At 34.2% G+C, this 72,089-nt stretch overlaps 1 protein-coding gene across 1 annotated transcript; it reads right to left on the bottom strand.

Moving 5' to 3' along the window:
• Positions 1-14,431: 14,431 nt before the first annotated feature.
• Positions 14,432-17,928, bottom strand: LOC135847771 (uncharacterized). Its single transcript, XM_065367474.1, has 6 exons — positions 17,437-17,928; positions 17,171-17,359; positions 16,950-17,093; positions 16,556-16,869; positions 16,219-16,476; positions 14,432-16,132 (listed from the first exon to the last, which is right to left on the bottom strand). Exons 1-6 carry the CDS (start codon positions 17,744-17,746, stop codon positions 14,918-14,920), a joined length of 2,430 nt encoding a protein of 809 aa, XP_065223546.1. The 5' UTR covers positions 17,747-17,928; the 3' UTR covers positions 14,432-14,917.
• Positions 17,929-72,089: the final 54,161 nt, after the last annotated feature.

The raw sequence follows: 72,089 nt of genomic DNA on the forward strand, positions 1-72,089 counted from the left end.
CAAAATTTTTAACTGCAGTCTTTCGAAGTCCCGCTCCCAATTTTTTTTATCGAATTCCTCTCAGATTTTCGAAAAAATTTCAAAGACTGTCCATCCCAATGCCCACCCTAAAATACCTCAATACATTTCTCACAATCCGGCCATTCCACGTCAATTCAACCTCGAAGTGGTAAGGGAGGTCGGCGATCTTTTTGAAATTTTTCCTGTGTAAAGACCGCAAATGCTTCCTTATTGGAGAAGAAGGGGACAGAGGACCAGGAATTCCCAACTGGCAGCTCCCGTTGACTAGAAAGTTCTTCAGTTGAGTGGAATAAAACGGTGAAATAAGTGATAAAAATTCAATCTAGGTTGAAAAATTCTAACTTTTTCCACTTTTAAAAATTCTCACTTTTTCTTTTTCGAATTCTCCCAAGCTTTTAATGATATGTATTTTTTTTCGAAATTTCAATTTTCAAAAAGAAAGAATTATCGGGCTTGGTCGATGCGAGAGCTAAAACTTTCGAAAATTTGTACATATTTTGAAGAGTGAAAAAACAATGTTTTTTAAGCAGGAAGTTTTTTTGAGAGAGTTTTGAGATTTCTCGTCTGAATAACTTTTTTTCAACAATTTCTGGGGCAAAAGCTTCCAAAAATTTGTGTTTCGAGAAAAAAATGTTTTTTTTTTTTACAAGAGAAGTTTATTGGTTTATATACCTACTTTTTATGGATATTCAGAAAGTTCAATTTTGAAAAAAAAAACCATAAAGACCCAAACAAAGCGAGAGCTGAAGTTTTCGAAAATTTTATTTATCGAGAAACGAATTACCTTTTACTTTTTGTTTTACAAGGTACTTCTTCTTTTGACATTTTCAAGTAAAACAGCTGATATAAGTATTCTTAATCATCAATTCAATCACGTTCATAATTGAAGCCAAAGTTTAAACAGACTCACATGAATCGACATTTTTTTTATTTTCTGTGTTTTTTTCTAATGACTTTTTTTTCCTCAGCGTGTTTTTTTTTCAAGAGTCTTATTTTTCTCAACTGCTTTATAGGAACTTTTCTGAACAGTCTTCTTTTTTTGTCACAGTCTTATTTTTCTCGACAGCCTTCTCTTCTTCTGAACAGTGATTATTTTTTTCAATAATTGTCTGTTCAGTATAGCTCGTTTTTTTTATCATTTTTTTCTGGTTTTTCTTCCACATTGTTATCTTTGGTTGAGCTCGAATTTTCTTCTTCATCAGGTTCATTCAATGAGTCTCTAAAAGTGACTCTGAAAAAAAATCTGCCAAGAGGTTTATTCAACGAGAGAGTACAAAACTGAGAGGATAATGAGTATCACCAGATAAGAAAAGGAAAAACGCAACTCACTATACAGACGTGTCCTTCCTTTGGTCTTCATCTGGGTTTTCATGCTGTGTGCGGTGGTTATCAGGATCCCCTTCCTTGAAAAAAATCAGTCCATCTAACAATTTTCCATTTCTGGTTGAAACTCTTCCGACTAACTCTTTTATTCTCAGGAACTTCCTTCTTTTTGTTGCTCCTTAGGGTGGGTTTACTTCGACTTTTCCCCCCAAAACATTAGAAGAAATATTCGATAAAAAGTTGTGGTTGGGCCTCAAAAGAGTACAGAAAAAATTTGCATCATCATCACTTTTCTGCCAAGGTTTCAAATTTTAAAATTTATACTCAAGCATTAAAAATCAAACTAAAGTTTGTTCGAAAAATTTTTTTTGTGATATTCACTGAAGAGATACCTATGAATAATTACTATTTTTGAATTTTTTTTCACTTTTATAGCCTACTTTGTTGTACGCAGCTTTTGCATGAATACGTCCGAAATTGTAGATATAAATTTTATACGTCTGCTAAACTCCTGAAAAGTTGAAAACGGGTTTTCTTATTTCCAAGTGGATACCTTTGTGATCATTGATCAATTATCATGAACATTTGATTTTTCCTAAAAAGTTTTTTTTTCGACTTGGATAATATGCTCGTAAATTATGAAATTTGAAACTCCAATAGAAAAGTGATGTTCAAATCAGGGATCCAAAATTTTCTCAACTTGCGAAAGGGTTGATGAACTTGATATAGTTAAGAGTGGGAATTACCTAGATGGTGGGAATAGTGTTATTTTATTCCTACTGGATCGGGACAATAATTATTCCCTAAGTGGGGAATAATTACCACTTACCTGGATAGCTATGGAGATGATATTGGTAGATAATTCATCCTAACTAATCACGTATGTACCTATACTCTAATAATAATAAAACACATTTGTGGTGACTACTAAAATGTTTTTATTAAATATTAGTTACATTTGAGAAGGTACGTAGAGGGCAATTACAAAACTACACAGTTGAACATAATGAAATGGTCAGGCGCGTTACCTGGCACTTACGACCTGGATAAATATAATAATTCCAACATTTACGTATTAAGTGAGTACCTAATACGTAACTGATCAGAATGTCACAAATAATTGAGATGTAGTTACAATTATTACGAGTTAATTTGGGTAGGTCTCATAAATATAATATTCCTACTTCGACTAACTCAATTAATTAATACCTACTAAACTATAATTAATTGAGGGAACCATCAGGCCCAAATAAGTATTTCTCAATACTTACCAAAGACACTGTACACATTACCTATCCAATCGATGTACTTACTCACTAAATCCTGGTACTTAATAGGTACGTACTACACGAGGTTTGATATATTGCGAGAAATGCCTTTGATGCCCGGGTTGATCAAACATGCATCCAAAAGAACCATATTGATTAAGTACAATTAATCAATATGTTCAAGGAAACACTAATTACCATGTTAGGAGTGGGTTAAACACGATAAATGGTACATTGTCATAAGGACAATGCACTGTCACATTTTCTGGTGCCGAAGCGAGAATACATATTTGGGTAATTCTCAAAAAAAGTTTAAAAATCATGTAACCGGTGGTTAACTTGAATACTATTGACAATTGAAATTTTTTTTCGGTGGTATTGTGTAGATACCAACTCGGGCATCACGTGCATGTAGTTTAACAGCCCCCAACCCCCCCTCCACTATGGGTCAAGTCCCCCCAAACCCTGAAAATTCCAACGTCGTGGCCTGTAACCACTTAAATTTTTCAACTTCATCTTCAAAAATGAAGTATACCATCTTTTTTCTGAAAAAAAAAAATGGTACATATTATTATATGATATGAGAGTAAATGACAGAACTGATATAAATTTTTGGAATGATACTTTATACCCTGAAACCGAGGTCATAAAGTGATGTAACCAGTTTTGTGTCCAGCGCCGTGGCCATTTTTTGTTAATTTTTTTCTGGCACTCCTATTCGATTTTTTTTGCGGTGAAATAGCTACACTGTATCGTTTTAGTGATAGTAGTGCTGCGCCCATTTCAAATCCATCAAGCAAATGCAGTGAACCAGTCTGCAAATTATAATCTGTGAAAATTGTACTGATTTCCTTTTTTCGGATCCAACGCCGTGGCTTATCATTCTCACGTTTAAAAGAGACATTTTTTTAAAAAAAAAATAAGAAAATATTCAAATAGTAAGTACTTGATGACCACAACTTTGAAAATTGAAAAATTATTGATTCTATTACCTGTAAAAAAAATTTTAGTTATTTTTTTCTTACGTCGTGGATAGTACAGTTTGGTATTACGTCGTGGCTATCATGATTTTTTTGTCCACGGCGAAGGAAAGTACCTACCTTATCATGCTTGAATACTCCCATTAAAATGTACCTGGTACCTACTTGATGAACTTTTTGTGAGCTAAAGCTACTAATAACTGCTCCAGTTATACCTATACCTACCCAAAAGTAGTTAACAGCCTTTTTTTTCAACATGTGACACCAATTTTTTTAAAGCCCCTCCCCCCGCCCCTACTGAAGATGACTTGGGCCTGAAGTCATTTTTGGGGTCCTGGGTATGCCTAGAATCAAGTCCCTTTTGAAAAAAATTCAAAAAAAGGTTTTCATTTTCGAAAAATTTTAGTACTGAAATTTAAACTTTTTTTGAGAATTACCCATTTACAACATTGACTTAGCTCCAGAGAGCTCGAGATTCCGGTGCTAAGTGAAGAGCCTTGCTCGTGATCTTGCAACAGTTGCCGGATCCACGAGCAGAGAATTCCCCACGTTCCCCATACTTCCAGTATAGATATAATTTTAGAGAGAGCAAGTAATGAAGTCTCTCTCTATAAATAGATCGAGTAATATTGTGCAAAAAGGGAGTTATACTAATAATTGCTAAGGTGGTTACGGTCATCCTGCTACTCACAAACTGTCACCAAAAAGACTTGAAAAATTATTCGAGTTCTGCCATTTTATCGTATTAAAAAAAAATTACTTACTTGTATTTTGAAACCTGCAATTAAACAAAATTGCAGATGGGTGATCATACTTATTACATCTACGAGAACCTACCGAGAAGTAAAAACACGTTTTGGACATAAATTGTATAAATTTTGTATGTCGTACAAAACTCATCCTGAAAAGTCAAAAAAAAAAAAAACTTAAAACGGTTTTTGTACTTCTGAGCTGATTTATAATGTGATCCTTAATCAATTATCACAATCATTTTTTTTTTTTTTTTTTTTTTACTTTTAATGTAGGTGTACTTAGTTGAATTATAAAATAGAAATTTGAAAGCCCAATAGAAAAGTGATGTTCAAACCAGGGATCCAAAATTTTTACTGCAGTCTTTCGAAGTCCCCCTCCCAATTTCTTATCAAAGTCTCCTGAGATTTTCGAAAAATAGCTTAAAGACAGTCCATTCCAACGTCCACCCTCAAAGATTATGATCCCATATACCCCAAAAAATTGGAATAATACACTGCTTACAATCAGCAATATCCAATCACCCTTAATCTACCCATCTTCACGTCTTATAATAATTGAAGCCAAGCTTCAATAAACTCACATAGGCATACTCATCCGTAAAAAAAAAAAAAAAAAAAAAAACGAACGAACGAACGAACGAGTAAAGGCGAAAAACACACTTATATCGCCGACAAAAGCTATACACATCGTACTATACATACAGGGTGTCCAGAAATATCGAGCACCCCTAAAAAAATTTTCTACTAAAATACTATGGTTGGTCACAGTGAATGATAATTATGATAGCACATGATTGGTTGTTGGACTGGAGAGATAACATTCCACCAATCATATGCTTCTATTTCACGTTGCCAACCTATATTTTTAATGAAAAACTTTCTTTGGGGTGCTCGATATTTCTGGGCACCCTGTACAAGTAAGGTAGGTAAAATGCGAAACTCGATATCCGTTCGACACAATGATGAACGGCAGTAAATCAATGCCCTATTGCCGTTTTAGCTCTACGTAGACTTAAACAATAAGACGAAAATTTTCACCACTTTGCAACATTGTGTGTGCTTTCGTTTCATACATACGCGAACGTTCGTTTCGGGTCGGACACTGGTGAAAAAAAAAATATACGATAAAGGGATTGTGCACGCGAACTCGCAATAAAATTACAATGTAGGGCAATTGTGGTTCAATGTACATATCTTTCTTCAGTTTCTACTTAACTCTCTGTTTTAGACATTTTGACCATTATTCTTCGCTACGCGCCTTATTGTTTCGAAGGTTTCGAATTTCGATTTTTTTTTTTTTTTTTCATCATTCTTTCTCATCTCCTCTTCATTTAGTCGTCCATTGTTATTTTTTTTTGCTCGAGGAAAGAAAAAAAAAAGAAAGGAAAAGGGGTTTTAGGTGCTTTGAGAATCGTCCAACTTCAAACGTAGATAGGTTTTTATTTTATTTTACTTTTTTTTTGTTGCGTACAATCGTCAAAATTAAGACCGAAACTGTCGATGAAAGGGATCTTTATAGTCTTCAATGACCCTTTGTGTGGTGTGAGATTTTCGCGTCGTTGTGTAGCGTGTTCGAGTAAGAGTTTTGCTTCAGTTTATAACCTCGTTTCGTCATCGTCGTCTCGTGGCTGGATTATACGTTAGAAGATATACGATATAGGCAATATTTTAGCCATTAATTTGACATATTTTCGGTATACAATGTTACGGTAAACTAGCTCTATACAGTTTACTATAAGCGACGCTAATACGCTTACACAGCACGTAGCTGAAGCTCTATTTCGTTATTAAGATTAATCAACTGCTGACAAAGTAATTAGCTCGGTCATATAGGTCTTCTGTACCTATTTTGCAAACAAAGTAGGTTTGATGCATTTTGGAAAAATGTCTTTTGAAAGCCTGCCTATGTGTACTCGTATGTAGGTTAGGTACATATAGGTAGAGTAAGCATTGCAATGAGATTAAGTATGCACTCAGGTAAACGTGTGAAGGTGATTGAAACTTGAGAAATGCATTCTTTTTAACTTACTCTTGATTAATTTTCGGGAGGTTGTTAGTTTTAGACGTCATGATGAATTATTTGAGTTTTATGTATATTTCAAAAATTCACCGTTGATTTAGAGATCAAATCGTAAACGTGATTTTTCTTCTCAGAGATCAACTTTAGAGCTTGAAATTTTGATTAAGTAAGTACCTATAGCTAAGGTTTTTGTGTAATTCTCTTTTGATCTAGCAAATATCTGATAACTTTAGAAGCTCCTTTGGAATAAGAAAGGAAATTACATAGATTATACTTTCAATATTTTGTCTGTTGGTCAAATATTTTGCAACATCTACTCTGGGTATCAAAAATTATATTTCAGTAATGAAACCAAATTTTGACGTCGACAGGGGTATTTTGAGACACTGAATTCATTTTTGACGTTATTTTGGTTCGAACCCGAAATGAGGCCCCAGGAGGGGGGAGGTTCAAAGAGGTAAATTTTTGAAAAAGTCGACTGGGGTATCGATTTGTATGTTTTTTGGGTTCCAGAGTTCATTTTTGACGTAATTTTGGTTCGAAAACCGAGTGGGGTCTCAAGAGGGGGTGCAAAGGGGCAAATTTTTGAAAAAGTCGAGTAACGGGTATCGATATGTGCGTTTTTTGGGCTTCAGAATTCATTTCTGATTTTCATTTAATACATGACGACTTCATTTTTTCGATTTTTGATAGGTACCCTAAAAAATGAATCTGCCCACTGTGTGGTCGAAAATGTATGTTGAATACCTACTGCCAAATAACAAGTAAGTGCTCTGACACTTTGACATTCCATCTCAACATGTAGATGTAAATTTTGATGCTCAAAATTTACATCTACAACTATGTCGACCAATTTTTCAGAATTAAAATTTCTGTTTTAGTGTTCAAAAGTTCAGTATACATTTAAAAATATGATCTTATTTAAAGAGAGAAACAAATTTTTAATAACATTGATAAAATTATTCACGTTTCCATAATTTGGAGTAGTTGATGTTATGTCGATGTGAAAGTCGATCATCCACAAATACATCAACACCAACATCGACCAAATTTTCAAAGATTTCTCAAATTTGAAAAATTACGTTGATATTGTGGATGTACTTATTTGTTGATGTCGAATTTCACATCAACATTAACATTGACATGTAGTACTCTTAGATAAGATATTGCACCTTTCAATATAAATGGTTTAATGTTCAACTGCTGAATTGTATGGACTTTCTGTCTGTACTTCTCGGAGATGGCCTCCGCATCAATGCTGCTTTATCCAGCACAAGCAATGGCCACTTAAGAGTGTAAGAGAAAGAAAAAATCATTTTAGGGAAAAAAATTTCAATTTTGAAACTAAAATTTTTCATGTTGGGTAGCTGGAGGTTGATTGATGTACATTTTGACCCTGTGTCAAGCCAATATTGTATACATAAATGCCGATCAACATTGGTCGACAATTACATCAACAATTGGCTCGACACAGAGTCGAAATTCACATCGACATGTGGCATTCAAAAGTGACGGTTGTGGATGGGAAGACATTCACATCAAAATTAGCGTGGTCATTGTTGTACTGGTAGTTTTTAGTAGGTTGGATTTCTTTCATTTTTCATGAAAAAATAGGAAATTCTCCATTATGATGTATTATTCAAGTTTTATGTATATTTCAAAAATTCATCCTTGATTCAGAAATCAAATTTAGAGCTTGAAATTTTTATTAAGTAGGTACCTATCTATACTTTAAGGTTTTTGTGTAATGCTCTTTTGATGTAGCAAATGCCTGGTACCTTTAGTAGCTCCCTTGCGGAAGAAAGGAAATTACATACTTGGATTATTTTCAATATCTTTTCTGTTGGTCAAAAATTTTGCGACATCTGCTCTGATTTCTGTGTGCGAGGGAACAACAATTGTATCTTGTAAAGTGAATGTAATTGGTTTCTGCATTCAAGAAAGTGAGCTGGCTACTCTCCGTATACTGTAATTGTCTTCGAGAAAAAAATCCATAAAAAAAATCAGAGTAGTCCAAAAACATTTGCCACTTTTTGAAGTGTTTAAATCGTATTTTTTATGGCCCAGAGTGGGACAGATTCATTTCTTAGGGTACCTATCAAAAATTATATTTCCAGTGATGAAAGCAAATTTTGACGTCAACTTTTGGCCACAGAAATATTTTGAAGCACTGAATTCATTCTTGACGTTATTTTGGTTCGAACCTCAAATGGGGCCCCAGGAGGGAGTGCAAAGGGGCAAATTTTTGAAAAAGTCGTGTAGGGTATCGATATGTGCGTTTTTTGGGCTCCATGAATTCATTTCTGATTTTCATTTAATTTTGACGACTTCATTTTTTCGATTTTTTGATACCCTAATAAAAAATTAATCTGCCCACTGCATGGTCGAAAATTGTATGATGAATAAGGTACACTGCTAAATAACACGTAAGTGCTCTAGTTTCACCTAAGCTTATCAGTTTCTCGAAATATTTTGCTGTTTTTCAGTAATGAAATTTTTTTCCAAAAAAAATGTGTTTTGGAATCAAACCTCGAATTCAAATTCGATCAACAGATCGTGAAAAACACAGCGAAGCTGTTGTTAAAGAAGCAATTCATCGAGTTCTCAAAGTTGAAACAGGCAGTCTCAATCTTCGGTCAAGTAAATTTCGTTCCACTTTTGGCCCTACTAAAAAAATTATGGAAATTGAGTTTTTGGACCAAATTTGAAAAATGAGGAGGCATTTTGTAGACAAAAGATAGAGCTATACAACAAATGTAGGTATTTTGATCGTGATGATTAGAAATTTAATTTTTGTATCAGAAATGAACTAAATAAAAGTAGGCATTTACAGACTTCGAGGATAAATCTCTTGGATAAATGCACGTTCGTCACAATGGTGTTCCTGATGTAGACAAGATCTGCCTAAAAAGCCATCGCAATTTACTCGTACATACTCGTATATCCGAAGTTTACAAAGTGCTGTCTAAATATTTGAGAATAGGATGAAATTTTTCTGTTTGAAGTTGGAATTAAAAAGATGATATAGGTACATACTCATATTATATACAGATTATAAGCGAGAGATTCTGCAGGTATCAACTATTGCAGGAAAATTTTCTTCCATTGGGATCATAAAATTAAGGAAGCCACCACGTTCATTTATAAATTTGAAGAAAAAAAACAAAGTGAGTTTTTTTTAGAGAAACTTGAAAACACTGCTGGTGCATTAATTTTTGATTTGCCTTCTTATAGGGGGTTGAAAAATCTACCTACCTACGTGAAAGGTCGTGTTAAATTTTTTCTGAAGTGGAAAATTAAAGAAGCTATGTTGGTCTTGGAATTTGAGAATAAATGGCCAAAATCTCTTACATACCTTATGAGAGAAAATTTTAAATTCTGTAGGTACCTTGACTCCTTCAATTTCCAATTGAGGGGTGATATTTATCTGAGAACCTTTCTTGTTGTAGGTAAATAAGAAATCTACTCGAAAGGTTATTACACATGTTTAGTTATGAGGAAAGTGATAATGATTAAAACTAGAGAACTACCCAATTTGTAACTTACTCGGAATTTTTCGTCTCTGCAAGTATTTAAATTGCTCTTTTATCACGTTATAAAACAGGACTGTTGAATTAGGTACCGTACTTTATTCGCTGGTTAAATACACTAAAATACCTACTTTTTTACCGTATTTTTTCAATTTTGATTTGAAGAATTATTTACAGTTTAACTTCGAAGTTCTTAACTTCTGACATGCCTCTGAAATAAAATTTTATCTGTTAGCTGTAATTAGAGATGAAGGGGAATTTTCCCTGGAAAGTGTCTGGATAGGTACCTAAGTACCTACCTACATCAATTTCTATGAAAATTTATGAAAGAAAGTTGTTGTAAATGGCGAGAAAATTATAAAGAAAAAAGCGTTCAATTTTTGCAAAATATTAATAAAATTGTTTGAAATGAAGGAAATTTTCAAAAGTTTGCAAATAATTAGAAATGTATTACATAGTTGTACCGAAAATTATGCGATATGAATTACCTAGCTTCACAGCCCTGCTGGGGACTCGACACTCTCAAGTGATCCTGTGTCGAAAATTTGAGCTTACATTTTCAGAAATAAAACAAGTTCAATATATTCTAGGATATCATGAGAACTGTATTTTCATATTACCTACTGATGACAAAACGTCACAAACCAAATCTAAAACCCCCATACTGTACGCATGTAATAATCTTGTGTAATAATAAACAACATCAGAAAAAAAAAGATTACCTTACCGAAGCAGTTTCAGCTTTAATGATTTGTTACAGGATACCTGTCTTTATTTAATTGCGGTTGCTGAGCAAATCTATTTTTACATCTTTTTAACGAAGATCGTGCATCAAAACTTCAAATTTTCCATAAAAATCGCTGCACAAGTTTGATTTTCTCCATCGCGATTATCTTCTTTTACAATTTCCTCGAATTTTGTACAAAGTTTCAGAGTTTTCGTTACAATTTCAATAGAATTTAATTGGAACTAAGCGGAGAGATTAAATTGTTGGTTAAAGAAGCATATTTGTTGTCATACGAAAAATGGAAAAGATGAGTTCAAAATTTTTTACCGAATATTCCAGTAACTTCTTATACCTTTGGTATACCTACCTGCTCAACAGTAAATCATTGGAAACATCCAACTACTTACACATGCAACGCTCGATTTAAAATTATAAATTTCAGAATTTCATACTAGTGAACAAAACATAGAAGAGAAAAAATAGCTGGCCAGAACCCCACAAAAAACATTTATTACAGGTTAAATAATACTAACTTACATTCAAAGTAAGTAGATGAAATTTTCTTCGGAGTCTGATCTTCATCTAGTTTTAGATTCTCATACTTGTTGGTACTTAATGTTTTAAAATTGAAGTTAATAGACCAGAATATTGTGAATTCCACTGAATGATTTCTCGTGAAATATACCTACTTATAACTCTTTGGAGGTTCTTTAAGTTCCCATGTTGAGGAATAAAATTACTTTGAAAATTGACCGATCACAAAAAAGTTGAACTTTTGAAGAAAAACCAATGTAACCATAATAATATGGCGAGAGCGAATGCAAAAACTATCTTGCAATCAGCGAATTGCTGATGGCTTGTTGATGGCCTAACTACTGGTTATCATTCGTCTACTTTATTAAACTAATTCTTAATTTATAGATTTTCACAGGAATTTCATTTGTATGTACCTATGTACTTATCTGTGAAGGATTCTTTGTTCACTTTTGTTTTTCTTGACGACAATTGGTCTTCACCAGACTGGTGCCTACATTCAGGATGTAAATGGAAAAGTAGAGTAGGTATTAATTTTATACCCTATCCTGAAAAAAGACTAGGTACTTACTTATTTATAGGTAATTCTAAACATAGACAAAATGAATTATTTGGTTTTGATTTACCCATTGTTCATTTCTTTGCTATCTGTAAGAAATACTTGAGAAGAAAAAATGTTCAATTGCTCAGTAAAACCCTAAAAGGGATCTTGTCCTGGGTTGTCTTAGAATTTCAAATACCATCTCTCGATACTGAAGCATTTTTCCAAAACAGATTAAAAAGACGCTGGAGTGAAAAAAACACAGCCTGGATCCAAAATTTTGCAGAATGTTATCCAATTTGCCGAATGAAAATTTGGCTTGGGAAGTTTTTTATACCGCTCCTGCCCTCTCCCCTAATCATGTCCCTGGGTACGACAGTGCTTGGGTCATCCTGTATCAATTCAGTTTTGCCCAAAATCGACTCACACATGTTTCGATAGAATCATTCACTTGCCTTAACTTCGTCTTTGGTTCCGAAGCTTGTTCGGGCTTCTGTTTCTCACTTTGGATTTCGTGTCTGGAGTTAGGTCACTGATATAAATCAGAGTGCGTAACAATCGACAACATAATTGGGCAAATTGGCGAGAATTTTCGCTTATTTCCAATTTTGTAAGTATTAAAGTGATTGAATGCCTCGGACTGCGCTACAGTGGTTGAAAGTTCGCAAATCCTTCATTTGTGGATAAATTCGTGTTTTGAAAATATTTTCTTCGCATATATTTCAAAACATCGAGAAAAACATAATTTTCGAAACTCTAGAAATATTTTGAAATACACATTGTTTCCAATTTTTTAATCATGTTTGCCAATATTAAGAAATCGAGAAAAAAGTCAACATGAACATCAATTTTTTGAAATTACTTACGTCAGAAAAATTGGAAACACTGTATTCCAAAATATTACCCTATTTTTCAGAAATGATCAGCTGCTTTCGATAATTTTAGACATGATGAATGCGAATTACGAAATCCCTATTAATCATGTACCACCACCAAACCTAATATAGGTAGGTGAGATTCTGCAAAAATTATAAGCACATATTTCCTTCCCGAAGCCATAAAATTAAAATGGCCACGTTGATTCATAATTTTGAACTAAAAGATGCATTTTTTTTCAGTGGAATTTGAAAACACCATACTTAATATTACTTTAGTTTTAAATTCAGAGAAATTATGTAGGTACCGAACCTTTATTGTAAGGGTTTATAAAGACTTACTTGAAAAGTGGTGTCCAATTTTCGCCTGAACCATAAATTGAATGAAACTATGTCGATTGTTGATCTGAAAATTTGAAGAAATAATAATTAATTACTTACTATCCTAAATACTTACTTCAGTTTTGGTAAACAAATGCTATAATCGAGAATACGCCATTTTTCCACATGTTTTTGCAGGTTGTATATCTGAATAAGCAAACCACTAATCTGAAATACATAACAGTGGCTATTTTCGGGTAGATTTGTTGGGATTCGATGAGCACCTTTGAGTGACAAACTGTCTGTTTCACTTCACGAATTCTTGTCGCCGGGAATCAAGTCTTTTTGCCATAGTCTTATCAGTGGCAATTAAATGAGGATTTTTCGTGTTCCTATGAAAATGACTCCATCTCAGTGTCTATGATTCCGATTCCAAAAGGAACAAATCTCTGTTGACGTTGACCAATTATTCTTAAAGGAGGTTTGTAAATTCTTCAATAAATTCGTGAATACGACTAGATAAAGGTAGGAAGGGAAAAAATTATATGTTGAAATAAGTACATCGAAGACAAGTGAAAATCGTCAGAATTTCACAAAAACTGTTCACATTCATAATGAACGTCATAAAATTAAATAATAAATTGAAAAGTAAATAGGATAAGTTATATGGTAACTTTTTACACCAGATTCAAAAATTCTTACCTTTGTAATCCATTTTTGAATCGTAAAACATACTTAATTTACAAATAAGAACAATAAAATATTCGCAAGAATAAAAATTGCTTACTTGACGTATTTATACCTCTGGATCCGAAAAATTACTAACCAAAACTGTCGTGAATTTTGTCTAATTCTCATCAAATTCACGCGAAAAATGGAAATTTACTATGTTCGGTTGAAAACGCCACAACTGCTTCAGTTTTCAATTCAGAGAAATTATTTTGTTATATCCTCATATGCCTAACCTGCCTGTGTGTACTATTATGTATTACTCCCTATGGTAACACTGCATTGTCCTACTCGGAGCTGCACCCTAGACGCAGCTACGAGCGTGTGGAACAGCGTAGTTCTGTTTCTTTCGGCCGGAGAGATGGACTTCCGTGTTAAAGAAGTGCTCGGATGCACTGATATATTAATTCTCAGACCAACATGTGTTGTAATCTGTGAATCTTGGTTAATTTCGGATAATCTTGGTTAATTTGGTGTTAATTTCGGTTTAATCGTCCATCGGGACACACTTCGTGATAAAATATACCATTTGTGTAACATGTGTGTGTATTTTATCCACATTCTGTGGTTTATTCTTATAACGCCATCCTGCTGAGCTAGCCAGGTAAGTTATTCTCCTCGGAGTATTTCTTAGTTCTCCCCTTTGAAGTAGTGATTCATTATATTACGGTAACAGGCATAAAGTAAGAATATTCTCACATTGGCGCCCAATAATCTTCGAAAAAGACAGATTGGTGACTTACACTCGTCATCTGCCTTTAAATTTCCATTCCCAGTTGAAATTTCACACCATTGTGTGTGAAATTGCACTGGCGTATGTGTGCAGTCTAATTTTTTGACTCCCGGGTCCCATTGACGCGCATGCGTGAGAACTTGTGTTTTTTCACCTGTGAGTGTTCCATGTGTGTCTGCCACTCGTTCAACACTTGTTATTTCCGGTTTCCTCAAAAATTGAAAAATATAAATAAATTTTCGAATTGATGTATTTTCATTTATTTTGTTTTAAACAAAGGAGTCCAAACAAAGTAAAAAATGACTAAATTAATTAAACATCACAAATCAGCAAGTTTTTCTACATAGATTCTCAAAAAAAAAAAACACATACTTATATTAATACTACGTAAACGAGTCGAAACAAAGTAAAAAATGACTAAATGAGTTGAACATCACAAATCAGCACGTTAGTGTAGTTACACAGATTTTCAAAAAAAAACATTCTTATACTAGCAAACAAATGAATAAATGTATATTAGTACTACGTAGGTATAAAAATAAACAATAAGTAACAAGAGTAGATCAAGTAGAAGGAATGTAAGTATGATCGCTAGAATTAAAATTTATGAGGTCACACTTCGATTCCAGCACTAACTTTTTCAATTCAGCTTTCTCCGTAGTGCTTGGTTTACTGGGATGGTGCCCGGATGCACGTTTTTTTTTTGTGGAGTAAAACCGCTTTTGATGATCAATTTTTTTGTTCATAGGGGATTTGGTCATTTTCTTTTTCTGTAGACCTTTCACTTTCAACTGAAGCATTTTGTTGATCTGCTTTAAAGACGAAATTGCTTTGTTATCATCTTCATCAAAAGGAATCTCACTGCAACGCTGCACATTTTGAATTATTTCTCTCGCAAGATCTTGGATGGTATCCCTTTTCTTGAGAGAATCATTCTTGATTTCAGTTGGAGATTGTGACTGGAGAATTTCGAGAATATTGTGCACTTCTGCAGCTTCATAAACTGGTGCTAACGGACCACATTCATCTAAAAATTGAACCTTAAGAGCATATGCATGCAGATGTTTACAAATATTGTACCCGAACACATAATCATCACATGTACATTCGAATAAATGGACACAAATATTATTACAATCCTCGCAGCGCAGTCTGCAGCTGCATTCGTCGGAAATTTTTGTAATTTCATAAATCGATGACTGGTTACTCTTACTCTGCGACTTAACTTGTCCTACACCACTTACACCAAAGCTGATAATTGAAACATCTTCAGCAGGGATTGTCTTGCCAGTTACATGCCGATCGCGCACTTTTTTGTGGGTATGCGAGTCAGTCTCCATAACTAAGTGACTCAATCGTTCAAAAGCTTTGTTACGGTTCATTTTTAGGAGCGTGTTGATAAGTTTATCGACCCTTTTGTTTTTCAAACCATTGAGATACACATTCTTCAGCAAATTGTGCATGGCTTCGATCTTCATATTCGTATTCATGCCAATGTATTTGCGGAATGCAAACGCCCATGTTTCATATCGTTCGCTGTACTCACGCTCAAAATATTTTCCAAACGCCGCAGTATTCGGATCATTTTTCAACTTCTCTACTGCGGATATAACAATATTTGGAAAAGATGCTGCGTCTTTTTCATCCATCAACGTCCGAACTACTTTATAAATCTCGTCTTTGAGTTCTTTTGATCCGTTCACAAGCTTCAAATTTTTACGCCAGTTCTTATCTACGTGCCAATGGCATAATAGAGTATGTGTCGGTTTTCCCATCACCTGTTGATAATAAACATACGTGTATGTTGAATAAAGCCATATAATTATGAAAAAAAATGCTAGAAGTGTGCCATTATTGCCGTTACCTGTGTCCATGCATTTATGTAAGCTGGGAAGTCGTCTGACATGAACGTATTTGTTTGAATTACACCACATTCTTCCTTGATTACTTCGAAAAATTTTTTTATAAATACTGTATTTTCTTTATTTGAGATCGCGTGTGCCACTGGTACACCCATATCGACATCGTTGACTACCAGAACTGTATTCAAATAATATTCGTAGTTGTTTGTAGCATGAGTACTGTCTACGCATATCTTATTACAGCCGAATTGCTTCATAAGCTAAAACAAATATAATATAATTTAATTTCTGTAATTAGCGTTGTTTTACAAAAATTACTCATACCATCCATGTACTCACAGCAATTTGCATTTTATCCATCATTACTAAAAGCACGTCATCTTTCTCAAAGGGCTCTTGCTGCACACCTTGTTCTTTATAAAACTTGAAAGGAGTATCTTTTCCTAAATTCGTACGGTACTCTTCAATTATCAACTCAACGCTCACCGGATCATAGTATGATTTCCGTTCTTGGTAAGAAATTTTTTTTTCCTGCATAATATTGTGCAGTTCATGCTTTGTTATTAGCTGGGTCCTTGTAACCTGATTATCTTCTAATGTGTCACGAATATCATCCAACACACGATCCAACGGTACGCCAACTTTGAGTTTTTCTGAATTGAATAACAGAAAAATGAATTACGTAGTACTTAAGATTACGTACTATTTGGCGATTTTTAATGCAAATACATACCAGCAATATTCTCTTTATCTGTAGAAGATAGAGGGAGATGCTTCATTTCCACAGAGTGGTTACAGTGAATTGGGTTGTACTGTACAGTAATTTTCCCATCATCCAGGTTTTCTTCGTACAATATATGTGCTGAGCAATAGTTATCTGGTAATAATAACAATACAATGAGAATGTTGATTGTTGTGCTGTAATACAAACATGAAAAAAAAATTCAAACTCACTTATTTTACAGGATCCTTTCCGTTTCACATGTCTTTTCCGCAAGGACTCATCTTTGAGTCGTATGTATCCGCCTCTGTGGCATCTGTATCGGATTTTTTTACTGCGTTGTTTAGTTGTCCAAGCACTCGTATCTTGTGAATATTTTGACAACGTTCTTTGTTCTTCGTCGTCCTTCCATAAAAAAAATTCTGCACATAAGTAAAAGATTTAAAAATACGTATGGAAAAGCAATACCTTGACAGATGAGAAATACTGAATTACTCACCGGCAATATTTTCGAATCTCAGGATTCTATAATTATTAGAATTGCTATTCTTCTTGGGGTTAGGCTTATTCTTTGAAATTTTTTTTTTGCTCTTTGAAACAGAGCATACCCCATTGGCAACATGCCGAGCTACATGTTTTTTAGTGGTAAAGTTAACACCACATTTATCACATATAAATTCACCTTCGATTTTATTTTTTTTAATTGGTGATGATATAAAAACACAACTACTGTTACGTTTAATATGCCGCACAAGGTTATTTTTTCTTGTAAAACTTGTTTTGCACTTGGAACAAATAAAGCCACCCATAATGGCATAAATTAAACATATTTCACTTTCCTAAATTGAAATAAATGAAACTCATACAGATTTCAAATATTATTAATTATGAAAAAGGCGCACTGATAATACTGATAATATAATACGCTCGAAAAAAAAACACAAGTTCTCACGCATGCGCGTCAATGGGACCCGGGAGTCAAAAAATTAGACTGCACACATACGCCAGTGAAATTGCAACAAAGAGCGGAAATTTCCCACTGAAAAAACCATTTGTGTTTGTCCCCTCGTAAGGACAATAAAATTAGGTATAATTTATTTTTAATCAGTGTGAGAGTTGATATTATTATATATTAACCTTACTCAGATATTCACATCATCATATGTAATATCATAATAGATATTTTATACCATCGTGTGTAAATATTTCAAACTCAAATAAAGTTGATTCTAACTGAAAAATGAGTATCTTTTTCTTTTCATCTTCGATCTATTTTAGGTAGGTTTGCATAGTCAAAACCTACTTAAAAACGTGAAAACGTGGTCCCTCTATACCTCTGCTACCCCTGCCACCACCCAACGCAGGATAGCGCCAATTTTGGTTGCAAAAACAGCGTGAAGGTCATAGAGAATGTGAAAACGTGCTCGTCAGTTTAAGTAGGTTTGCATAGTCAAAACCTACTTAAAGCCGCAAAAACGTGGTGCAATCTATACCTCCGCTACCCCTGCCACCTCCCAGCATAGGATCGCGCCAATTTTGGTACCAAAAACAGCGTGAAGGTTATAGAAAGAGCGCGAAGTCGCGAGCCAATCACGTTGCAGTAGCTACTTTACACCATATTGTGCTGTTGTATCTGCCGCACCCCACCCTAACAACAACGGACGTTTCGTAGCTAGCTAACCACGTTGCAAGCCGCTGTATCACACCACAACGGCCTGTTAGAGCTACCTCACCCTCCCTACACCAACGGACGCGACCGCATCAAGCCAGTTGTGCTGTTGATGCAGCCGCGCCCTTTTTATTTCATCACTTTGCGCCTTAACTCAGTAGTTGTTTTTTGCCGTGTATCTCGTGTGCCCCGTGTGCTGAATTTATTCCAGGTAATCACTACGTGTGTTTTCGCTATTAGTGCTTTTCAATTTATTTCAAATTGTGCATATTTATTTTTTGCTTAGCTCATTTTTGCTTTTAAATACTGTGCATATTTCCGCATTTTATTTTTTGTGTCTTTTTGTGAATTTTGCCTCGTGTCAATTTTTCCCAAAATGCCTATTCAGACCCAAAGTAGTACTGGTTCAAAAACCAGATTCTACCACTGTCTCTGTGTATTAGGTAGACACAAAAAGTCTTGCCCAAACTATGTAAATAATTCGCAGGATCGTGATTCTAATTCCATTTGTGAACAGAATACTAGTGATCCTGTCACCCAACAGGCTGAGATTGCTAATAATTTAAGCCCATTTTCTTACATCTCATTTTTCAAAAGTAGGGATAATTCTCCAGTTACTCCACTCGATTCTGAGGTGGATGGAGAGGATTCAGAGGAGGTCGATTCTGACGACTCTGAATCCACTAATTTAGCTAAAACCACCCTCCCTCCCCCTATTAAGCCCATTAAAGACCCAACTTCCGAATCAAATGCACAACCAGACCAACAACTGCAACAGAAGAATTCTGTCATCGTCGGTACTGACGATTCAGAATTCCCAGAATTGCCAGAAGACGTTGATACTAACGATCCACTTCTGGGATTATTCAAGGACACGTGGTCATCGCAGGTGCAGATGATTAAGAAAGTTAGGGCAGGCCAGGCTGTACATGATAAGTACATTCACGAATTAGAGAAGGATAAGGAGGTGGTTGCTAAGGTATTGACTGCTAATACCAAAGCAATTAAAAAAACCCACGACCAGTTCAAGAAATTTGAACAAAAATGCAGTTCCTGGGCTGACAATCTTGTCAAAACAGCCGAGGAACATGCCACCCTAGCCACTAATACAGCCTCAAAAGCCCGCGAACTTGCTGCGAATACTGCACGCAAATTTCGCAAAGATAGGGAAGATAGGGATACCAGAATGGATCAACAAGTGGCAGACTGCCAGGTGATGGCTTCGGAGCTTGCAAAAGTGAAAAAAGCCCAATTTGGTGGCTCTCACAATTGCAGCAACGCTATTAATGCGCCGAAGTCCAAAACCATGCCATTTGATTCAGCCTCCCTGAAAAGTGCAGGTATTTTTTATGATGAGTCTAGGAAATTTTTCCCCCACGAATTCGTTTCGCAATTTGAAAAATACTTCGAGAACTTGAATGTTGTGGAAGCTCACAAAATATTCTTGTTCATCGGGGCAGTGAAAGCGAAAAATGCCGACACCTGGAGAAGCAAAGTAGAGAATGTGATTTCTTACAATATGCTTATCCAGAAATTTTTTGATTTTTATTGGGACAAAGCCCATCAGAATGCTGCACTTAGGGAATGCGAATTAAGATTCCGATCCCCCTCAGGTCCTAAAGAAATGGCTGACCAAATGATTCGTTGGGCTAAAACCCTCATGAAACAAAAATATGCCATTGAAGAATGCATAGTCGATCTTCTGGTGAGCAAAGCCCCTTTAGAGTATAGAATTTACCTTAAGGAAGATGGCCAATCTGTGGAAAAACTCATCAGTAAATTGGAATTTTTTTCCAACGATGATGTTGACCCAGAAAACGAGGTACCTATTGTGTTCTCAGGTCCAGCTTACTCCAAGACTAGCTACCAACAATTTGGAACCCCAGTTTATAATAACAATGGTTCCAAGGAAGTTGAACTCCCTGATATGGCTGCCCTTCAACGTCAGTTTAGGAAAATGTTAGGTGGAAACATCAACGAACATGATGTTTTAATCACCCTTACCCCTAAAAAGAAGTTTGGTCAGTCAGAAACCAAGAATTCTAACTCTGATGCTCAGGAATCTGTGAATACTGCAAAACCTGAGCAATCCAGAGAAAAATTCCATGTGAAAATCCCATCTCACCCCCCTCCTACCTCGAATCCCATTGCTCTAATTTTTAATAAACATGGGCTGGAGCCAATTCATGCTTCCGATAGTGAAAGCAGTTCATCAGAGGAATCCGAGGATGAAGAAACCCCTCCAAAATAAACCCTGTCCTACATCCTAAAGTGATGACGATCCTGTCACACCCCCAGCTGAAAATCAACTTGAAATTCAGGTTGAAATTCACCCAGAGCCAGTTTGGGACCAAGAACCAAGTACCTCAACAGGGGTGAGTGTTGTTACTAACACCCCCACTGTACAATCTCCCACAACTTCCGTTGCTCAAACTCACGATACTGTGAATAACAGCATCCCCACTCCATCGATGTCAGCTGGGGCAAATGTCAATTTTGACACCCCTACAGACTCCATAGAACAACAAATGGAAACCACAGTCACCACTGCCTTGTAAATAGTTGAGAATGCACTGTCATTTTTAGCTATAATAAGCTTCCCCATGTTGTTCAATAAATACCTATTTTATAATAAATGGTCATTTTCAACAGATGAGTAATCTATTGACTTATAATAATCAATAGATTCCATTTTTAGCAATTTCCCATCCTTCAAACGAATGATTTGGTCTCGAATATGATTTTGACTCCAAAATTGTTCAAAAATTCACAATTTTGAGAAAATTTGAGCCAAAATTGCATTGTCATTTTTCAGATATCTCAAAAGTGTGAATTTTTACCTCGAAAATATTATTTCAATTTTGAACAATATTTTTCCCCCCAAATTTGAACAATTCAATGTGAAATGTAATTTTGCATTCGAAACCGCCCAAAAACTTTGCAATTTTGGGAAAATTTGAGCCAAGAATGCATGGTCATTTTTCAAATACCCTAAAAACGCAAATTTCGAGTCCAAAAAATACTAATTCAATGTTGAATGGTAGTTTTTCCCATGAAAACGAGTAATTTGGTCTCAAATATGATTTTGAGTCCAAAATTGTTCAGAAATTTGCAATTTTTGGGAAATTTGAATCAAAAATGCATGGTCATTTTTCAAATAACCTGAAAATGCAAGTTTCCAAATCAAAAATACTTATTCAATGTTGAAAAGTATTTTTTCCCATGATTAGTAATTTTTGGGAAATCTGAGCCAAAAATGCATTGTCATTTTTCAGATCTCTCGAAAAGGCCAATTTCAACTCTAAAAATATTTATTCAATCTTGAATAATGTTTTCCCCCATCAACGAATAATGCGGCACCAAATATGATTTTGTGTCCAAAATTGTTCAAAAATTCACGATTTTCAGAAAATTTGAGTCAAAAATGCATTTGTCATTTTTCAAAAATTCTGAAAATTCCAAATTCTACCCCAAAAACAAGTTATTTAATGTTAAATAATTGTTTCCCTCGTCAAAATGAAGAATTTTTTTGCGTCAAAAGCACATCTTAATAAAACCCCAAGTTGAGAAACCCTGGCACTACACAGTTGTAATTTTACAACTACGTAGTTCTTTGTGTTCCAGCAATCGGCTCATCAGCACAGGCCGCATTATGCATTTTGCCGCCATCCTGGCACCGAGACATCTGTCTCGACAGTTTGTTAGAAGGTGCGGGGTAGGGTGAATGTGATAAGCACACGAGCCAACAAGCGATTCTGCTATGAGCTCTCCGATCATTTCTTTTGTGTTCCTGCTTGTATCAAATCCAATATTGGAGAAATTTATTCCTTTTTATTTGAAATTGATTTACCCACACTGTTATTATACATGTGTTTCTTCTTACTTTTGATGCTATTTGTAAGAAGGCATAATCATTTTTTTCCATTTGTGAAAAATGTTGATTATGATGATTTCTTTTGAAGTTTTCCAGTTTTTGGAAATTTTAAGCTCTTTTTTCAAGTGACATGATTTTTTTTTTTTTTTTAAACAATAAAATGTGTCGTACGCGTATGTATAATCGTTTTCGTTTTTCAATTTCTAATGTAAGCTGACAGTTCCTGATACTTGGAGTTCCTGATACTTGGTGAGTACAATCGTTATTTTATGCTTTTAAAATTTAAAATCAAAGTGTTAACGTAAACGTGTCAACGAGGCTCCCAACGCCAACTTGACAGACATATTATTTATCCCTGGTATTGCTTTTTTCACGCATTTCCGGTAATATTTTATTATTTTCGCAAGAATTCTGTCCAACTGACCCCCCCCCCATCACCTTTTCTGTTAGATTTTAGAAACAACTGAAATCCTCGATCATCTCTGTGAGGGGTGCAAGCTCTCTGTCACACACCTCAGCCCTACCAAGGTATCTGAAGCCAAGAGTGCGGAAGATCTTTCATCCAATTCTATCTCACACCCCAGTTCAATCACTGAGCAGTAATGATCCTATTATTTGCAACACAGTGGTTGAAATTTACGAGTACCCAAATTGAGAATAGAAATTCCACCAGAAAGTGCTCAATCTTGAGCAATTTTTGAACCAAAGGTTTTTCTAAATACTCAAATAACTAGGATTTAAAATTTACTTGGAAAATTTTCAAAAAGCTAAGTCTTAGAAAATTACTTCAGGTAAATTTTTCCCAAATCAGTGAAAATTTTGAAACGAAAATTTTCCACATTGAAATTCTAAACCAGGTGACAATGTTGTCAAATGGAGTAGAAGTAGTTTTCACGATCTCAAACTATTAATTTTAATAGGTTGGGAGAAATCATTTCAAAATTTTGCATTTTGAAAAAATGAATTCGATACTGAATGATTTTTTCTTCCTTTTTTCCTTTTTTTTTTTTTTTTGGTTTTTTTGGAAAATTTACCCAAGTAACCAGTATAGCAGGTGTCCTAAACCATGAACAGCAGAGTGCTCAAAATTGATAACTGAAATGTTTCAGTGTCATTTAATCCGACACAAAGTAGGGTGGAGTTTCCTAGGAGAGTTTACACTCAAAAAGGCTCATTAACTTGCGATTATGCAATTTTTGACAAATTTTTGACTTATAATCTTTGCTCAAAAATTCCACTTAGCTAAGAAACACCCTCAGCAGGGGCAAGGACTTCCCCCTCCCCCCTGCCATTGATTCCAATAGAACTGAAATAGTCCATCTTGAAAAATAATTCCATTGTGAAATTTTTCGAGAAATTTTTTCAAGGAAGTTTGTGTCCACTCCAAGCAGGTAAGAATAGAATTTCAATACTGATTTTCAAAATTCAAACCAAGATAGGCCAAAATTCCTACCATCCTGAATTTTCACTATATGACATTTTCCCAAAACTTTCAAAAATAGATTCGATACTGAATTTATTGATTTTTTTTTTTTGGAGAGACTACCTTACGAAAACAAACAGTATAACATATGCCCCGATATGTGGTACTCAAAGGGGACTAAAATGGCACATAGTTGCATTTTGGTTCCAAGTGAGGTAATTTCTCTGAAGAAAATAACCCTGTCCCAAACCATTCCCAAAAGAATTGATTCCATAGTGAATTTAATTCAACTCCCTACGTCATATCCAAAAATTGAAATTCGAAATTTTTCAAATTCAATGTCCCCATTGTTTTCACAGAGACAGGGTAAAACACGCATCAGTCAGTTGTTGAGTGGGAAAATTGAAATTTTTCAATACCCAATCCAACAAGACAAATCAACAGACTGGTTGAATTTTGAAAAGATATGTATTTATTGTATCTCGAAAAATTCACCAAACTGCTGATTCTCATTTCAACAAGATGGAAAATGTACACACGATGAATAATATCACGTAGACATTTTTATCCAAATTGAAACGTGTTGAAATCTGAAAATAAACAATAACACTCCTGAGAAGTGAAAGCAGTGGCACTAAAACCACCAACACCACATTGCTCTCTCGTTTTGAAATTTACGAGTTATTATACTCAAATAATTTCCAAAACAAGCAACTTTTCACCTTACAGAAATCCCCCACAAAATTCTTTTCTCAAAAAATTGATTCGATAATGAATTCTATTAATTTTTGAGAGAGAATTTAGCCTACCAAAGGTGGATGTAACGTATGCTCCAAAATACCTTACTTTCAGCCAAAATAGGTACAACACAATACCTATTCCCAAATTTCAAAACCAAGATAGGGTAGATTTTCTCAGCTGAAAAAATCAGACAGTAGTTTTCCAAAATTCCAAACAATTTCATTTGAAAATAAATTCCATGGTGAATTTTTTCTTTCGAATTGATTGGAGAGAATATAACCATCAACAGGGGCAAAAACATCCACCCCCTCTCCCCCTCAAGCTATTGATCCTAATAACTTGGAGAAAAATGTTAGTAAAATTCCCAAAAAATGAATTCAAAACTGAATTTTTTTTTTTTTTGAAGAATCACTCTACAAATACACCTGATACAACGTATGCCCCACATATGTGGTATCCAGGTGTCAAACTTGCACAATTAGTTGCTTTTTGGCCCAGAGTAGAGTGAATTTCCAATACTTCAACCATGTGAAGAGATCAAATTCTCAAAACATGACGAGTTGGAAATTAAAAATACCCTTCCCTAAAACATCTTCAAAAATCCATTCTATGATGAATGCATTTTTCCCATTTTTTTTTTTTTTTATTTTTACCATAAATTTACCCAACCAACTATAGATGTGACGTATGTCCCAACACACATTCAATTCAGAGAATTGAAGATTGAAATTTTTCAACTTCAGTTTAATTACCTTCCTATGAAAGGGTAAATTTTCATCAAATTGCTGATTCGTGATTCAACAAGATGAGAAAATCTACATGATGTCTACTATCACGTAGATATGTATCTTCCACCATACCTCTTTCATCGAATATTTACGAGTTATGATACTCAAGAATATCCTAAGAACACAACGTCACAACCTACAGTTGTCCAAATTTGAAATTTTGATGCTAAAATTCAAATTATAAGTCAATTGTTGAGAAGTATTTTCGATTCTGAAAATCAATTTCTACAAGTACCAAACGCTATAAATGAGAATGCTTTATAATAAGCTCTCTTTCTCACACAACTTTTCAATATTAAAAGTCAAAAAAACCCAATGATTTGTTTCCCACATAATTATGCTATTTTTCTTTGTAAATTTTTCAACATTTTCTTTGTATTTTATTAATTTTTTTATTTTTATTTTTTTTGAGATTGATGCCAAATGTATTTATTATTTATTGATGTAACTTTCCACTGTTATTTATTTCTGTGCATTGTATAACATAGATCTCTAGCTGTAAATTTTGTCTTTTTTTTTTTTTTGAATTTTTTCTTGTGTTATTGTACGATACCTGCATAGTCAGGATGTTCTCTTTGTTATCTAGTTGATTATCACATTTAACCTTTAAATTGTCAATACAATGGAATATCAAATCAACTGCTGGGTTTTAACAATCTAAAAGCTACACAAACGAACGAATCAATGAAAATTGGAATTGAGTACTTGTTAGATTTAAGTTGCGTTATCTTTTTAAGTTGTACCTTGTCTGTTCAAAATATCCATTGTGATAATTCTGAACCCAAATGACCATTTGTGTTATTTCTATTCCCTACTTATGATAGCAGTTGCCATTTGTGCAAGCTTTTCCCCAACAATTAGCACTTTTAGCCTAGGCTCTCCAAAACTTTCCCTTTTTAACATTGTTTGTTTGTTCATATCATTGTATATGAACAAACAGCTTATACCCTTCCGCGAACCATTGTGTTCAACGAAGGAAGGAACTCACCTTCCACACCCCTCCCTTGTTTTCGATCCATTTGTGATCAAAACGTGGTGTTACCTGCCGGAGTTTCTTCAACTCTCTTTTGATCCTGTCTTCGTGTCGTTTAGTATGCGTTCATGTCGATGTATTGTTATTGGTTGGTGCGTTGGTGATTTGGTGCCTTAGGGTGCCAGTTACCGGTGGCCAATTGTGGCAATACGGCATCATGGATAGCGCTTAACCTCACACTTCTAAATTTAACACACTTTTGTCTCTCTCGTAATTTTCTCATCGTAGAAAATACGGGGGGCAGAAGTATATACCCATGATATTACTCATAGTCAGGTTCTAGCTCATATGTGGTATATAATGTATCCGTAATTGTCTCCGATGAAGAAGCTCATCATCAAAGCTAATCTCGGAGGGGCATATGTTATATCCTCATATGCCTAACCTGCCTGTGTGTACTATTATGTATTACTCCCTATGGTAACACTGCATTGTCCTACTCGGAGCTGCACCCTAGACGCAGCTACGAGCGTGTGGAACAGCGTAGTTCTGTTTCTTTCGGCCGGAGAGATGGACTTCCGTGTTAAAGAAGTGCTCGGATGCACTGATATATTAATTCTCAGACCAACATGTGTTGTAATCTGTGAATCTTGGTTAATTTCGGATAATCTTGGTTAATTTGGTGTTAATTTCGGTTTAATCGTCCATCGGGACACACTTCGTGATAAAATATACCATTTGTGTAACATGTGTGTGTATTTTATCCACATTCTGTGGTTTATTCTTATAACGCCATCCTGCTGAGCTAGCCAGGTAAGTTATTCTCCTCGGAGTATTTCTTAGTTCTCCCCTTTGAAGTAGTGATTCATTATATTACGGTAACAGGCATAAAGTAAGAATATTCTCACAATTTACCGAACCTTTATTGTGTAAGGGTTTAAAAAGGTCTAGATGAAAAGTGGTGTTCAATTTTCGCCTGAACCAAAAATTGAATGAAACTGTGTGGTCTTCTAGTAGCAAGTTAAGTATGGATTGTGGGTTTTTGAATGTTGTTATTTATTGCAATATTCACCAATTGATATTAAATTCCAACTTTTTTTTTGAATTATAGGTAGGTACCTATTCTAATATCCTAAATACCTCAGTTTACATAAAACATTTAAAAACTGCAAAAACGCTATTTTTCCATATGTTTTTGCAGGTTGTTTCTGAATGAGTAAACCCCTAATCTGAAATAACCGTGGCTATTTTGGGGTAGATTTGTTAGGTCACCTGATGGGATTGAATGAGAACTCTTGAGTGACTGACTGCCTGTTTCTCGAGTCAATCTGAAAATTCGAAGAAATTCCTAACCAATTGCTAAATTAGTAACTTGCCTTAGTATAACAAATTGGAATCATAAGAATTTTACAAAAAGATTTAGAATTAAGTGATGCATCGTCGAATTGCTGAATTCAAATTTGTTCATTATCGACTTGAATGATCAAAAATTCATCAACATGCCGATTTAAATTCGATTCATTAATATCAACAGGAAGTATTGATTTCTGAGATTGAGCGCAGCTGCGATTTTTCTTGATCCACTAGTAATATATTCAGCTTTCAAAGAATCAACGATGTTGGTTGAACGCTTATCTTTACTCCAGTTCTAATTCAGCTTTGAGCTTTCAATGAATCAATAACGATGTTGTTTGAACTCTGATCTTTCTTCCAGTTCTAAATCTATTGAAGAAGGAGTAGGTAGTTCAAAACGACGTTTTTTAAACGGAACAGTAGGTCATTGATTTCCTCATTTATTTATGCGATTTTCGAGTGATTTAAAAAACTCAGAACCCTACGAGTGTCATTAGTTTTCAGATCGAGATGCTGCAGTTCGTTGTGACGAGCTATTTTGTTTGGTTTTTGGTTGAAAAAAATCAATGAAAGAGGCATAGTAGAAGAGTTGGAAAAAAATTTAATTACCTACTACCTTTCGAATATGAGCCAATATTCATTAACTAATGCATTCACCATCACTTTATCACTTGTCACTTCATTTGGGTATTTTACACATTATATACTTACATGTTGTGAAGTACTAATTATTCCGTATTAGATGGATCGCGAAAAAAAAAGTCGGAGGATTTTGATCAAATTTAGTGAGTAAAAAAAAATTATAGTTTAGAGGTATCCCAGAGAGGAGAGAAATGAATTTTTAAAGAATATGCACGATAATATAAACGGAAAAGTATTAGTAATTTTATGCCCTCTCTCAAAAGCACATTTATTTCCTTCCCGGAGCCATAAAATTGAAGTGGCCACGTTGATTCATGAATTTGATTTGAAAAATGCCTTTATTTTCAGTGAAATTTGAAGACAACTGCTTCTGTTTTCAATTCAGAGGCATTATGTATCAAACCTTTATTATGTGAGGGTTTAAACAGACCTACTTACATGAAAAGTGGTGTTCAATTTTCGCCTGACACAAAAATTAAATGAAACTGTGTCGATTGTCGATCTGAAAATTTGAAGAAATAACAATTACTTACTGTATCTTCTATGTATCTGTCTGAATTTATTTGATTTCGATGTGGGGCTTTGGGATGTTGAAGTAGACATGTCAAGCTATCGTTTAAGCCATCGCCGACATTTTGGCTCCGAGAAATTCAAAAAATAAACTAGGGGGTCGATAATTGGTACCTTCACCCTTAGTGAGTAGTAAAATGGCGAACGTGTTGTTCTATTGAATAAGTTTTCTATATTATGTATTAATAATTCTTTCAAAGTTGAACAGAATCTTTCAATAATATTATTCGCTCGAAATTTGCATTAAAATAGAGTGTAATTAAAACCTATTTAAACTTCCAAGTCATTCACAAATATTCCCAACTGATTTTAACATCGTACTGTATCAAGAATGTCGAGTAGAATTGAACTGATTTTACCCTTTATTTTTTTTTGAACATGGAGGAAAATGGACCAAAAAAATGTCAAGTTGTGCTATTTCAACATTTTGAAGACAGAAAATTGTATTTTTGTGATATACTTTATGGCCAAGCATGTTTATGCGGTACTTTACGGTTACGTATGAGTGGTAACACTGCGTCTAGCTCCCACTAGCAACGCCGATGGGCGTGGCTACGTGGCAGTAGCCAAGCCGAAGCGCGAGGTTACGAGAGAATAGAACATCAGTAGTTGAACTGTCTCGTTCCTACTAGGTTGCCTTCCTCAGTAGCCTAGTGGAACTTGGTTGTTGTGCTATTCCATGTGTGTTGGGCTGTCTCGCCTTTACATGGTCGCCATCTGAGGTGACTTTGTATGTGGTGTGGTTCGCAGTTATGTTCGTTGCCTGTCTCGGCAGTGTAACTAGCATAGGGCAATGTGCTTTCGTGGTCTTTGTCTGATGGTTTTCCATCACCGTGGCCTGTCTCGGCACACTCGTGTACCCTTCAGGGTGCAATGTTAGGGAAATAGTCTTATAGGGAGTGCCGCGTTCATGCTCTGCGTGATCGCCGCCGCGTGAATCGTCTATAGACCCAGGTCTTTAGGGAGTGCCGCATACGTGAAGCGAAAGGTGAATGTTCGTTGTTGGCCGATTCGGGTGTTCATCCACTGGCTGTTTTGCGTATCGTCGCCGGGTTAAAGATACTACATCGTTCGAGAGCTGTGTGTTCTATTGGGGAGTGCCGTGAATTTAGTGAAATACCTTGTTCGCCTCACAAGAGAAGTCTGTTAGGGAGATGCGATAGATTACTGCATCAAGTCTGATTAGTTAGGGAAAGCTGTATTCAGCACTAGGGCACATCTTCGGATGTGTAAACGACTCATGTGGGAGTGGTCCTGCGTAGGCTAGCCCCGTGACGACTTTGTGAGGTGGTTTCGTACCCTCCAGGTAATGGATAGGGCTATTATGACTTAAGTGGCATAATAGTACGCCTATCACCCCAGCGGTGAAGCTCTAGTTTCCGCGAGCCTGATGACGTAAGTAGTAGGAGACACACCCAGTAGTAGGAATGCGGGGGAGGTGAGCATCTGAAGCATCGGTGTGGTAGTTAGCAGTTGATTCCTCAACCGCAGGCATCGATTGGTAGCTATTATGTAATAGTATATTAGAGGATAATATCCCACAACCCTGGCTCGGGCAATTACCTATCACCTATAGTGATATTTCCTAGATCTATTCCTATAAGTGATACATCCAATCATGTTACCCATAACAGTAATATGACAATTATATCTATTACATTTTGTGGCGAACTCCAGAATTTTTCAATTGAGAATGCGAAAAAAACCACCTCAATTTTTTGATTTGTTGATCTGCGTAAAAAGTTATATTTGGGGTAATTTTTTCAGAATTTTTAAGCTTGGATGTCTCTGAGAAATATCGTTTTTCAACTTTTTAAATAATTTTTGTGTGGCTGAAAAAGATGACAACACTGATTTCTCCAAAAGTCTTTTCTATAATTCTGTGTTAGGAAACTAAATAAAATTAAGCATTTACAGACTTTTGAAAAGTGTGCCGAGTTTTATGTTTAGGTAATAAGTACAAAAATATTGAATAACAGCCTTCCCATTTTCAAAAATAGTGGGGAAAGATGATCAAAAATTGTTCAAATAAAATTCTAATGTTTTTTTCCTATTTCATATAGGTGCATCAGAAATAATGCTTGTTTTGGAAAAGAATAATTTGTTAAGGATTTTTTTCAATTTAAAGAAATTTTTTGGACCATTTTTAGTGTCTTTTTCACTGTTTGGAAGAGTTTATTTTTGTTACTTTTTGAAAAATTCATTGTTCTTGTGCATTAAGTAATCGATCGGGTTGTTTTTTTTAAATTTTATTTTAATATGCTCTCCGATAGGCAATTTTTCTAAGGTATTGGAACTCGTCCTATTCCTCAAGAGCCAAAATTTTTTCTGAGTGACTTCCAATTCAAAATGAGAATCTCTCCACAATTTGGTGAAATCCTTCGACATTATGGTTCTCCCGATTCACCCTAAGCTGTGCAAAGGGATGGTATTTTTTGTGTTTTTGTTTTGAAATTCTGAGTGATGAGTGCTTAAATTTTCGCCATTGTCTTGAGAGACCGTGGCTTCTTTCATGGCTTGACAATGAGCTTATTAATAGGTATAGGTATACTCGATGACAATATTTGGTTCGTATACTTCAATTTTTTCATATCGAGACTCGTGTTACCTCCTAACCTCCTTTATACATATTGACAGTTGGATTAGGTATGCTTCATCCTATGGGAAAACGTAATCAGACTAGGAATGTTTAAATATTGAAAATTCCTTTAAAATTTCAGTTCGATGAAATTGAGCGCGTAATATTCTGAGTTACCTACTCAATTTTGAAACGAAAATTTATTAAATTTATGCTCTCACTTTGATGGGGTGTTCTTTCTATGGAGATTAATAAATTGAATAATCAACTCGTGGAGAAAAGTCTCATAAATGGGACGATTTTAAATCAAATCCTTTTGGAAAAAATTACTTACTTGCCTTAGGTAGTAGTCCATCTGTCTGAGACGGTGTCCCACTTCAGCCAGGTACAGCACTGCTGTTTCTACTAATAAATTTACCTCGACTAGTTCTGTAAACGTATAGGAGATGACCAGCAAGTAGTGCTTCGCAGTAGATTGTTTCGAATTTAATATACGTATAAAGGCATTAGATACTTAGTTGGTAAAAATTCCTGTTCTTAATGTTTTTTTTTTTAGCCGGATTTGAAAAATCTGGCTCAAATTGACATTATCTACTTTGATGTTGAGTAGGAAGGATAATTTTCCAAATGATTTTAAATCATCTAATAAACTTTGTATTTTTTTCATGTTCCAGGTGAGTAAGAATTTTTCTCCTTGAATTAAGCAAATGCCCAAAAGTACGCGGCTGGGTAAGTTATTTTTCAGCTTGAAGTGTAATTTAGCCCACCTTGTTGTTGCTTTTTCGAGGCAAAGTACCATAAAATTCTACTCGCGTGTAGAATTTTTCAGATCATATTTTGGGGCCCTTTATACTCCTTTGCTTTCCCTCTCAATTTACCATGATCTGGGTTCCAAGAACCCATCCTCACCATCTCCATGTAGAATGTAAATAATTACCTATTTTAATTTTTTTTAGTCAATAAATTTATACTTAGTATTGGGCAAATTTTCACTTTTTGAAAAAAATTTTGGTGCTCTTAAATTCTCATCGACTGGGTTTTACGATTTAGATGTGATAACATCGTCAAACCAAAATATCCCACAATCATTGAAATGCTGATTTTTCGACATTTTCAAGCTATTTAACACCTCGCTCTCCCCCGTTGTCCTGCTCCTCATTTCGCCTCAAGATCAATTACTGGAGTAGGTTTATATATTTACGTCGAATCAGCGTAGGGAAAAATCCGGGTCAAAATGTATTTCAAATCAAAAATTCGAAATCCCCAGCAAAAATTAATTCAAAATTTAAAATCCCCAATCCTTTCAGAGAGCAGATTTCAAATCCAAAATCCAAAATATTTTCAAAATGAGGGTTTTAAATTCAAAATCCAAAATTTAGGTGAAGATCACAGGTCCTTATCCGAAATTTGGCCGAATTTTATCCCATTTGCCGAATGAAAATTTGGCTGGGGAAGTTTTATACCCTCCCACCCTCTCCTGTGGCGACGCCTCTGGGTGTACGAGAGTGGCTGGGTCTTCCTGTATCAATTCAGTTTTGCCCAAAATCGACTGAAACGTTTTGATAAGAATCATTCACTTACCTTAACTGATATAATTTGGCAAATTGGTAAGGCGCTGGCAAATTTGTGAAGACTTGCATCTATAAAATTTTGTATTAAAGTAATTTTATGCTTCGGACTGAACTTCATTGTTCCAGAATTATACCAAGAAGCTCGATTTTAGCCCACCAAAATTACCACAGCTCTAAATCCGTCCACCGGCCGATTTCATCCAATTAATGTCCGAACATATCTGGAACAAATTTTTTCATGATTTTTCTTCACAGACAAAATTAATGACACCAAAATTACCTACTTGATCGTATACAACAGTGCAAAGTCAAAACTCAAAAAATATTCCCAAAAAAACGAAATTCAACGAATCAACATGAAATTTGGCAGATCTTCAATCGTCTGCCTCGGATATGTTTAAGTCCAGGAAAATGTAAAATACGAGTAGGTAAGTTGATAAAATTGGAAATTTCAATGAGTGAAACGGGTTAAGTAGTGAATTTTTATGAATTAAGTACCTAACTAAAAGTGGGGTTTTCAAATTCCTTTATCAATTCTATTTTGATGGTGTGCCCTAATTTAAAGGCATTAAAAAGCATATACCTAAACAGTGGGTGGTCGAAATTAGGACAGTGCATAAAAACAAAATTTGGAGAAATCTACTAAACTTGAGTTTGGCTAATCTAAAAATTAATTATGTAATCCGTATAATATTGATTGTTGATAGTCTAATCAATTGTAATTGGGGGGGGGGGTCGCATAAAAATCCATTGCACCCCTCTCCCTCCCGTCGATCCTCCGATGCAACCGTAAGGAATATTTTTAGCCCTTGTCCCTAAAAAAAAGTGGCCTTACTTACAAAATGGCGGCTGGTGAGCCGAAATCGGAGACTTTCTGGTGAATTTTTGAACGTGACTTTACTTACAAAATGGTGACTGATGAGCCGAAATTGCAGATTTTTTGGTGATTTTTTGAAAATCAAATTTACAATAGGTCCAAAATGTGAGAAAAAATCGAAATTTCATCAAATTAACCGAGAAAGACCCTATTTTCGACCTGCTAAATCGATTGGAAACGGTTTCAACCCCTTTTCGAGCAGTTCTGTAGCCTCCAGCAGATTTTTGAAACCTGTAATTCCCTCAAAATTTCATCAAATGGAGGTGGACAGCCAAAATTCATTCTGCAAACTAATTTCAATACGTTACAAAGTCGACTGCAGGCGGATTTCAAGTCGTTTTGGAGCCTCCAGCGACTTTTTGAAAATTACTGGAGCCTCCAGTAGATTTTTGAAACTTGAAATTTTCACAAAATTTCATCAACTGGAGATGAAATGCCGAAATTTACTCTGCTATTCAATTTTAACACCCTCTGAAGACGATTTCAGGCGAGTTCAAATCATTTTGGAGCCCCCGACTTTTTTTGAATTCCTGGACTCTCGATCAGATTTTTGCAACTTGAAATTTTCACAACGTTTTATCAAATGGAGTTAGCAACCCGAAGTATGTATGTATACTCACCTATCTCATAGAGGATGAGTCCTCAAAGAGTATGCATTTTAAAAAATCATGGTTTTGCTCTAGTTCAAACCTTTTTGGGCGAGAATAGCCCAGTTATTCCAAAAGATAGCACTTGAGATTCTGCGTCGATCTATAGGTCATTAAACCCAAGACTACTTTCAGGCTTCTACACACAGTGGTTAAAAGTTTGCAGATCCTGTATTTTTGGACGAATTCGTGTTTTGAAAATATTTTCATGGCCAATATTTTGCATTAATCAGATTATATGTCGAAACATCAAGAGAAAAATAATTTCTGAAACTCTAGAAATATTTTAAAATACAACGTTTACAATTTTAAAATCATGTTTGCCAATTTTAAAAAATCGAAAAAAACCTCACATGAATATCAATTTTTTGAAATATTTACCAAATGTCAAAAAAATTGGAACCCAACTGTTTTTCACAGATGATTTTTTTCGATGTTTAGACATGATTGATACGATATATTTGAGAAGAAAATATTATCAAAATGAATTTTTAATCATTCGACAGTAGAACTCTAAAGGGATCTTGTCTTAGGTTGTTTTAGAATCTTAAAATATACCAACTTGTGGAACTGAGCCATTTTTCTTAAGACAGATTGAACGATTTTTTCGAAAATTGGTCTCTCTTTGAGGACTCGTAATTCCCATACAGAGGCACCTCAGGAGCCAATCTTTCATCACACGAGCCCTTTTTCGAAATTTTGCCCTATTTTGTCCAATTTGCCGAATGAAAATTTGGCCAGGGAAATTTTATACCCCTTCCAAACCTCTCCCCTCCACCCTAGTGACGCTTCTGGGTACGAGAGTGGCTGGGTTTCCTGTATCAATTTAATTTCACCCAAAATCGACTCAATCGTTTTGATACAATCATTCACTTGCTGTTATTTCTTGTTTTGTATGGTTACGGTTCAAATTCAGCAGTTTCCGCGTGCTCTCTGCTTTGATGACTGGAGTTGGGACCCTGATATGAATCAGTGCGCGTGGCCATTGACGATATAATTGGGCAAATTGATTTTCCATAGTTTAATCCCGCCCAAATCATCGCAATAATTAGGTATCTCTCGGAAAATGAAATTATTTTAGTTTTTCGGAATTGGTATGGTATAGGTACCTTAATTAGGTATGTAGATTTCGAATTCTGAGATAAAAATTCTTGTAATATATTTCCAACTTAATCATTAATTTATTCATCATCAAGCTCAAATATCATAAATACTCCTACCAAGTTACACATCAGCTTGAAAATTAGTCTCGAAAATTCATCTCCCCAATGAACATCTCGTACACGAAAAAGATTTATGACGCAACGAAATCTTTCTCAGAGCCTCAACCCATCCACCACATATTTATCTACCTGCTCCTGTCACCTATACCTACAGATATCGTACTTCTACACCCACAACAGTAATATTTTTCGCATACGCGAGAAATCATCAAATCCGCATACGAGCCTTGTTTACCTAACACGTTACGAGTATATTCGTGAAAATTTTCTTACTTAATCGAAAAACAGTACACTCGGGTGTAAAAGTTCACGCTACGAAACGACACGATGCCTCATATGTATAGGTAGTGCTTATCTGTTGTTCCGTTCATTACGCACTTTTGCAGCTATATACAGCCCCAGTCCTGCTGCGTCGTACGGAAATTTATTTGCCAGCTGGAATTACTTATGAAAAAGTTTAAAATATGTGAGAATAGTATCAGCAAACTAGTATGTATTTGCTAGCTAATAAAACTTTCGCCACAATGTTTCCTTAACGGCTTACCATAATATAAGGTACACCTACCTGCTGTCCCTATACCTTTACCTACCTACTCATCCCTTTTTCTCTCTCTCTCGCTCTTTCGCGAGTCTCCTCAGCACCTATTCGCTTCGTCGGCTGGCTATATAACTGCATCCGAAAGCTTTATTGACGGGCAATTCTTTACCCATGAGCCGTTCAACTAATACTATATAGCCTCTATTGTTCTCGTCTCGTATAACTACATATATAGTTTGCCGCATTTTACCTCACATCTTCTCGCCAATCATTCCTCTCTTTTCAGCGTTTTCTGTACCGAAGCCACCGCACGTAACCACCTACGATACAAATACGCCGAGCTAGGTACCTATTGTTCTCTTTTTCAGCGGAATTACCTACCTGTCTGTGTAGAAGGCGATAATTTTCTTTCGCATTCTATTTTCACGCTTTTGGCTGCTGTGTTCTGTATCTTTGCCCAAGGTTTTTATAGGTTCCGAATGGATGGTGTTTTTTTTTCAATTAATGGTGATATTAATCGACGATGAAGGGTGATTAAAATAGCGGAAATGGTGCTGAGAAAAAGAGTAATAGTTTTGTTGATGTTGGAAATTTCGAAATGAAGTGCGATACGTGTAAAATTTTTGTGCGAGGAGTCGAACTGTGAAAAATTGGTTTGTGAAAGGTGAAAAAATGAAATTTAAGTCATTGCTCATTTTGGGAATTAACTAATTGAGGATACCTCTCAATTCTTTTCCAACTGTTATGTTGATTTCCGGAGTTTTTATTAATGTTGACAGAAACAAGAGACCATGATGGAAATTTACTTACTTGAAATTTTCTGAACTTGAATTTGAACTAGTTCAAAAACGATCGCAACTGGATTATCGTTTGAAGAGATCAACATAAATGCTGGGTTTTTCGATTGTCAACGAATTTCATTTTAGAATTTTAGAAAATTCGATTGAAATACAGAACAAGCATTTTTCAGCACAAAAAACTTTTTAAATTTAATTTATTAAATTTTTTAATTTTTAGTAATTTCTCAATTCTTTTGCATTGAAAATAAAAAAGTACATTTTAATTTCTCCTTCGAATTCCGAAATGAAATTTCCACCAATTTTCAAAATCTCTGCTCTTTTTCTCCTTGAATTGAACCTAAAAAAAAAAAGTAAACTAGCAGTAAAAATTCACGCAAACATGTTACATAATTACAAACCATAAGATTATCCATAAGTTTTGTTCTTAACTTCTTAATGAATGAATTCCGCTAGTCTAGCTGTACTAAGTATATCAACTCAAAGTACTTATGTATCTAGAAGGCGAGGAAAAAGGATTACTTACTTACTACCTAATTTTTGAAATTCAGAATGTATAGTGGCCAGCAATTTTCATTTGGATTTCGGTGTTTGCTTTTAAATACAATTTTTTCACTGTTTTTCTTTTTGGGATTGGAATTGTAAAATATAATTTGATTAAAATCAAATACTGTGACGTTGCTCATTTCACCCTATATTAGGTATAACAATTTTGTTGCAATATAAAAATTTTGCCTTGTGAACGTGTCGAAGCCATTGAAAATTGAAATGTTGTGTTTCGGAAGATTAAATTTTCTATTTACTAGTCTTATAAAGAAATTGAGGAAAACAATCAAAAAGAAAATTCACAGCAGATACAATTTCACAGCAAATTTCTATGAACTTGACTCTTTATACTTTTGTCTGCATCTGTAAAGGCTTTGGAAATCAACCTAATCCTTTGATGAAAATTGAAGAAAATTCTTTTTCGAAATGAGTGATCAATCGTATTAATTTTCAAATATCACAATTTGATCGTTCAGCTCAACTTCTCTGTCATAAAAAGTTTCGAAATTTATCGGTTGAATTTGGTGAAAAACATGAAATTTAAGTCATCGATAATTTTGGAAATTAGGGATAAGTACTGCTCAATTCTCTCGAAATTTTTATAAATGTTGAAAGAAACAAAAGGCCAAGATGGAAATTTACTTACTTGTAGTGGTTAGGGATGAGGTCTATGTGTTGGACGGTACTATGTAGTTACATAGTATTATTCGATTTAAATTTGGACTGAGCCTGAAACAATTAAACTCGATTATAGTTTGAATAGATTACCATAAATTTCGAGAATGTCAGTTCAAAAGTGAGTTTTTGACCAAATAAAAAATTTCAGGAAAAGTGAAAAAATCAAATTTTCAAAGAAGATATACGACGAGTAGTTTTTTCCGATTGGCTCTTCCAAAGCTGTTTTAAATTTGTAGAGAAATTTGAAAACTCTTTATATAGAAACTCTAAAAAAAGTGAAATTCTGAATCTTAGTTTTTTCACTGTGTTCAAAATTGACAAAATTGGTCGAAAATTCACTTCTGATCTGAAAAATAATTCTGAAATCGTATGGCAACCTCCTGAAACGATTGAAAGGGTGGCCAATCAAGTAACATCGATCAAAGTTATGGGTGCTAAAGTTTATGTTTGCTTGGATACCAACAGCAAAAATTCTCGTAAACATATTACTTAGGTACTTACAAACCATACGATCATCGAAAAGATTTGTTCTCAATGAATTAATTCCGCTAGTCTTCGACCTAATCCTTTGGAGAAAATTGAGGAAACTCCTTTTTCAAAATGAGTGATCAATCGTATTAATTTTCTATTCAAATAAGTATCACAATCTGTTCGTTCAGCTTGATTCCTCCTCTCATAAAAAGTCTCGAAATTTATCGAATTTGGCGAATAAAAATGTTTAAGCCATCGCTCATTTTGGAAATCAGAGATACCCCTCAGGCCTCAATTCACTCCTAACTATATTGATTTCTGGAGTTTTTATGAACGTTGAAAGAAACAAAAGGCCAAGATGGAAATTTACTTACTTGTAGTGGTTAGGGAGGTCTAAGTGATCGACTATAAACGCGATAATCACCACGGAATTCGAAACTGAATTTTCGACCAAATTAAAAAATTTCAGGGAAAGTGAAAAAATCAAATTTTCAAAGATGATAGTACGACGAGTGTTTTTTTCGATTGACTATTCCAAAACTGTTTGAAATTTTCGGAGAATTTGCGAGTACTCGTTGGAAACTCCAAAAAATTTGTCCATTTTTTGAACTCGAAATGAGCGAGGAAAAAGTTGTGAAATTTTGCATTTTTGATGAAGTTTTCTGACTAATTTGAGATCACTGCACTCGAAAATTGCGTTCATTTTTGCGACCGGACTCGTATTCTGTGAAATAGTCGCAATTTCTCGCTGAAGCAGCGTCCCATGACTCGAATGGACACCCGATTCGTATTTGGCGACCTTGAATTAGTCAAAAACGACATTTTACTCGATTTTTTTGGAAATCAAAAAAATCCAAAAAAATGCAAAGGGGTTTCTTGGGTGAAACGAGTTTTTTTCGCCAATCGAGCTGAAATTTTGGCTGTTTTTTTTTTGGGGACGTCGAATTCATTTCTTGTATCAGGTTCGTAAACACACCAGACCATATCTTGTCGAAAGAAAATCGTTCTTTATGTACCTTCTTTGAAAATCTTATTTTTTTTTCACTTCACCTAGAATTGTAAAAATTGGTCGATGATTCACTTCTGATCTGACAATTCTGAAATCTTGTGGCAGCCTCCTGAAACGATTGAAAGAATGCCCAATAAGCATCGACCATTTTATACAGATGCTTAAGATTATGATGTTTGGACTTTCTAAAGTGATTTGAGTTCCTGAAGAAGATTGGAAAATCGCTGGAGGCTCCAGAATGGCCCAAAACAAGTAGATATGGATATGTAGGGCGGTTGAATTAGAAGAATTATTCGCATTGGTTTGCTTCGATCGAAAAATGTTATGTTTCGTGAGGAAGTTTGAAAGTCGTCCTTAGCTCATTCAACATCTGTCAGAAGTTCAAACGATGAATTTCGAGAATTTTCACTAGAGAAGTTGGACTGAGCAGTCAAATTGTGATCTTTGAAAAAAAATATTTATTCAAGTGATCGCTCATTTTGAAAATCGAAGATTTTCCTCAATTTTCTTCAAAATGTTATGCTGATTTCCAAAGCAAAATTTACAAGTGCAGACGAAAACAGTCAAGTTGATGAAATTTGCTGTAAAATTTTATCAACTGAATGTTTTTTAAATTATTCGTCTCGATAAAATACCTACCAGCACCACCAAAAATTCACGCAAACATACGAATTACAAACCGTAAGATTATCCAAAAGATTTGTTCTTGATGAACTAATTCCTCTGATCTACATATATACCAACTTAAAGTATCCAGAAGACAAGACAAAAAATTTACCTACTAAGGTATTTTTAAAATTCAGAAAAAAAAATACCTCTCAGACCGCAATTCACTCCTGACTATATATTGATTTCTGAAGTTTTTATATTCATGTTGAAGGAAACGAAAGGACAAGATGGAAATTTACTTACTTTGGAATTGTGATATTTGAAAAAAAAATTATTTCTGGTGGCAATGACGGCTCACTCTGAATTTCTCCAAAAGATTATGTTGATTTCCAAAGCAAAATTTACAAATGCAGACGGAAACAATCAGTCAAGTTGATAGAAACTTGCTGTGAAATTTTATCAACTGGAATTTCGATTGTTTCGAGTTGAATGATCGCGTAGTGTAGACACACCATACGATATGTTGTCGAAAAAAATCATTTCATATGTAGGTACCTATCTTCTTTGAAAATCTTATTTTTTTCACTTTGTATTTATAGAGTTTACAAAATTGGTCAAAAATTCACTTCTGAACTGACAATTCTGAAAATCTTGCGGTAACCTCCTGAATAAACGATTGAAAGGATGCTCATCGATCAAAGTTATAGGTGCAAAAGTGTATGAGTGGACTTTCTAGAGCGTTTTGGAATCGTTGGAGGCTCCAGAATGGCCCAAAACAAGTACGAATGTGGATGTAAGTGAGTTGAATTAGAAAACTGCTTCACATTGGTTTGCTTCGCTCAAAAAATTTTATATGTACTTTGTGAAAAAGTTAGAAAATTGTCCTAAACTCGATTCAACGTCTGAGAGAAGTTTAACCAATAAGTTTCGAGAATTTTCATTAGAGAAGTTAGACAGAACGATCGAATGGTGATATTTGAAAAAAAATAATAATAATTTGAGTGATCGCTCATTTTGAAAATTGAGGATCCAAAACACTGATGCTGATTTCCAAAGAAAAATTTACAAATGCAGACAAAAACAGACAAGTTGAAGAAATTTGCTGTAAAATTTTGTAAACTGAACATTTTTTAGATTGTTTATCTCGATTTTTTTCAATGATACCCGCAAAGGAAAAATTTATTGCTTCAAATCAAAACGCGAAATTACATTCTCTTTATTTTAACACCAAGTACACATTTTTACATCTCAGCAAAATTAGAATAAAATAGGACAGGTGAAATAATGATGGGATTTTCGATCTTGACCGAATTTCATGTGAAATTTCATGAAACTCGATTGAGGTGTGAAAACTGATGCTGTTTTAATGCAGAACAAGAATCTTTTACCAGAAAAAAATGTTCATTTTAGAAGACTTCTGTTGTTGTATATAATTACAAATTTCTTTATGGAATTAGATTTTTTTTTCTTTTTTTCCCAGTAGTTTCTCAATTCTTAGGGTACCTACATTGAAATTACAAACGTGCATTTTGATTTCTCCTTTAAATTCCAAAATGAAATTTCTACCAATTATCGAAATCTCTGTTCTTTTTCTCCTTAAATTGAATCAAAAAAAGAATGATACATTTGGCAATAAAATTACGCAAACATAATATTAATTACAAACTGTAAGATTATCTAAAATAATCGTTCTTAATGAACTATAATTCCGCTATAGTCTGACTGTGTTACCTACTAAAAGTATCTAGAAGGCAAGCCATAAAAAGATTACCTACTATTTTTAAAATTCAAAAACATTTTTTTACCACCGGATTTCTTTTTGGAATCGAAATTCTAAATTAAAATTTGATATAAAAATCGAAAACTGTGACGTTATTGCTTATTTCACCCATTTTATTACAATTTTGTTCCGATGTAAAAATTTTGACTTGTGAATCTGTCGAAGTCACTGAAAATTATCATTTTTTAAAAAAATGTATTACTTTGTATTGGAACATTAAACTTCTCATTTTCGAGTCTTATGCATAAAGAATTTGAGAAAAACAGTCGAAAAAATTTACTGCTGATACAATTTTACTGCAAATTTTTATGAATAATTGCTTTTTGTTTCCTTCTGCATCTGTATTGAGGCTTTAGAAATCAACATAATCATTTGGAGAAAATTGAGGAAAATTCTTTATGGAATCAGTGATCAATCGCATTAATTTTCTACTCAAATATTAGGTACATATCACAATTCTGATCGTTCAACTCAACTTCTCTCTCATAAACATTCTCGAAATTTATCGGTTGAATTTGCTGAAAAAAATGAATCCAAGTCATCGCTCATTTTGAAAAGTAAGAGGATCAGGTACCCTCAGTTCTCTCCTAATTATATTGAGTTTTTATAAATGTTGAAACAAAAGGCTAATAGATAGAAAGTTACTTACTTGTAGAGTGGTTGGGGAGGTCTAAATCGTTAGTAGTAAACGTGCGTGCTGTTTCTGGACTTGAATTTTTCTGAATTTTAAATTTGGACTGGACCTGAAACAATTAAACTCGAATACTGTTCATATTAAAAAACTTCAGGAAAAGTTAAAAAATCAAATTTTCAAAGATCAATACGACGAGTGGTTTTTTCAATTTGCCCTTTCAAGTTTCAAAGCTGTTTGAAATTTTTAAATTGATATTGTTTCGAGTTTACTGATCGTGTAGTGTAGACATACCACACGGTTCGATATTTATTTTATTTGAAAATCATATTTTTTTCACTGTCTAGAGTTGACAACAGATTTTTTTTAAAATTCACTTCTGAACAGAACTGACAATTCTGAAAATCTTACTGTAACCTCCTGAATAAACGGTTGAAAGGATGCTCAATAAACATCGATCAAAGTTATAGGTGCAAAAGTGTATGTATGGAAGCTTTCTAGAGCGTTTTGGAATCCCTGGAAGCTCCAGAATGGCCCAAAACAAGTACGAATGCGGATGTAAGGGAGTTGAATACATCGAAAACAAAAACGTACATTTTAATTTCTCCTTTAAATTCCAAAATGAAATTTTAACCAATTCTCAAAATCTCTGTTCTTTTTTTCTCTTTAAATTGAATATATAAAAAAAAAAGATACTTCCAGCAATAAAATCTAGCAAAAATATTAATTACAAACCGTAAGATTATCCAAAATGATTGTTTTTAATGAACTATAATTCTGCTATAGTCTGACTATACTTATACCAAGTATCTAGAAGGCAAGGCAAAAAGATTACCTACTGTTTTTAAAATTCAAAAAAAAATTTCAATTCATCAACTGTCATCTCGGTTTTTTTTGGAATCGAAATTCTAAAATAAAATTTGATTAAAGTCGAAAGCTGTGACGTTATTGCTTATTTTACCCATTTTATTACAATTTTGTTGCGAATAAAAAATAAATTATACCTTGTCGATTATCGAAGCCATTGAAAAATGAAAATTGAATTTTTTGTTTCGGAACATCAAATTTTTCATTTGCGAGTCGCATACCTAGATGAAGAAATTGATAAAAACATTCGAAAAAAATTCACAGTCGATACAATATTTTACAGAAAATTTCTATGAACTTGACTTTTTGTTTCCATCTGCATCTGTATACCTGAAAGCTTATTTGGAATTCAACATAGGGTAAGTAATTCTTTGGAGAATATTGAGGAAAATCTTTATTCAAAATGAATGATCAATCATATTAATTTTTTATTCAAATACCACAATCTGATCTTTATTCAGCTTAATTTTTCTCGTAAAAATTCTCGAAATTTATCGGTCGATCTTCTCTCATGGCATTGAAAAGGTTGAAACATATTTTTAGAATTTTCTAGATTTTGAAATATTCGCCAGGAGACCAAAAATGAAATTCTAGCGTTTTAGAACATGTTTATTTTCGATCTACTTATATGCAGTTGGTAACTAGTTAAATTTTGTTCAATTCGCTTTGTGCAAGAGACGATGATGGCTTCGATGCAGCCTTCGAGTCGGGGTTTTTTCGGTGTTACGATAAGATAACACGTTTGGCATACGATTCTTATCTCTATTCTCTGCCTATATGAGCAAAAATGTATTGTGAAGACGACAGAATTCTACGTAATTCGTGTTCAGTTTCGACTTGATTCTCGTTCCTCGTTCTAGTATGATCGTCGAAGTACTTTAGTATGGTTGATGACGCGACGTGTACGGTTTTTAATCCAAATTAGCTAATTTCGAATCGTAATTTTTCTAATTTTTTCGCGTTAAATGTTGAAATATTAATTTGGGAATTCGAATTTGTTGCTACGGTTCGTGATCGAGGTGAATTTGTTTCGTATTCGTGTCGCTATTAGGTATTTATTCGCGAAACCGTAGGTAATGTTCTGGAAAGCAAATACCTACCTACGAACAATGTCGTGCAAGTTGCAAGTTGAAATTTTTTCTACGTGAATTTTTAATGTGTCGATCGCGGAATTTATGTCGATCGTTTATTAGGTATTCGTATTCGTTTCGTATGAAAATAATGTTCGAGTAATTCGGTTCGTCTTTTTTTTTTTTTTGGAACGAGATCCTCATAGATGAGGTGAGAATCTTCATCGAAGACGAGAGACATCTTCGTCGTTCTGTATTCTGCTGGGAAATTATTTCGGTGAGTTAGGTTTTACCTACTTATATTTTCTATTCATTTTACAAACGTGAATAATATAATATTATATCTTTCGCATGTGACCTTTGCGATGGTTGACCAACGATAATGATTTTTAATAACTTACTTTTAGTTCATTTTTCCATTTGGAAGTATCTTCTAGCTGCTGGACCTTTTTGAAAGTGTTTATTTACTATTTTTTTCCTTTCTTTGGGTGGATTTCCTTTATTGGCGATTGTGTTCATGATTTTTGAATGATGTTTTATTTTTGAGCGGATTTTAATTAGAAAATAATTCTTTCGTAGTACCTAATTGAATGTGTGGGATGTGGTAATCATGCAAGGGGGTTACATTAGATTTGTGTATTATTTTGTTCGATAAGTATTGAAAGAAGTTCCGATTTATCGATGGATGATACGAGATGGTAGAGAGACCAAAGATATGATTTTTAATAACTTACTTTGAGTACATTTTTCCATTGGAAGTAGGTGCTTGATGGCTTTGATGAACTTTCTATGTATTTACAAGTTTTCTCTTTCGTTTGGGTAGATTTTTAGAAAATACGTAATTCTTTTGTAGTAGGTACCAAATTGAATCTGTGGAATGTGGAAATCATGCAAGAGGGTGGAAAAAAGCGGAAAAGCTGATTAAAGAATTAATTGATTGTAAGGAAACCAATCCAATAATAACTTGGGAATGGGAAATAAGTATGTGAAACATGAGCAGTTAATGGTGGTATTTAGACACAAGTTGGGTCATTTCCCAGTCAATTTGACCAAGTAGAGGTAGGGTGGGGGGGTCGGAAATTTGTTTGAAATTTTTCCTGTGGAAATACCTTCCGAAAGGATGACTAATGGCGCAAATCTCAGCCCTCTAGCCCTTTTTAAAGGCTTCTAGGGGGTGTCAAAGTTTTCAGTGAACTTAATAATATGTATCATCCATTTTAGCAGTGGATTACTCGATAACCGCGATACCTACCAAAATGAGACTTTTTCCAATAGTTTGAGGTTTTGAAAGTTTTTTTTGGTGATATCATAAAAATCAGTGTTGCCACTTTTTTTCGTACGAAAAATTAGCTCGAAAAGTTTCAAAACGTAGTTTTCACATCGTTTCGACTCTCAAAAATTCTGGAAAAAATATAATATGGACAACTTTTCATGCTGAACAACGTATTAAAAAATTGGGATGGTGTTATTTCGTAAAGTCGAATTAAAAAATTTCAAAGTTGACGAAAAAAGGGGATTTTTTGAGTTAAAACACCTAAAAAAGTTTTGATTGGTGAAGTTGATCTATTTGACCCTTATTTTTACGCATTCGTCGAAAAAGTTGAAACCCCCCTTTTACTCGATGAAATGAACTCATCACGGAAAAAATCAAAATTCTGAATGAATTGAAAAAATAAACTAATTTTAATTTTTTTGCTACGAGTGTAACTTTTATCAACTTTTTCATGAAAATACGTCAGAAAGTGGTCTAAATAAGACAACCGAATAAATTTCAACTTTTTTTGATACTTAGAAATGAAAATTGAATTTTTTCGAATCTTGATTTTTTTGGGACGAGTTCATTTCATCAAGTAAAAGGGGGTTTTCAACTTTTCCAAAGGATACTTACGTAAAAATAGGGCTCAGATAATTCGAGTTCACCAATCAAAATTTTTTTTCATGTTTTAAATAAAAAAATCGTATTTTTTCGCTAAATTTAAATTTTTTTAAATCGACTTTACGAAATAATACCATCCCAATTTTTTAATATGTTGTTCAGCATGAGAAACTGTCCATAATATTATTTTTTCAGAATTTTTGAGAGTCGGTACGATGTGAAAATTACGTTTTGAAACTTTTCGAGCTAATTTTTTGTACGAAAAGAACTGGCAACACTGATTTTTATGAAATCACTTTGACACCCCTTAGCAACCTTTAAAAAAGGGCTAGAGGGCTGCGATTTGCGCCAATTGGTCATCCCTTCAGAAGGTATTTCTACAGGAAAAATTGTGAAAAAAATCGTCGACCCTCCCCCCCCCCCCCCCGTTACCTCTTCTTGGTCGAAATAAGTAGGCTAGGTACTACCTCTACCTATAATAATCTACAGCTTGTTCAGGAAATCTTCTGCTAAAATTCACCTGTAATTAAAATTACTCGAGAAGACGGACAAAAAACGTGATTATGACTGGTGGCGTATCTTGTGAATTGAAGGAGCCACGTGCTTCGCAAATTTCGAAGTTTAGATACCTACTTACCAATTTTGTAAAGAGCATCAAAATAAAGAAACGTTTGAATCATTCAAATGATGCCCATAATAACTCACAGTACTCGAGAGCACGGACAAAAAATATTTTCATGACTAATTATTGCACATTTTCAAAATTGAAGGGGCAAACTCGATTGAAAATTTCCAAATTTGTTGTGCCTGAGATTTTGAATACCTATTCTGAATTTTCAAATTGTGTCTTCCCCTTCTTCAATTTTGGAGGTGGGTAATTTGTCATGATTACTTATTTTATTCGTCCACTCGAATATACCTACATGAGTTAATGAGATCACTTCAATGATCCAAACATTTTCTCATTTTCTTGGAGAAGTTTTCAAAATTAGTAGATTTTTAAAATTTCGATAAAATATAGGTATGTATTGACGATTCACAGTATCAGCGAGATGTTTGAAAATTTTCAGATAACTTGGACTAGGTATTCTAAAACTGAGAAGTATTCCGAACAAACACATCAAAATAATTTACCTACTTACAGTTAGAAAGGTGGAGAAAAATATTCTAGCTTCTTCTTTATTCCAAGTCGAATGGCCATATTTTTTCCTTACCGCCGCGCCGCGCCGTCCTTCGATTAAAATTACTTATCTGGTTGAAAAAATTCGTTCGTTTTTTTAATAAGTACCTAACTACCTACATGCCTAGTTGGCTGAACAAAAAAGTGGACGGTGTGAATTGATCCATTTTAGCACTCCCTGGAACCACATGGACTATGAATTGGCCATTTTGCTTTCGTTCAATTCAATTTTCCGATCTCTTATTGCCCAGCTAGCAATTATGTAAGTAGGTAAATACGTAGCCAGCCTAGCCACCTGTTAGCGGCTCAAAGCTGTCTGATAATTTTTGTCATTGATGATGGCACATGAGTCATCTTTAAAGAGTGGAGTACAATATGATCGATCAGCTTATCTCGATCGCATAAAAATTCTCGAAATTTATCAGTTGATCTTCTTTTAGGCTCTGAAAGGGTTAAAAATTCATGTTGGAATTTGAAGGAGAAAATGTGAGCTGTGAGCATTTTATTTCAATAAAATCGAATTCCGAAAATGAATTATTAGGTAGGTATATTAGTAGATACAGAGTTTTTTCGGAAATTGGAATCTCCAAAATGTTTCTGGGAAACAAAAGCAGTCGTCCTTTCCAATTTCTTGTCATGAGTTTGAACCAGATTTAATCTTGTGAATCGTCGGTTGCGTTCCTTCTTCAGTGCACTTCGTGTATAAATTCTTCTCCAATTTTTTGTGATGATACCTACGTATGGTATTCGTTGTGACCCTGTATCGATAGCGTTCTACGATTCATCTTGAATTTTTTATAGCGAACTGTCCGTGATTTTGTCCGCATAGTTGGTCTTGGAATCAGTGAACGATGTGCAACCAATCAGAAATAAGCAAAAACCCTCTTGCGATCAGTTGACGTGAATAAAAAATACGATCTATTCTTGATGTATTGAGTGATATCAAATGGTTTTTTAGTGTTATGCATTGATGTAGTTTCTCTGAAACAAATTACTTACCTATATCTATTGAATTATTCGAACGTATAATTTTTTAAATTTTCAATGTCACGAGTATGAAATTCTTAAGCTATTTAGTGCCCTTTTTTTCAACCAATTGCTCATACCTACATAAGTATCTTCAAAGGTTAAAATGAAGTAACAGTACAAACAATTTTTTCTCGTGACATTGAAAATTTTAAAAGTTATACATTCGAATAATTTAGTTAATAATTTGTTTCAGAAATAACACCAAGATAGTTATAACCTTGAGTAAATTATTCAAAAAATCGACCACTTGAACGAATTTTTATTTTCGTGGTCGATGGTTGATGAAGGAAAAAAAATCTTCAAATTTCAAAGCTCGTTTTAGGTATTTAATTATCTAGCTCTATAGCTGAATTTGGTATTTCTCAAAAATGAGTAAAGTAAAACAATGCGTATTTATGTGTTTTTCATTTTTTGAAACAGTTCAATAAGCAAAAAGATAAAGTAAGCTGGTGAAGCACCAGCTGGTGTCCAGACTTTGGTGTAATTGTGATAAATGATCTTTCAAGTTGCAAAACAGTTTGTATTATTATCAGTAACTGCAACGTATCAAAAATTTGAAGAGCAAAAACCAGGCCCGTAGCCAGCATAAGGGCAGCCAGGGCGGCGCCCTGGCTGGCAAAACGCTTTGCCCTAGCTGGACGAATTCCCAAATTTCTCCTCTTTCAAACAAATTTTGAAATCATTTTTCTATTTTTTGAAATTTTGAATTCAAAATAATTGCATACCTTATTCAAGGTGTCTAACAGGTCCTATTTTTTCTCAAAAGTTCTTTTAGTCCTACTAACGTCATATTTGTCAACAATTTTGTCCAAAAGTCCTACTTTCAAATTTTCAATTTTTCAACTTTTGGAATTTGTCGACTTTTTTAGATTTTGAATTACACATTTTGAGAGCTTTTGTACTCGCTTGGCTCGTGCTATTTGCGTCTTCTTTTCTCGCATAGGAAATGTAGGTATTGATCAAAAGTTAGCAAATGACACGAAGAATACAGCAAGTGTGTTGAAAATGCAAAAAAATTAATAATTAAAAAAAATAACTCCCACTTTTGCATTTACCCAAATTGCAATTTTCTCCACAATTTGTGGACCAAATTGTTCCAAAATTTTACCATTGATGGAGAACCCCCTGAAGTATAAGTGGTACAAATTTCAGCTTCGTCCGTGCTACAGTCTTTTCACAGCGCTCTCTCAAAATGTCACTAATCAAATTTTGCTTTGCAATTACCCTACTCTCTGCCTCAACTCATTACACAAAAAACGTTGTTTTATACCTCTCGAAATACTGATTTTCGAGAGCTTTTGCCCTCGCTTCGCTCGGGCACATTTGCTTTTCTTTTTCCATTTTGAATTTTTCTAAAAGAAATCATCATTTGAATACCATCGTTTTTATGCCTCTCAAAATGCTGATTTCCAAGAGCTATGACTGCTTGAATTATTAACCAAATATAAAATTTGCGACCCCCCCATAAGTCATAAATTTTAGTAAATTTTCATGCCCTGGTTACAATTCCATCTGCCGTGACTGGAAAAAATCCTGGCTACGGGCCTGGCAAAAACCCTCTTGTAATCAGTGATTTGCCGTTGTAAATTCTCAAACGTTGTCTCTTGAAACACTCAGCCTAGCATTTTCTGATGTACAGTGTTGCCAATGTCATACTGAGAAATCTCGCCAGATTGATCTTAAGAAACCACTAAAAACTGCTAAATCTCTATACAGCAAAATCGCTAGACTTCTCGCTATAGATTTTCATCATTTTTTTAAAACCGTAAATTATGTATTTCTCACCAAAAACTGGTAGGTATATTGAGCAAGATTTAGTGAAATGTACTGAAAACTGCATAAAACGTGGTTGAAACGTATTGATATTGAATTAAAACAGTTGAATTATAGTATCAATCATTCAAAAATACAAAACTGATGAAGATTCAAGACAGTTTGTTAAAATTTTAAAATTGTACAAAAATAACTAAAAAGCAACGAAATCATTCAAAAATTACCAAAGAATTGATGAAAAATCATGAAATTGAGTAAGTAGATGGGCTTTACAGAAATTAAATTTCATTTATTTTTTTTTCAAAAATTCAATTTAAAAAAGTTAGATATTATGACTGGTTACATAGCTAGTGAATTAAAGGAGCCACGCCACGTGCTTCGGAAATTTCGAAGTTTAGGTTCTAATTTTGAAAACAGCATCAAAAATGAGGAAACGTTCGAATCATTCAAATGATGTCCATTATTAACCCATAGTATACTCGAGTGCACGAACAAAAAATACTTTTATGGCAAATTGCCCAACTTTGAAGTTGAAGGGGCGAACTCGATTCAAAATTTTCAATTTTTTTTGTGCCTCATGATTTTGAAAATTCAGAATTTTCAAATTGTGTCCTCCCCTTCTTCAATTTTGAAGGTGGACAATTTGTCATGATTACCTACTTTTTTTATTCGTCCACTCGAATACCTACATGAGTTAGTGAGGTCACTTCAATGATCCAAACATTTTCTCATTTTTTGGAAAGGTTTTCAAAATTAGTCGATTTTTAAAATTTTGATCAAATATACTAACTTGTATATTTTCACGATTCACAGTATCAGCGAGATGTTTGAAAATTTTCAGATAACTTGGACTTATCTAAAATTGAAAAGTATTCCGAACAAACACATCAAAATAATTTACCTACTAACAGTTAGAAAGGTGGAGAAAAACATGTTTTACTCCATTAGGGATGTTGAAAGGCCAATACATATATTTTTACCTAACCGCCGTCCTTCGATAAAGTTACCTGGTTGAAAAAGTGAACGGCGTGAATCGATCCATCTTAGCCAGGAACCACATGAACCATGAATTGGCCATCATTAGTCGGAGTTGGAACTGGTTCATCATTTATGAGAATTGTGAGAATATATCCATGCTTACGAAGAGCAAAATCAACTCTAACCGATTTTCTTTGATTTAGTTTTATTTTCCTATCTCTTATTTTCCAGCTACCTATAAGCAATAGGTACGTCAATAGCCATCTGCAAGCGGCTCAAAGCTGTCTGATAATTTTTGTCATTGATGCTGACACAAATGAGTTATCTATACCAAGAGTGAAGTACAATCTGATCGATCAGCTTATCTCGCTCTCATAAAAATTCTCGAAATTTATCAGTTCATTGAATAATCCTTATAGGTAATGGGTCCATTTTCTGGAAAATCTGAAAAATTCCATTCTTAGCGCTTGGATTAATTGAATCGTTCGCCAATCAATGAAATGAATCGCACATCAATTACAAAATGATTCGTTTTCTGATATCTCATCATAATATTGTAAGAATGAGCAAATTATTTTGTCGATTTGCTGATTATACCTTAAGTCGATTAGAGACCCAGCTTTCAAATCGTGATTGAATCATTCAGGAATAAAATTACAATGATTTATTTGATAACTTTTGTGGACTCGTTGCGTTTCTGAGAATTGAATTGTTCGTGAAAAATCAATTATAAATTTGAACAACGAGCAAAAAAGAAAAACTCCCTTTCAATCAGCGAATAGCTATATTCGATCGCTCTAAATAATAAATTCATACCTTACTACATATTCATTCAGACTTCATTTTAGAAGCTTCATCATATGTGATTCAATCGTTCGCGAATGATGAACGTGATTCACTTTCTCATCATTTTCATTGCAATAATTTTTTTTTCAAAATACTCCACTTACGTATTCAAATTTTCTGACTGTTGGTACGACCGCTTAGAATCGTTCTCAGATTATTCCATTTTAAATGAATCAGTCGTTCTTGAACGACCACTAATATTTAGGTAATAATTTTTTGCTCCAAGTCATACGACTTCTGGGAACCTAACCTTGAACGTAAATAAATTGGGTTATATAATTCAATATGAAATGTTCCTTGAGAGCAAACATTTGGAGTCGTTCGCGAACGATTCTTTCATTTGATTCGTTTGTCAAGTGACAACTGTGGTTTTTTTTTTAGGGAATTATGCAAATAAAAATGGTTCATTCACCTATTTTTTGTAAAGATTCTCTAATTTTAATAGTTGGTGCTTTGGGAACTCGATTACGCTAGGCAACGTTTTTTTGACTTTTTTGTGTTTGGGTTGAAAATGGGCTTAATCGATAGTTTAGACCCCAAAATCAAAAACAGAGTGAGTTTTTTAAATTTGAGTTGTTTTTGTGGTCAAGAGATACTGTCAAAGTTGCGAAAATAGCCATTTTTGCAAATTTGATCATCTCTCCTGACCACAAATACGACTCAAATTAAAAAACCCCACTCTGTTTTTTGTTTTAGGGTCTAAAGTATCGATTAAGCCCATTATCAACCGGAATATAAATGTGATGTTGCCTTCGGGTATACAAACAAAAAATATTTTCATGACAAATTGCCCGTGTTTAAAATGAATGGGCAAACTCGATTGAAAAATTTTCAAAGTTGTGCCTCAGATTTTGAAAATTCTGAATTTTCAAATTGTGTCTTCCCCATAAATTTTTAAGACGGACAATTTGTCACGATATTTTTTTTTTGTTTGTCCTCCCAAATACTACGAGTTAGTGAGGTCACTTCCATGATCCAAACATTTTCTCATTTTTTGGAGAAGTTTCCAAAATTAGTCGATTTTTAAACTTTCAATGAAATATAGGTATAATTTATTCACGATTCTCAGTATCAGCGAATTTTCAGATAACTTGGACAAATTTTAAAATTGAAAACTTACCTATTCGAACAAACGAGAATTCACATTTTCTTTAACGGGTAAAAATGCACTTTTTCAGATTATTTTCGCCATTTTCTTTTATTTTTTGAAGTCGATAAAGGCCAATACATTTTTTCCTAATCGCCGTCCGTCGATTAAAATTTTCTGCTTGAAAAAATTCGTTCGTTTTCTTATCAAGTAGGTAGCTGAACAAAAAATTGAACGGCGTGAATCGATCCATCTTAGTGCTCCAGGGAACCACATGGACCATGAATTGGCCATCACCATCAATAGTTGGAGTTACCTAGAACTGGTTCATCATTGAGGATTGATTTTGCTTTGCTTACGAAGATAACTAAATTTCAAAACATAGGTATTTGTAAATATTTCGATCGATAGGAAATCGAATATCTAGAAATCGATGAGCCATCTCTATGCAGAAATAATGCGACGCGAGACTTCACCAGTTGAATGTTTGTCACACCGCGATCAACTTGATTATTAATGATTCCTAGTCAAAGTGAAGAGAAACTTCATTTTAGGACAAAGTTTCCAGTTGTAAAAAACAAAAAACAAATCCACGAGGGACAATTATTCGAAATCGCAAGCGGCTCAAAGCTGTCTGATAATTTTTGTCTTTGATGATGACAAATGAGTCATCTATACAAAGAGTGAAGCACAATCTGATCGATCAGCTTATATCACTCTCATAAAAATTCTCGAAATTTAATTATCCGTTGATCTTATCTCAGGCATTGAAAGGGTTAATAATTCATGTTGGAATTTGAAGGAGGAAATGTGATCTGTGAGCATTTCATTCCAATGTAGAAAAAATGTTGAAAAATTATTTACTTTTAAAATCGAATTCCAAATAGGTATGAATTATTACACAGGTTTTTTTGGAAAATTGGAATCTCCGAAACGTTGCTGGGAAACAAAAGCAGTCTTCCTAATTTCTTGTCATGAATTTGAACCAGATTTAATCTTGTGAATCGTCGGTTGCGTTCCTTCTTCTCAGTGCACTTCGTGTATAAATTCTTCAATTTTATTTTTTTTATGATATAGCTTATGGTATTCGTTGCGACCCTGCATCGATAGCGTTCTACTGTTCATCTTGAATTTTTTTATAGCGAACTGTCCATGATTTTGTCCACAAGGTTGGTCTTGGAATCAGCGAACGATGTGTAACCAATCAGAAATAAGCAAAAGCCCTCTTGCGATCAGTTGACATGAATAAGAAATACGATCTAATCCTGATGTTGTTACGTGATATAAAGTGGTTTTTCAGTTATGCATTGATGTAGTTTCTAAAACAAATTATTTATTGAATTATTTGAATTTTGAACGTATGATTTTTAAAATTTTCAATTTCACGAGTAGGTACGAAATTTTTATGCTATTTAGTGCCTTTTTTTCAACCAATTGCTCACATATCTTCAAAAGGTTAAAATGAAGTAACAGTATAAACAATTTTTTCTCGTGACATTGAAAATTTTAAAAATTATACATTCTAATAATTAGGTACTTGATAATTTGTTTCAGAATAACACCAAGATGATTATAACCTTGAGTATTAAATTATTCAAAAAATCGACCACTTGAAACGAATTTTTATTTTCGTGGTTGATGGTTCATGAAGGGAAAAAATCTTCAAATTTCAAAGCTCGTTTTAGGTATTAAATTATCTAGCTCTAGCTGAATGTGGTATTTCTCAAAAATGAGTGTTTTTCCATTTTTTGACAATTAGCAAAAAGATCAAGCAAGCTGGTGAAGCACCAGCTGGTATCCAGACTTTGGTGTAATTGTGACAAATGATCTTTCAAGTTGCAAAACAGTCGTATTATTATCAGTAGGATAGATAAAACAGCGCTTGTCGTTAAGAAGTAATGGGTACGGTTCGGCTGGAATTCTCTTAGCGCGAACTTTCCACGATTTTGTTTGCATAGTCTTGGAATCAGCGAACGATCTGCAACATATCAAAAATAAGCAAAAACCCTCTTGCAATCAGTGATTTATCGTTGTAAAATTGTAAATTCTCAGCATCCATTATTAAGGTTTATTGATATGTAATGATTAATTGGATAATCTCGATTTGAAATGTTCCTCGAGAGCGAACATTTGGGGTCGTTCGCGAACGATTCTTCTAACTATTTGATTCGTTTGTTGAGTGACAACACTGACAACTCGAGTGAATAGTTGTTTGCGATGGCTTTTTTCGCGAATAATGCAAATAAATGGTTTATCGTGTAGTTTATAAGTAATAAGTACATAGTTCGTGAACGATTCGCGACGTAATAGGTCTGACTATTTCAACCTCAGCTCATACCTATACTCATCGATTTTGACCTAATCAGGTTCTCACTAAATATTAATAAAAATCAACTTCACAACTGATTTGCTTCCATTCAGTTTTATTTTCCAATCTCTTATTGCTCATGCTCAGCTAGTAATAGGTACGTCAATAGCCACCTGCAATCGGCTCAAAGCTGTCTGATAATTTTTAAATTCATGTTGGAATTTAATGGAGAAAATGTGAGCTGTGAGCATTTCATTCCAATGTAGAAAAAAAGTTGAAAAATTATCAATATTTAAAATCGAGTTCCCAAAAATGAAATTATTATAGGTACAGAGTTTTTTCGAAAATTGGAATCTCCAAAACGTTGCTGGGAAACAAAAGCAGTCGTCCTTCCCAATTTCTTGTCATAAATTTGAACCAAATTTAATCGTATGAATCCTTGGTTGCGTTTCTTCTTCAGTGCACTTTGTGTAAAAATTCTTCTCCAATTTTCTACGGTTCGGCTTTAATTTTTTTCATAGCAAACTGCCCATGATTTTGTGTGCATAGTTTGTCTTTAAATCAGCAAACGATGTGCAACCAATCAGAAATAAACAGAAGTCCTCTTGCGATCAGTCGACCCTAATGATTGACTTTGACCTAATTGATCAGGTCCTAACTTCGTTATTCAATCTGGTTAGATTTCAACGAATCCAATCCATTCAAACCATCCATGAAATCAGGTCTAATAAGGAATTTCTGAATTTGGTCTGATCTGATCCAATGATGCTACCAACTATTTTAAATCTGATCGAATTGTAACATAAATTGAGATTCAATCAATACTACGATCTGATCAGTTCATATCAATAGTTTGTCAAATCCACAGCTGATGAAACCAGTCTGATATAATCAAACGGTTCTGATCTAATGCAATCAGGTTCTCATCATGGATCGGATCACATAAGAGCGGATTTAATTCGATGCGATCAGGCTCCCACTATGCTTATTAAATCATGATCAGATTTTAACGCATCTATAATCCGGTCAAAACTCTCATGTGATCAAATCTGCATGATTGAAGTTGGTGAAATTTAGACGTACCTATACCCAGGAAATTGCTGGATGTGGTCTGACCTGATCAAACTAAATTATAGTAGGTAAGTGGATAAATCTTGTTATCCAATCGAAACTTTGATTTGATAAAATTAAATTCTGTCCAGGGGGTGTTCTGATCTAGTATCATCTAATCAGATCAACTCATTTTTCACCTAATTGTCTCGATGATGTAATGAGCCAATTATTTTGTCGGCTTTCTGATCTAGCTTGAGTCGATTACAGACACAGTTTTTAAATCGTGCAATCAAGATTCGGTCAGTTTTATTGAATCATTCAGGATCAAATTACAATGATTCATTATTTTTGATGAAATTTCCGGACTCGTTGCGTTTCTGAGATTCGAATTGTTCGTGAAAAATAATTATAACATTTAAATGTGAACATTAAGCAAAAAAGAAAAACTCTCTTTCAATCAGCGAATAGCTACATATATTCGATCGCTCACAAATGGGTAGTATATTGTAAAGTTCATCATGTGTGATTCACTTTCTCATCATTTTCATTGAATTAATTTTTTTTTTTTAAATTCAAAATACTCGACTTACGCGTATTCAAATTTCCAGACTGTTACGACCGCTTAGAATCGTTCTCAGATGATTCCATTTTAAATGAATCAGTAGTTCTTGAACGACCGCACTAATATTTAGGTACCTTAACAAATGAGTAATTTTTAGCTCCAATTCACACGACTTGTTGGAAACCTTGAACACAAATAAATTGGATACTTCGATTTGAAATATTCCTTGAGACTTGAGATCGAACATTTGGAGTCGTTCGCGAACGATTCTTCTGATTGATTCGTTTGATGAGTGAGGAGTGACAACTCGAGCAAATAGTTCTTTGCAGTGGCTTTTTTTTTTTTTTTAGCGAATTATGCAAATAAATTGGTTTATCGTGTAGCTTATAATAAGTCGTTCGTGAACAATTCGCGACGTAATTCGATGTACTCGTTCATAAATGCCTCATTGATGTGTAAAACGTTTTCGATATGAAATAAATCTTCTAAAATAATTTTATGAAATAGGTACGTTCACCTTTTTGTAACGATTCATTTACCTATTGTATTGTTCGTGAACGACTCTCTAATTTTAATCGTTGGTCCTTTGGGAACTTGATTACACTAGGCAACTTTTTTTGACTTTTTTTTATGCTTGGGTTGAAAATGGGCTTAAATCGATAGTTTAGACCCTGAAACCAAAAACACAGTGAGTTTTTAAAATTTGAGTTGGTTTTGTAGTCAAGAGAGACTGTCAAAATTGCGATAATAGCCGTTTTTGCAACTTTGATCATCTCTCCTGACCACAAAAACAACTCGAATTGAAAAATCCCACTCTGTTTTTTGTTTTAGGGTCTAAAGTAGTCTATCGATTAGGCCCATTTTCAATCCGAACACAAATTTGCCGTTGCCTAATGTAACCCATACCTAATGCTCGAGTGCACGAACAAAAAGTATATTTTCATGACAAATAGCCCATTTTCAAAATTGAAGGGGCAAACTGGATTGAAAACTTCCAAATTTTTTGTGCCTCAGATGTTGGAAATTCTGACTTCAAATTGTGTTTGCCACTTCAAGTTTGAAGATGGGAAATTTATCACGATAACTTTTCTGTTTGTCCACTCAGATAATACGAGTTAGTGAGGTCACTTCAATGATTCAAACATTTTCTCAATTTTTGGAGAAGTTTTCAAAATTAGTGGATTTTTGAAATTTCCATAAAATATACCTATATATTCACGATTTACAGTGTCAGCGAGATATTTGAACATTTTCAGATGGACAATTTTTAAATTAATAACTTACTTACTCGAACATTTCCGATATTTTCTAATATATTTTTTCGGAGTCGGTAATAAAATTCGTTCGATTTCTTATTAAAGTAGCTGAACAAAAAAATGGACGGCGTGAATCGATCCATTTCATCACTCCATGGAACCACATGGACCATAAATTGGCCATCAATAGTCGGAGTTAGAACTATAGTTCATCATTGAGTATTGTGGGAATTCATTTAGTTTTATTTTATAATCTCTTGCCCGAGCTAGCAATTACATCAATAGTCATCTGCAAGCGGCTCAGAGCTGTCTGATAATTTTTGTCATTGATGATGACACATGAGTCATCTACAAAGAGGGTGAAGTACAATCTCATCGGACAGCTTATCTCGCTCTCTTAAAAATTCTCGAAATTTATCAGTTGATTTTCTCTCAGACACTGAAAGAGTTGAAAATTCATGGAATTTGAAGGAGGAAATATGTGATCTGTGCTAGCACTTTATTCCAATGCAGAGAAAAAAGTTGAAAATTTTAAACTTTAGGAATCGAATATCCAAAAATGAATTATTATACATACAGAGTTTTTTCGAAAATTGGAATCTCCAAAGTTGCTGGAAAACAAAAACAGTCGTCCTTCCCAATTTCTTGTCATAAATTTGAAGTTTTGAATCTTTGGTTGCGTTTCTTCTTCAGTGCACTTCGTGTAAAAATTCTTCTCCAATTTTTTTTTTTTTTTTGATGATGTAGCCCATGGTATTCGTTGTGACGTATCGATAGCGTTCTACGGTTTGACTTGAATTATTGTTTTCATAGCGAACTGTCCATGATTTTGCCCGCATAGTTTGTCTTTGAATCAGCGAACGATGTGCAACCAATCAGAAATAAGCAGAAACCCTCTTGCGATCAGTCGAAGCATGAGTATATTTTTTGATTCTGCGTGTGCTTGCTTTCGGATTTTGTTTCTGAAACGAATTATCGAATTATTAGAATGTAGGTATGATTTTTAAAATTTTTAATCTCACGAGTAGGTATGAAATTTTTTATGCTATTATGTAGGTTTGAAGGTAGGTACCTTTTCTTCAACATAGGTACCTAATAATGCTCATCATTCTTCAAATGTTACTAAAATGAAGTAACAGTATAAAAATTTGTCTATCGTAACATTAAATATTTTAAAAATTATACCTACGTACATTTGACCAATTCAATAATTTGTTTCAGAAATAACTGCAAGATATAACCTCAAGTAGGTACTTAAGAATAATGATTAAAAAAATTGACTAGGTACTTTAACGAATCTTCATTTTCGTGGTTAATGAAGGAAAAAATCAATGATCTTGCAAGCTGCAAAACAGTCGTAATAATACTATCAGTAGGTATAAATATATAGGTATATATATAACCTTGAGTAAATTATTCAAACAATCGACCACTTGAACGAATTTTTATTTTCGTAGTTGATGGTTGATGAAGGGTAAAAAATCTTCAAATTTCAAAGCTCGTTTTGGGTATTAACCCTTTCGGCTACGAGACAAACTGACGGATAAAATTCGAAGTGCTTTAAACTAAGTAAGGCCGGTTGCTGCCTAAAACTCAAAATTTGCTGGAAATCACACATTCAGAAAGTATTCATGTCACAAATGGCAATAAACCTTAAATTGTCTATTATTCCATTTATGACACCGAATAGCATTATAAATCAAAATGAAGCTTTCTGAGGCATTTGATATTTCAAGATGAAATTATTGGTAGCAAGCATTTTTGAAAATAGAAAAAAAGATGAACTAAAATAAAATAAGTTTGAGTTAAAAAAGGAAATTATTGAAGAAAAACAAGGCATGCGACTTCAGATAGTTATTCAAACTGCAGATGTTTGAAGGTGTTTGCTTGTGGGAGGATTAAAATTGATGGAAAAATCTTTGTGTTATAGAGAGCATTTTTCAAAATTTTGAAAACCCATGTCACAATTCAACGCAAATTTTCAATGAAATTCTGAAAAATATGTATCATTTTCATCTTCTGACACATACATCTCTCTTGAGATGATTTGCTTGGGTGAGTAAGTTGCCTCAGAAGATGACTGAGTAAACTTTTACAAGCATTTGAATTTTATGATGGATACTGTGTCATAAACACTGCGCTCAATAAATTCATTATCTGTAAGATGACTTCTAAAAAGTGATTCCAGTAATTCCACAACATGACGTACGTATTTTATTTTTATTATCTCCTTATGACAAACAGATTGAGGACTGTATTATGACACAGTATCTATCAAAAAATTCAAATGCTCGCAAAAGTTCACCTATATAGTCATCTTCTGAGGTAACTTACTCACCCAAGCAAATCACCTCAAAAGAGATGTATGTGTCAGAAAATGAAAATTATGTCATACTTTTCAGGTTGAATTGTGACACGAGTTTTCAAAATTTCAAAAAATGCTCTCTATAACACAAAGATTTTTCCATCAATTTTAATCCTCCCACAAGCAATCACCTTCAAACATTTGCAGTTTGAATAACCATCTGAAGTCGCATGCCTTGTTTTTCTTCAAAAATTTCTTTTTTTACACAAACTTATTTCATTTTAGCTCATCTTTTTTTCTATTTTCAAAAATGCTTGTTATCAATATTTTCATCTTGAAATATCAGATGCCTCAGAAAGCTTGATTTTGATTTATAATGCTATTCGGTGTCATAAATCGAAAAATAGTCAATTCAAGGTTTATTGCCATTTGTGACATGTATACTTTCTGAATCTGCGATTTCCAGCAAATTTTGAGTTCTAGGCAGCAACCGACCTCACTCAGTTTAAAGCACTTCAAATTTTATCCGTCAGTTTGTCTCATAGCCGAAAGGGTTAAATTATCTATAGCTCTAGCTGAATTAGGTCTGGTATGTATTTCTCAAAAATGAGTACCTAAAGTAAAACAATAGGCATTATCTCGTGAGGGGTTCATTCGAAATAGAGGACTCATCAATAGCATTCAACGGTAACGAGGAACGACGCATTCGAATCACTGAATAATAATTTTAAAAAAAAAACAGATATTAATCAACTATACAAACTACCAGAACGTACAGAAATACAATTGATTTATTTTAAAAAGTATACTTACTTACTCATGGTCGTTAGCCACGAAGATCTCTTCGATCTGATCTTCTACACCGATACAGAATTCGAAATGCACGAGTAACAGAAGTTACGAACTTTTGTCAGTGCAGAACCCATATTTAGAATGATAATAAAGACAACCGAAACGTGAAAAATAATTCCAAAACGTAGGTATTACAAATAAAAAGCAAATTGCTGAACGCTGAAGTATTAAGGACAAAACGAAATTCACAAAATATGGCGACGAATAGTTGAATATGAAACACAATTGAGTTCAATAAGCAAAAAGATTAAAGTAAGCTGTTGAAGCACCAGCTGTTGTCCTGACTTTGGTGTAATTGTGATAAAATGATCTTTCAAGTTGCAAAACAGTCGTATTATTATCAGTAGGATAGCTAAAATAAGGCTCGACGTTAAGAAGTAATGAGTACAGTTCGGCTAGAATTTTTTTAGAGCGAACTTTCCACGATTTTGTTCGCATAGTCTTGGAATCAGCGAACAATCTGCAACATAGGTATCAAAAATAAGTAAAAACGCTCTTGTAATCAGTGATTTGGCATTGTAAATTTTCAGCATAAATGGGTTTTTTTGGGGTAATGCTTACTTATTGGATAATTTGATTTGAAATGTTCCTTTGGGAGCGAACATTTGAAGTCGTTCGCGAACGATTCTTCCATTTGATTCGTTTGTTGAGTAACAACCTGAGTAAATAGTTGTTAACGGTGGCCTTTTATAGCGAATTATGCAGATAAATGGTTTATTGTGTAGCTTAAGTATAATAAATCGTTCGTGAACGATTCGCGATGTAATTGCTCGTGAACGATTCTTTAATTTTATTCTTTGGTCCTTTGGGAACTTGATTATCTTTGCATGTTTGCAATTACTTTTCAAGCAGCCTATATGAATACTTACATGGTGTTTATTGCGTGGCTGAATTCGGCCATTTTGAATCTTTTTCAAATATTTGGGTACAATGACTCATTTCTCATCACATATCCAAGTACCTACCTGAGATTTAAATTGTTAGTGAAAAGTGGCCACAAAACGGCACAATTGACTATTCTATGCCACTATAACTGAAGCAAACAGACCCTCTTGCAATCAGAGAAGTTTTTTATAAAATATTGCTTTCTAAAGATATCTGTTTCTGCGAAATCAATTTACAAATTAGGTATAGGCAGGTATATTACAGTCAAATTAATGTGTTTAGGAAAGAAAATGATAGAATTAACTGATTTTAGGGCCTAGCATACATCAAAATGCAATTTCTGGTTTCCAAAGCCTATAACGTGAACAAGAATGAGATCCGATATACTCATACAAACTTTCAAATCGCCATGCAAACTCAAAATTGACCAAAAAGATGTCATATTACCCACCAGCGATAAAGTTACGACTTCGCAAATAGGTACTTTGTGTTTTGGCGTACTTCCCAATATTGAATGTCGGTTCAATTTTCTGGATGTTTTTTGATTACAAGACTGGGTTGACTTGGAATTTAGCTTAAAATTCAGTTGCATGTAACCAAAATACTTACGTAAGATATTTTTTAATAGTACTTATAACGAGGATTTTCATCAAAGAAATAATAATAACTTGGATAAGATATAACGACATGACAACAAATAACTATAGTGTCAATTAAACTGATTATAATTTTGAGACTTTCAGCCCTTAGGCTAAAAAAAAAAATATTGAAGGTTTTCACTGTTGTATAGGTAACTGATTGCAGCAAAAAGTTCTTGGCTATATTTGTAATTGCAATAGCATAGAAAAAGAAAAAAAAAATTCTGATTGCTTACTTATGCAAGTTGTTCTTGACAGATTTGATTGCTGTGTAAAGAATTTGGTTTGCCGTAAACTTGAAATTATATAAACTTAGATCAAATTTTGAAAGTAATACAATGATTGGTCATCATTGCTTTAAAAAAATGAAACAGAATAACAAAATATTCTTAACGAATTCGAAAACAAAAAGTACGATTGTCGAGCAGATTTTTTGATCGCCTATAAATCTTTCTGTTACATAATAAAACGGGATTAGTTATTGAATTATTCGAATGCATAAATTTAAAAAATTTTAATATCAAAAGAATAAAATTTGTTTATTGCTTGGTACTTTTATTTAACATAACAATGCTCACAATATTATGTATTATTAAATTTGAAGCTTGTGAGCATTGTTAGCCAATGTTTAAAATAACTGAAGCAACAGTATAAAAATATTATTCTCTAGACTTGAAAATTTTTTAAAAATTATACATTCGAATAATTCAATATAATTTGTTTCAGAAATAAAACAGCAAGTTATAAATTATAATAAAAAAATATACTTACTTACCTATACTTAACGTGTTCTGAACTTCTAATAATAAATATTCTAGGGGGTAAACTCGTAACTTTTTTCTTGATTAACCAGCAAACTCATAACGTTTTGACAAACTCGTAACCTTTTTAGGACGTGACTTTTCGATGAGGTGCCATATGAATCTACAAGGTGTGGGGAGTCTACTGGCAAAGTTTCAGCAGGGACGTGAGATTGCTGTTTATACACTTTCTCATTTGACTCAATTTTCAAATGAGTGTATAGCCTAATTATTATCTACGAGGACATGAGAAAAAGGTGCTTATTGCCAAGAATCATTTTATTCATTTTTTACGTTCTGTTTGGTGATTCTGGTGGTTGAAGGTCTCCTCTTTCACATGGCGTGGTCAAAAATCGTCTAAAATGAATTTTTGACTGCTCAATTTCAATTTAAAGTTGATTATACAGGTCCGAATTTTCGTGTTTTTCAACATTAACATTGATTTTATGAGGAAAGTATGCATCCTATGAAAAAAATGCAATGAAGGAAATTGTAGAGCATAAAATTTCCTTTCTGCTTAGAGCTGGTTATTTTTTTGTAGGACGCTTTGTTCAAAAAGTATTTGCGAAAAACATGGATGCATAGGTCTTGAAAAAAAAAGCTTTCCTGAAAAATTGATGTTTCGGCAATGAGCAACTTTTCCACAGGGCCCCCAAAAATCAAGTTAACGAATATAACATAACGCGGCCTAACATCGAGTACGTACTATCAGGCCTATGTGGTGACGCGTCGAGCGTATGCACATTAACGAAGTTACAGATGGGACGTGAGTTTGTATTTTATACAAAACGTTATGAGTTTACCTGTATGCGGCTATATAAATAGTTTATGTACATATATCGGTTTCATCGTTTTTGTCGAATTAGTGTTATGATTTTTTTTTTAGATATCTGAGAGTAAGTGTATCACTGCTACGTTAGTTGCAAATTTTTCATAGCTCTTTGTCGTGAAGAATGTGTTATGTGTACAGAAATTTTTTTCCACTTTTTTGGTGTATAGCTCATGGCATTGATTGTGACCTTGTATCTACACCGTTCTACAGTTTGCCTTGCATTTTTTTTGTGGCAAAATGCTCATGATTTTGTTCGCATAGCCTTTGAATCAGCGATCGATGTGCAACTAATCAGAAGTGAGCATAAACCCTCTTGCGATCAGTCGACGTGGTCACGCACCTTACCCGATTCGCGAAAAACGGTGAACAAATGGCAAAAAAATACTGGTGAAATGGCAAAGCTCCAGCCAATGAGCGACGAGCATTTGAAGTTTGCCATCGTGTCAAATGGTTGTCAGTGTCTGCAATGGCAGTAATCTGCCACTTGCTGGCAATTGCCACAAGGCAATATTTTTGCCAATTACAGGCAATTGCCATGAAGAAATATTTTTGCCAATTACAGGCAATTGCCATGAAGAAATATTTTTACCAATCACAGGAAATTGCAAAAAGGTTTTGTCTCTGAGCCTGACTTGATCAGTAAGTAATAGGATATAAAATGAACGATATTTTGTGTACATATGTAATTACATAGTTCAAAAAAACAAAAAAAAACACGTGGGTAACAAATAATATTACGTACCAATTGTACCAAGGTATCTAATAATAAAGGAAAAACTTGCTTAAAATAAACAATTTAATTTTACGTAAATCGATAGATAACTCGAATTCTTCACTTCAATAATTTAAGGCGTTTATTGCTCTCCTTGGTACATTTTCATAAATTCTGGAAATGAAAATATAATGGCATCTTCCCTTTCCCAATTCTGGTCCTTTATAATATTAGTTGAATATTCATCTGGAGTGATCGCAGAAGTTTCTGAAACATATGAATGTCACATGAGTAGGTACCTCTAGAAATTCAGTACAATATGTACTTCTTATTGATCAATTCGGGCGACCCGTTGAATCGTCTAGTTTATAATAAGTCGTTCGTGGACGATTCGCAACGTAATTCGATTCAGTCGTTCATAAATGCCTCATTAAAGCGAAAAACATTCTCAAAATGAAATAAAATGTTCTAAAATAGTTTTGTGTAGTACGTTCACCCTTTTGGAACGATTCATTTAACCATTGTTCGTGAACGATTCTCTAATTTTAATCGGTGGTCCTTTAGGAAATTGATTAACTACACTAGGCAACTTTTTTTGAATGTTTGGGTTGAAAATGGGCTTAATCGATAGTTTAGACCTTAAAACAAGAAACAGAGTGAGTTTTTTAAATTTGAGTTGTTTTTGTGGTCAGGAGAGACTGTCAAAGTTGCGAAAATGACCGGGTTTCCCCTACTTGAAGTGTTCGTCGCGACATCCGTATTGTTTTGCGAAAAAAACCAAGGCCATATTCGGATTCTGCGCACTTTTTCAAGTAAACTACTTTCCCCGATTTTTAATTTTCGAAGTTCCAAGCGCATAAGACTAATTTTTCTAAATACGAAAAATTCAATTCGAACTCCGGGCGAACACAGTTTCGCGCCACGGTTGCCTGGTGGAGTAACGCCAGCGTCGGACGCTCTGATTTTTAAAATATTATACAAATAGAAATCTTCCGTATGCGCTTGAAACTTCGAAAATCAAAAATCGGGGAAAGTATAGTTTACTTAAAAAAGTGCGTAGAATCCGAAAATGACGTTGGTTTTTTTCACAAAACGATACCGATGTCGCTATGAGCTTTTGAAGTAGGGCAACAACGACCATTTTTTGCAACTTTGATCATCTCTCCTGACCACAAATACAACTCAAATGGTCGTCATCGACAATACGTATTTATCCAATCAGTGATTAGTATTTCAGCTATATAATCCAATCAGTGACTAGATATTTGAAATGCTAAGCAATATGCAAAAAAAAAAATCAATTTAAGAAGTCATTAGCGGGTCGGTGATTGGAAGACAGTTTTAAATTTCAGTTTGAACAAGGGTCGGGAAGATTCGTTCTTTTTATTGGGCAATTTCCCACAAACACATTTCTCCAAGTCCCACAATTTTTGGTATGCTTATTGTTCTTACTCGGCCAAATTCTCAGGGTATAGGCAGCCGCTGAAAATATTAAGTAGGTATTATTCAAAAAAGAAAGGTTTCAGTACTTTGTAAATCGATTTAAAAACCGCAAAAACTCTCTTGTAATCAGCAATTAGCTGATGGCTTGTTTGTTTGTCCATTCAAATAGATAATACGAGCTAGTGAGGTCACTTCAATGATCCAAACATTTTTCGATCTGATCCTGTATCGGTATTTGGTATCGATAGCATTCTACGGTTCGACTTAAATTTTTTTATAGCGAACTATCCATGATTTTGTCCGCATAGTTAGTCTTGGTATCAACAAAGACGATGTGAAACCAATGAGAATAAATAAGCAAAAACCCTTTTGCGATCAGTTGACGCAAATAAAAAATAGGTACGTTTCCAGTAACTGCAGAGGCGGACTGGCCATAAGAGCTACCGAGGAAATCCCGGTAGGCCCCGGTAAGAAAGTGGGCCCTTTTGGTGAAAAAGGGGCCCCTTTAGTCATAAATTTTTTATAAAATTCAAAAGTATGCAACTTTTTTTGGTAATAGTTGAGAGTTTGGGGGCCATGTGCCGAAAAGACAACGGAAAATGGGCCCTTCATAAACAAATATGCCTCAATTTCTATCATTTCCCGGTAGGCCAGTCCCCCCCTGAGTAACTGCAAGGTTATGACTGAGATGTGATCTTTCAATTATGCATTGCTGTTATTTTTGAAACAAATTACCTATTGAATTATTCGAATGTATGATTTTTATAATTTTTAATCTCACGAGTATGAAATTTTTATGCTATTAAGTACTTTTTTTTGCAACATACCTAACAATTGCTTACATATCTTCAATCATGTTAAAATGAAGTAATAGTACCTACTTATAAACAATTTTTTCTCGTGGCATTAAAAAATTTAAAAAATGTTTCAGAAATAACACAAAGATAATTATAACCCTGACTAAATTACCTACATACCTGAACGAATCTTAATTTTCGTGGTTGATGAAGGAAATTTTTTTTTCAAGAACTTTCCTCGATTTCATTCGCATAGCCCCTTGGAATCAGCGAACAATAAGCAACGTATCAGAAATAAGCAAAAATCCTCTTGTGATCAGTGATTAGCCGTTGTAAATTCTCAGTCCTAACGGTAAGGCTCTGTAGTAATATGTAGGTATCTGTCTGGTTTTATTGGACACCGTTCCAAAAAGAAATTTATTACAGAGTACATATATACCTATACAGAATTTAATAACCCAATTGTACGATAAAAATAATTACTGAACATGAAACAGCCATGAGCCAACGGAAAGAAAATCTCCATTTTCTTTTTTCTACTTCCTTACATTCTTGTGGTGACCGAACGATTTGTGGACCTTTTCGAAAAATGTTAGAAAGGGTGTTGTTTTTAGTGATTTTGTTTCAATCTTACAACTCTGTGTGAATTGTTATTGGTATGTTACAATGTTTACCTTTCGATGAGTTTGTTTTTGAGGTTAATTCTCCAAAAAAAATGAAATAAATAAAAATAAGAAACAATCAAAGTGAAGAGAAGCTTCATGAGATACGAGTTTCCAAGTTGTAAAACAAAAAACAAATCTACCAAGGAAAATTATATTTTAAGGGACTTTGTCTGAGTCTGCCTAAGTCAACCTCAGCTCATATGTACCTATACCTACTCATCGATTTTGACCCCAAGAGAACTGACATAATATGTTTCCACAGTAGTGTCAGTCCTGTTGGGATCTAATCAGGTTCTCACTATTTAATCTGGTCACATTTCAACGAATCCAATCCGATCAACCTTTCATGAGATCAGGTTTGATAAGAAATTTCTGGATTTGGTCTGATCTGATCCAAGGATGTTCCCACTAATTTAAATCTGATACCTAGATCTGATTTGGTCTAATCAAACGGTTCTGATCTGATCCAATCAGGTTTTCTCAATTGAATCTGATCAGATACGAGCGGATCTAATTCGATCAAAACTTCAATCTGATCAGATTGGTCAAATTCAAGGATTGTCTGAATCAGATCAGATCTGATCAAATCGGTCTGGTTTGATGCGATCAGGCTGCCACTATTAAATCATGATCAGATTTCAACGCATCTAATCAGGTCAAAACTTTCATGTGATCAGATCTGATTTAAGTTGGTGAAATTGAGGTGTATCCAGGAAATAGTTGGATATGGTCTGATCTGATCAAACTAGATCAGAGTAGGTATAAGTGAGTAGATGAATCTCGTTATCCAATGGAAACTTTGATCTGATAAAATCAAAAAATAAACAGTTTGCCTACTGAGCCAGCAGTGCTTTTTTTGATTTCGCTGGCCTTCCTCTCTTCCGCTTTTGTCCCAAGGGGATGGACTTTGCTCTAGCTGGAACTTCGATAAGTTTTAGGTGAATGTGCATACCTGATAAGCATTGATTTCATTTACCTCTATTGCTCGCAAACGATTCTCTCAGAACCATGTGGTTTTGTCAACATTCTCATGGGTTTCTGCAACATACAAGTAACATTTTGTTTATTAAAACATTGAATTCCAAGGGAATTAGCTAGTAGAGGTCATGTATTCTCACCAGGTTTTCATTTCTCTGAATGTTAGTCCATGCTTTGCCTTACAATGTTGATTCAGTGTGTCATTGGTTGAACATATTTTGCGGTAGCACAAACCTGGTGACTTGTGATGATTTTTAATATGCGTGGCTATGACCCTCTTCAATGGGTTCCTCGTGGCGTAGTACTGACACTGATACTGAAAGTAGTAGGTATATATACTTATTACTAACCTACCATCAAACAAATCCATTTGAATTTTGACAGAGTTCTTGCCACAACACGGCAGAGCCTTTCCTAATTGGCGCCCAACGTGGAAGTGCAAAATTAACAGCCTCGGCGCAATTTAAACCGTTATTAAACCCCGCATGGAGACCCCCAGGAAAAGTAACAATAAATTTATTCTATGTTCTAAATTATCTGAGAATTGAAAGAAATTAAAAAATACAAAAAAAGTTGCTTACTTTGTTCACTGGAATGCCAAATTCTTTCAAGGCGGCAGGTGAGATTACTCAGTGCTTCCTTCGCATGAATTGGTCACAACACCATCACTTTGTGTACATTTTTTTGGCAACTGCCCCAAATCTTTCCAAGTACTTTGGTGAAATGGCATACCTACATAGAAAAACATGAAACATTACCTGGTGTCTCAAATGTAAATGTTAAAAAATCAAAGCACTAAAAAACTCACCAAGTCTTTGGTTCGCCCAAATGTCAGTAGTTGATTGAGTAGAGGTTGTAATCCTCTGTAAAGTCGCTGGAGGCTCCGAAATGACTTTAACACACCTGAAGTCGTCTTCAGAGGGTGTTAAACTATTGAGTGCTGAGTAAATTTCCGCTTAATAATAAATAATTAAGAAAAATTAAATAATTTATTTAAATTATATTTTAATAAAAACAAATTTAAAATTTTTAATTTATAAAATTAATTGAAAAAAAATTGAAAATTGTTATTTTTAAAAAAAAAAAGTTGATTTAATTTTCTAGTTAAATAAGAAAAAAAATAATTTTTAATCAAAAAAAATTCAAAATTTGTGCCATCCAAATGTGCTTCTGTATGTTCCAAAGTACAAGTATGAGCTATTGATACCAGATAAGTATGTCTTTTTTTGACATCTATCATTTTGTCCAAAAGTGTATTGAGCCTCTCACCCAGATTGAATCACTGTCAAACAGAAAACGAATGGTTGTGTTAAACTTACAAAAACATATACAAAAATTAGAAAATCATGCAAATGAGTAGGTCTACTAATTAACAATTTTTGTCGAACAATGTATCTCTAACATCAGCGCCATATATCCGTTCAGTTTTGTCTATTGTGCTCCTGCCTTGGGAACTTGATTGGGTATCTTTGCAACTACTTTTCAAGCAGCCTGTATGAATAGATAGGTAGTGTTTATTTCGTGGCTGAATTCGGTCATTTTGATTGAATCTTCTTCAAGCATTTGGGTGCAATATGACTCATTTCTCATCATATATCCAAGTATCCACCTGAGATTTAAATTGTTAAAGTGAAAAACGGACTCAAAATGGCGCAATTGACTATGACTTGACGTTATAAACTAAAGCAAACAGACCCTCTTGCAATCAGCGAAGTTTTTCTAAAATATCAATTTGGTTGGTGTCGCATAAGTTCTACATTATATCGACGCAGATTTCTACGAATACCTAATCAATTTACAAATTAGGTATATTACAGTCAAATTGACGTGATTAGGTAAGAAAATGATAGAATTAACTAATTTCAGGGCCTATAGCATACATCAAATTACAATTTCTGGTTTGCGAAGCCTATAACGCGAACGCGAATGCGATCAGATAACCATAACAAATTTTTTAATTGTCATGCAAACTCAAAGTTGACTAAAAAGATGTCATACCAGCGATATAGTTACGACTTCGCAAATACTTAAAAGCTTTGGGGTATTTCCCAATTTTGAATCAGTTCAATTTTCTGGATGTTTTTCGGTTACGGGACTGGGTTGACTTGAAATTTAAGTCGCACACAGAGGTTTTCACCCTCGTATAACTGACTGCAGCAGAAAGTTCCTGGCTATTTGTAATTACAATAGCATAGAAAAAGAGAGGGAAAATCCTGATTGCTTACTTATGCAGGTTATGCTTGACAGATCTGATTGCAAGTCATGATTTTTGGTTTGCCTTACAACTTGAACTTATTTATAAAATAGATCAAATTTTGAAAATTATACAATGATTGGTCATCATTGCTTTAACAATGGCAGGTGATCATTCT

Source organism: Planococcus citri, chromosome 1, assembly GCF_950023065.1.
Source record: "Planococcus citri chromosome 1, ihPlaCitr1.1, whole genome shotgun sequence".
In the NCBI taxonomy this organism is placed as follows: Eukaryota; Metazoa; Arthropoda; class Insecta; order Hemiptera; family Pseudococcidae; genus Planococcus; species Planococcus citri.

Coding starts and splice junctions, on each gene's coding strand:
- LOC135847771 (XM_065367474.1), bottom strand. CDS start 17,746: ATGGGTGGCTTTATTTGTTCCAAGTGCAAAACAAGTTTTACAAGAAAA. Junction 17,360..17,436: donor GAGATTCGAAAATATTGCCG/GTGAGTAATTCA, acceptor ACTTATGTGCAG/AATTTTTTTTATGGAAGGAC. Junction 16,870..16,949: donor AGATAAAGAGAATATTGCTG/GTATGTATTTGC, acceptor TATTCAATTCAG/AAAAACTCAAAGTTGGCGTA.